The sequence below is a fragment of the Zootoca vivipara genome, chromosome 5 (assembly GCF_965207765.1).
Source record: "Zootoca vivipara chromosome 5, rZooViv2.hap1.1, whole genome shotgun sequence".
NCBI classification, from domain to species: domain Eukaryota; kingdom Metazoa; phylum Chordata; class Lepidosauria; order Squamata; family Lacertidae; genus Zootoca; species Zootoca vivipara.
The window spans coordinates 85,753,742-85,825,830 of NC_142588.1; the positions used below are offsets into that span (position 1 = coordinate 85,753,742).

At 46.3% G+C, this 72,089-nt stretch overlaps 1 protein-coding gene and 2 long non-coding RNA genes across 10 annotated transcripts in view; 2 read left to right on the forward strand and 1 right to left on the reverse strand.

The window, feature by feature from the left end:
- TBL1XR1 (TBL1X/Y related 1) overlaps positions 1-11,361 on the reverse strand; it is a 158,570-nt gene extending 147,209 nt beyond the window's left edge. For 2 of the 7 annotated variants that reach the window (XM_035133424.3, XM_035133426.3), the window contains exon 1: positions 11,202-11,361. The gene's annotated coding sequence lies outside the window, so the exon portion shown is untranslated. Of the gene's footprint in view, positions 1-2,718; positions 2,833-4,979; positions 5,140-10,195; positions 10,329-11,201 lie in introns of those variants that run through there. The other 5 variants (XM_088669207.1, XM_088669204.1, XM_035133425.3 and 2 more) reach the window with 4 other exon arrangements.
- Positions 11,362-30,051: 18,690 nt separating this feature from the next.
- Positions 30,052-36,518, forward strand: LOC148685762 (uncharacterized). Of its 2 annotated transcripts, none has more exons than XR_015949899.1 (3): positions 30,052-30,156; positions 31,032-31,211; positions 36,376-36,518. It is a non-coding gene; the product is annotated as an uncharacterized LOC148685762 (long non-coding RNA). The 2 variants fall into 2 exon arrangements; XR_015949900.1 differs by lacking the exon at positions 36,376-36,518 and adding an exon at positions 33,051-34,096.
- A 7,385-nt stretch (positions 36,519-43,903) lies between these two features.
- On the forward strand, positions 43,904-44,959 carry LOC148685763 (uncharacterized). Its single transcript, XR_015949901.1, has 2 exons — positions 43,904-44,018; positions 44,745-44,959. It is a non-coding gene; the product is annotated as an uncharacterized LOC148685763 (long non-coding RNA).
- The last annotated feature ends 27,130 nt before the right edge of the window (positions 44,960-72,089 follow it).

The window sequence follows — 72,089 nt, forward strand, 5'->3', positions numbered from 1 at the left end:
TTTCCCTGAAGCTTGAATTCTTTTATTCTGAGTTGTTTTATTTGATGCTTAAATGTGTTGTAAACCGCTTTTGAGATTCCCCCCCCTTAAAATATAAAGCTGTATAGAAATGATGGTGATGATGATGATGCAAAAAAGGCACCTAGACATTCCATTGTGGCGACTGCAACCTAGGTTTAACGTGACATTTGGCCATTACCTTCTATATCTGATTTTCTAACATTGCCACCTTAGAATTAACGCTTTAGCTGGTGCAGAATGAAGTAAGCAACCTCCCCCCCCCCCAAAAAAAAAACCATGGGTGAGTGAGGTGGGGAGGGGGGGAGAATGAATGAACATCAGATAAACATGAACCAAGACAGTTCAAGGGGCTGCTGGGAGCAGCACTATTTAATGGGTTTGAGCATACTACGCTGACCCTGCCTGACTGCACCGGTTGCCAATTAGTTTCCATGCCCAATTCAAAGTGCTGGCTTTGACCTGTGAAACCTTAAACGGCTCAGGACCGCAGCACCTCAAGGACCGCCTCTCCCCACATGAACCGACCCTGACTCTGTGTTCATCATCTGAGGCCGTTCTTCGTGTGCCTCGTCCTCGAGAGGTCCAGAGGGTGGCAACACAAGAACGGGGCCCTCTCTGCAGTGGCTCCCCGTCTGTGGAATGCTCTCCCCCAAGGAGGCTCACCTGGTGCCTTCACTATATATTTTCAGGCGCCAGGCAAAAACATTCCTGTTCAACCAGGCCTTTGGCTGATTGAGATTCTACAGCCTTTTAAATGTGCCTGTGGGAAAGAGAGGCTATTGCTTTGCTGCTCTGTTTTACTTATTTACTTCTTTTTATCCTGTATTTTATTCTGTGAACCACCCTGAGGCCTTAGGATGAAGAGCAGTATATAAATCTAACAAATAAATAATAAGGGGGTGTAAGGGGGAGGGCTTATAGGGAACAGCCCCCCCCTCATCAGGTCGAGTTCCTCTCAGAGCAGCAAGTCCAGTAGCGGATCAGATTACAGGAATCAGGAAGTAGAGAGGGAGGGGAGAGGCTCTGCCAGCGTAACAGAGCTTCAACACCAAGTAGAGAAGGAAGCAGCTGGGAAGGAAATGACGGGAGAGCAGTCAGAAGGATGGCCCTTCCCCCTGACGCCTGAATTGAGGTGCACGGCACTGCGTAGGGCGAGAGGGAGGCGCTTTGGGGTTCCCAAGCTGTTATGTTGGGCGCGAAACAGAAAGAAGCCATTGAGAGGTTCTGACTCGGACTAAGCAGACATGTTTTCCAGACTCTTTAAACTGTAAATAGAATGCACAATAAAAACACCTTAAAGACAAGCAGGTGTGGAGCGTCGTTGCTCAAGAGTAACCGCAAGAACCTCTGGCAGTGAGCATCCGCGAAATCAGAGTGTTGGACTCCTGGATCTCGTGCATTGCAAATAATCAGGAAGCTCACCTTGGGCAGTGTGTGGCAGAGCCGCTTAGGGACAGGAAAAGCCCTGGCGGCAGTATCCGTGCCGCCTGCCTTCTGGGCACAACAGAACTCGCTGACACTTTTTGACTAATAAGGCCTTAAACTGCCAAATGCCCAAGACGTCAGACGTATTTATTGTACTTGTACCCAGCTCTTCAGACAATTAAAAAAGGGGGAGGGGGAATCTGTATCCCAAAGTGTCTCACACCAATTAAAACTGAATACACGATGTTTCTGGTGAGCACTACGTAAATGAAAACAAGACATGCCTTGCCCTCAGGCCTGCAAAATAGAAATCAAGACAAAAGGAGGAAAGGGAGGAGAGAAAAAACTCCTTTTGTGCTTTTATCATCACTCAGACCAACAAAGCATCCTCTTGGAACATTCCATCCATGCGCCATTTCTGAGAGCAAGGGCATACCGGGAGACTGTGGCGCCTCTCTGCTCTGCGGGGGCTCTTCGTCTGGAGAACCGTGGCTAGGACATCTTTTGGACATGCTGCCAAAAGCCTTTCGGAGCAAGCTGGCTTTCAGAGTCCAGAGTAGAACTTCAAGAGGATAGACCCACACACCATGCCCAATATAGGCCATCCAACACAACTGTGAACACAGGCAGCGACTCTCCAGGGCTTCAGGAAGCCCTAAGTGGAGATGCTGAGGACTGAACCTGGGACCTTCAGCGTGAAGATGTCTATACTGTTGGCTGTTCTGACATTCTGGTTTCGTACGCAGCTCTGAGAACTTGGATGGGAAACAAGCAGCGCTCAGAATTCGCCAGGTGCATTTTACACCTGGCTATTGGCCACTTGCAACCAAGATGCTAAGGCGCCAAGATGGTGCCGGACGTCTCCACCATCTGGAGGCACATGCCTGGGGATCCTTGGGTCTTGCCTGTTTTCACACATTAGCAACACATCCTGTAGAATTCTATCAGCACAATCAGAACAAATTTCAGGAACCAAAAACAAATTTCAGGAACCAAAAAGATGGACTTCAAAAATACGACTTTTGAGCCACCTGGTCCAAAAAGGGCAACTAGGGGTTCCGTTTTGGCGACTGTAGCCCTGGTTCAAAGAGCTGTTTGTTGGCTAGCTTGTATAGCTGAGTTTCTAGCACTGCCTACAAGACCCCAATGAACTCTATGATTATAAGATTGTTATAGATTATGATTACAGAGTGAAAGACAGTCCCTAAACATCCATTCAAAGCTAGATGCAGTGCCAACCACCGAACCATCCTTAAAAAGAACTGGACTCACATTATCCTCAGTACATCATCAATGCCTCCCATTGACAGAAGGGGTGAGGTGGCCGCCAACATGCTGGGGCTCGAGAGAAAGTTCTGGAAGGAACAGAGGGAACGAACGAAACCTTTCTCACAACAGCAGATGCTGTTAATATGAACCGTCATTTGAAGTTCAGAGCAGGGGGTGGGTGTTAGGAAAGTGAGTAGCGAGAGGTTTATTTTCCCTCAAACTCACATACGTGGTGCTCAGTTCCCATTTACCCAGAGCAGATCCGAAGAAATTAGTGGATTTAACTTAGTTGTGTTCATGAAGTGCAAACGGATCTACACTCACTAAAACTTAGCCAAACAGTACGCCTAAGAATTATGTGGGTTTATTAAGACTAACACTGTTACTCCTTTAAGGGTATTCCTCCCGGTTTGCATGCCCACTAAAAATAACCAGGCCTCCTGGTCATTCATGAATCTTTAAATTTAATGCCAGGCCCTAGGAATTTGAAATATTTATTCAGTGCTATAAATAGGTGACACCCAAGAACGTGACACTGGTCAACACAAAACTGATACTGGTGCCAAGGAATTTGAGGTGACACAGACTAATTAGGCCTAGAATTCAACACCACCACAAACGAGTCGCAAGCCAGCATTACAACAAAACAAATCTCTTGAGTCCAAGATTTGTACAATCAGAGAGTCATACCATATTTTGAAAGAAAAATGGACAGACAAATTTCTCCAATTCGGATTTAAAGCCATCTCCACACTCTGTGGCAGGTATTCCAAGCATGAATCTCACATAATCCAAGCGTTGGAAGTTCACCCAACACAACACAACATCCTGCCAATGCAGGAATTCACAGACCACAGCATCCCTGATAGCTGACCGTCCAGCCTCTGTTTAGAAACCCAGAAGATAGATTAGAGTCCAGTCTGTTCTACTGTAGGACGAGGACCGCCAGGGAATTTTCCTAACATTTAAGAAAAAACAAACCTCCTTGTTCTCGATGGGAAAGGACCACAGCTCAGCAACAGAGGAAATGCTTTATATTCAGAAGTTCCCGTGTTTGATCCCTGGCATCTCCAGTTAAGAGGATCAGAGAGCAGGTGATGTGAAATGCAGATCTCTCCCAGAGATTCGGGAGAGCTGCTGCCAATCAAAATAGAGAAACTGCTAGGCTAGATGGACAAATGGTCTGCTAAGAGAGAAATCAACATCAAAGCAGGGCTTTACAGCACATCCAAATCTTCAGTCACCACACTGGGAAGCAGAAATATTCAGGAGGAATAGCAGATTCTGAAGTACAACAAAGTCCCACAGCAGGGGGAATAAATATGGGCAAAGCTGGTTGCATCCTGACACTCTCAAGTTTCTGAAAGACACTAATCTGCACACAGTTATGTAGTTAAATTGTAAGGATGCCCCTACTTCACAGGTACATAAAATTTTTCCACAAGTGCTCCTCAATCATTACATGAAAACCGCTTCACACATAACCCCTGAGTTTTCAATTTTCTTCTTTTACAGGGAAGAGATGTTCCATGCAGAAAAACTGTCACAAGTGCCTTCTACTTTAGGAGATACACAATTCAAAACTTTGCAGAGTCTTTCTTAACTTGGTGCCCTCCATACATTTTGGACTACAACACCCATCAGCCCAGTCCAGTTAGCGATGGCTGATGAGAACTGTAGTCCAAAATAGCTGGAAGAATTGGGGAAAGCTGACCTATGCCTTTGTAATCCTCCACAACAGACGACATTTAGCAAAGACATGATTGCGCTGGATGTTTTGTAATTTATTGCTCACTTGGCATTGACATTTTCCTGATGTTTATCTCTATTACTGGTTTTTTTTATTGTGTTATATCACATTTATTTATTGTATGGTCAGCAATAGATGTAAGCGACTTTGAATTTCTTTTTAGTGTTTGTTTCTTTTTAAAAAAAAAGTAGGATATGTTTTACATAAATAAGATGTGGCTCTTTCAGAAGAGGAGGTAAAAGTTAAAGGCTAATTCTTCCACTAGCTTCACGAGGACTATTTACGTTTTACGGTCACTACGGTACATACTAACTTTATTCACATTCAGGCAATTAAAATCTGTATTTCAGTATTATGTAACATTTATAAATCATCTTTCTGCAAGCAGACAAATTATGTGCAATTTTTTTTCAATTGTAAATCCAATTACATTTTTTTTTAAAATCCAACAAATACTCAGGTGCTGCAACTGTTAAAAACTTTGGAAAGCAGTGTTTTTAGACCAACACTTAACTGGAGCAAGAAGATGAAAGAGAAGGGGTGCGGCAGGCCTTCTTGGAGAAGCTGTCCTATAGCTGCGGTGCCACAACTGAGAAGGCCACGCTCAGAGCACCACAAAAAGCACATTAGCCAAAAATAGGGTCTCAAGAGGAAAACACAGTTGACTCCAGCACCTAAAAGGAAGTCAAACAAATAAGCAAGTAAATGGGTAGTTGGGTTGTGTTCTAACCCATTTTATAGGTGCTACAGGGAATGATTCTGCACATACAGGGACTAGATGGTCCATGGAGATTGTATTATACACTGATCTCAAGAGCTTGTTGAGAAGCAGGTTATTATAACACTCCTGCTGTGCACAAAATATCCATTCTCTACATTTGATATAGAGCAGCTGTACTCTTGCTTTACATCCTTAGACTCAAAAGCGGGGCTGGAGATTGTTAACAGGTTCACTTGGCCGGTTACGTCCCTTTTAAAAATTCCCCACCGTGTGTGACAGTGCCCCTGAGCATTCTAGCAACACAGATAGGGCGCATTTCAAGAATCGGAGGAGTTGGAAGGGTCATTTATTCCAACCAGCCCCATGCAATGCAGGAATCTTTTGCCCAGTGTGGGGCTCGAACCCACGACCCTGAGATTAAGAGTCACGTGCTCTGCAGACTGAGCTATCCAGCCTGCTATTCCTAAACAACTTAGTAACAATGCTTAGTGCTGCTTTTTAGCATTTTGATTGTTCATATACAGTAAGTAACTCACAGGAATCCTCAAACCCTGGACACTAAGGACACTTTATTATAAATAAACACCCCCAAACAAGACAAATGCATATTCCTGCATTGCAGGGGGCTTCCAACTCTGCAATTCCACTATTCTGTAATTCTAAGAAAGTGGCCCTAGACCTCACGATTATGCAGAACGTCCATCAGTTTCAAATGGCTTTAAAAAAAGGTAAAGGACCCCTGACAGTTAAGTCCAGTCGCAAACGACTCTGGGGTTGCGGCGCTCATCTCGCTTTACTGGCTGAGGGAGCCAACGTTTGTCCAGAGTTTTTTCCAAGTTCTGTGGCCAGCATGACTGAGTCGCTTCTGGCGAAACAAGTGCAGCGCATGGAAATGCCGTTTACCTTCCCGCCAGAGCGGTACCTATTTATTGACTTGCACTTTGAGGTGCTTTCGAACTGCTAGGTGGGCAGGAGCAGGGACCGAGCAACAGGAGCTCACCCCGTCGTGGGGATTCGAACCGCTGACCTTCCGATCGGCAAGCCCAAGGCTCAGTGGTTTAGACCACAGCTCCACCCTTGCAAAAAGCAAGACAGGCTAGCATTCTACATAGGACTATTTACAACAGCTGGCACACCATCATGGCTGACTCATGTGAGTGACAAGGTCCAGAGTTCAAGTCTCACCCTAAAACATACTTCACACAACCCCACTTACACCATGGAGACGCTAGGACTTTTTGAGAGCTATGTTACCATTGCTTATCAGCTTCTCCCTGCAGCATATTCCAGATGTTGGAGCAAAATTTCACAGCCTTGTGCCAAATGAAGTCATTCTGTATGCTTGATTTTTACTTGCTCAAACAAGCATGTGCGCGAACACACACACACAGAGAGAGAGAGAGTTCTGAACTTTTAAGCAATTTTCTCGAGTCAGCCATACATGCCCCACCGGCAACCACCTGAGGTGGCTGAGGAAATAACTACAAAGCCAGAATCAAAGTTTTACAATGCTTTTTGCACTTACAGTTTTACAGCAACGCCTTAAGAACTTCAAAGCAACTGCACAAGGCATTCATCATTACCGCCACATAGAGGAATCCACGGCCTTGTAAAACAGTTGGCCTTTTGAGAAGTTGCCCTAAAACTCTGGGGTGAGTAGCAAAGGCACCCAACTGTTCCAGAATCCCCGTATGTTTCCTCCACATAATTGAAGGCACCCACTTCCCAAACACACATGTTGTGTTAGGCCTTAAGGTACCTCTCTGAACCAAACAGCCACCTAAGGCCCAAACACATCCCACTAATATTTCCCTTACTCCTATGCCTACGCTTCAGAAGGGAATAATACTAAACACTTTCCAGGTGTTCTTCATAATCATCTGGGAGCCTACCCAAAATGCAAAATCACATGCATGCCTTCAATTTTTACAGCGTTAACCTTGCACCTCTATAACTAACGTAAGTTACTAGGAATGGGAAAGAGCACACGTATCTCAGGATTCTGGGGCAAACAATGAGCAATACCTGAAACTGAATATTATTGGGGAGGGCAGTTGCAGATTAAATGCATGGGGAGGAGCAAATATGCACCACGTTTAGTTATTACAACATTTTATCCAAAGCCAGAAATCCTGTTCCGGTGTTTTATTCTTCCCGGGGGACAAGCTTTGTTATCATCTTAACTGTTGTGAACAGCCTTCTGCTGAAAGTTGGCCTGTAAATATTGCAAGTAAGCAAGCTTTTTAAAAAAAAGAAAGAAAAAGAAAGATGTGTTAGATGAGAGTGTGGTCATTCTCATCAAACTTTCCGTTCCCAACAGCGGTTGACCATTTGCCTTCTGGATGCTCACAAACAAATGATGTGTGAAGTTTACTTTCCTCTCTCATCCCCGGTTTTATGCCCCCCAGCACCCGAGCGATCAGAGGTAGACTGCTCTGTGCATGGAGGTTCTACTTAGTAATCACGGCCATTAGGCCGCCTCAAAGAATTGCTACAAAAAAAATTAATGCTATTCAAAGCCCTTGTCTCTTAACGTCCCAAGTTTTGTTGAAATCGTTCCCTAGGGAATGTACGATCCTATGCCTCTGGGGAAGGTGAGTGTATTCGCTAATTATGGGGGGGGCAGGTGGCAACTGGGTGGCAACAAGCCACTCCATCAGCCCCACCCATAATATATTCAAAACACACTTTCTGGACGCATAGGATCACCCTGCAGTAGTCTTCTCCTGCTTCCGCAAATGGAACACCCCACTGGTAAAACAAACTTTGGTCAAGACCAAAGTTATTACTCCAGAGCCCTTCCTTTTTCTTTTAAAGGAAGAATAAGGTGGTCCTACATATGCTTTCACTGGAAGAAAATGGACTGAATGTTATCTCCCCCAAATACACTTTTTAATTCAACTACTGTAACGGTATGACCCAATTACAAAGAGTGCGAACAGTAATCTCTATCTAAGTTGCCAATGGCCTCATTCGCATGCCACAGTAAGCCACAAACCACAGTTTACAGAGCACAAGCAAATCACACACCCTTTAGTCCGGGAGTGTTGGGAAAGAGATAAACAAGCCAAGATTCCTAAATTGGCATTGCATCTGAAATTAAGAGTTAGGATTTGGTTTGGTTTAACTGGTAAGGCAGCAGCAAACCTTGGTTTGTTTGCAGCAAAACAAACCACACTTCCTGGTCTGGATGCAACACTAAATCACTGGCTGGTTTCCTCCAAGTGTAAGCAGGGAGGATCAAAGGGGCACTTGTGGGTGGTAAACCATGGTTTACGGTTCATGCGATGCGCAATCATCACCAAAATGTCCAGGTCAAATCAAATCAAATCCGTTGTTTCGTAACTATATAACAAAAATAGCATCCCAGATACTTGTTCAGCATTCAGGAATGACATGCCCCCTGCTTACAACCACATGCGTTCCACCAAAATCCTCCCAAGTTTCTAAGCGTCCAACGCTGTCAACATCTATTTACTTATTTGTTCTGTTTATGGGGACAGCCCATAAAACTCTCTACGCGCCATACAAATGAAAGAGAATGCAAACATAAAACGATAAACCCGTACTACTATAAAAACCACAATATGCTTAAGAACGAATAATCTTCAAGCAGTTTTTTTTATTCAAATGAGTAGTGCTGCCAACAAATCAGCAACCTGTCCAACTTTTACCCAGAATCCACCATTCAGCTAACGCAAAATTCACGCCAACAGCTCCACGGTTATCTCCAAGAGCGTACATTCACTCTGCTTACACACTCCTGGCCTAAAATGCGCTCTCCTGTGCATATTTACTCAGACGTAAGGCCTACGAAGTTCCATGGGGTTTACTCCCTAGTGAAATGAGGGTCAAAACCAACAGGAAACCTCACACGGGCACAGCTTCAAGTTTTATGAAAATTCTACCAAAATTGCCAATAAGGCCCCAACATGTGGCCTAGCTTGAAAACACAAAATTAAGTTTGAAAACTGAACTTTATCTTAAACTTTGGTTGGTGCTGGTGTCTCCAAACTGCAAGGAGACACTGGAAATCACCAGAAATCATAAAATCATAGAATTTAGAGTTACAATACCCTCATATATTCACTGCAACAGACCACAGGCGCAAGGGGGGGAAGTAATTAAGTCCCCCTTTTATTTCTGCTCCGTCCCCTCCCCCTAGATTGCTAGAAAATGAGAACGGCGTGGTGCCTTATAGAAATCAGCTATAACTTCCTTTACACAAGCAGGGGTGGAAAAAATTGAGGAAGTAAAAGCACGTGCGAGAGAGTCAGCAAGCCCAGTAGGCAAAACTCAGGGACACTGTGCAAAAAAAAAAAAGTTCTCTACACCAATCTACTGACCAAAACTTCTGTGAGTGTTTCCTTGAACTTTTTAATACACAAGGGGGGGGCGCTGGCTTTATTTCTGTATTTTGCCCTAACCCAACCTCCAAAGTCATTTGACAAGCCACGCTGCCCAACTTTTATCTGATACCTTCCTCCCCATGGCTGTGGAATAATAATAATAAACAGGAATATTTTGTCTTTGCTGACAGAAGGCGAAACCACACCCTGCTAATAAGTAGGCTTGGAAACACACCTCCCCCCCCCCGGTTTTTTAAGCTGGGCAAAGGAAAGAAAATAAAAGATGTAAAAAGGAGAGAGAAGAAAACACCAGCTTCACATGCCTTCTTTCAGCATTTTTGGACGTGGACCTCCAAAAATAACAACTGGTGAAAAATACCGACTGCACAAATGGTATGTGTGTGTGTGTGCTTTAGACACATTAAAGCAGATGCACCCATGTGCTTTGTCCACTAAAAAAAATTTAAAATGCTAAGGCAACGGTTCTCCCCAGAACTTAAAACCCAGGAATCTGTCCTCAACAACTTTGGAGGAGTTTTAAAAGACACCTCCCCTCCCCCAGTTTCCAAAGCAGGTGAAGCAAGAGAACAGAACCCCCCCCTCAATGTGCTTTCCCCCCCACCCCCCAATAGGAATAAATGCAAAAACAAAAGGCAGAACCTGTTTTGTGTTTTTCATCGCTTGCAAAGCCGCTCCAGAGCAAAGCGCCAGGCAAGGCCCTCTTTTCACACCAGTCCCTTCCCCCGCTCCCAGCCCGGCTTCAGCCACAGCTACAAGCCCAGCTTCCCTTCCCCCAACCTCTCCTTTTGCAAACAGGCATTTCAGGCGCAAAACCCTTCCAAAGAAAACTTTCACCTCCCTCCCAACCCGGCCCGCTTTCCAGCAAACACAAACCCCCACTGACCTCCTTTGCATTTTATTATTATAATAATAATAATAATATAAAAAACCACACTTCCGATCTTTATATTATACAAAAGGCGTGCGTGCGTCTTTCTCGAGCAGGAAATAAATGCACGGGAATCATAAACTCTTCTCCTTTGCAGGGGGAAAAAAATCGGTCTAAAAATAGGCTATAAAACCAGCTTGCTTCATAATGGCTGCTGGCTTGCATTTATTTGTGTGCAAATCCCTTCCTGGTCTCCCCCCCCCCTTTTCCTGCGCGCCCCCACCCCCACCCAACCCAATCTTGTGCTTTCAAAACGCGGCGAATCAACACTTTGCGCCCCCAACCATGGGAGGGGGAAAAATATTTAAACTTAAAAGATCCAGGTTTCCCAGTGGGTTGGGGTGGGGGGGAAGGGAAGCGAAAGGGCCAAGTTGAAAAATGCATGTTACACTCCTGCCCATCCCCCACTCTCCCTCCTCCAACTCTCTACAAACACAGGCGCCCTTCCCCCCACCCCACCCCCAGCCTCTGGTCTCAACACACACACACACACCCCTTTCAAATCCTTCTCTCCAAGCCCCCCAACCCCCACCCGGGCATAATAAGGCTTTTGCATTTACTTTATGCGAGGCTTTCCTTCCTTCCACCAACCAACCCCCCCCCCGGGGGGCGCACCGCCCCAGATAGCTTTTGCGAAGGGTACATTTAAGCAGCAAAGATTAAAACACACGCGCAAAAAAAACACACACACACACAACAAAACCACTCTCTCCTTACCTTGCAAATTGATGGCTCTCCGTTAAAGCTCGTTCTCACCCCCTCCTTTTGCAATGGAGGCAGAAGAGCGAGAGGAAAAAAAACATAGAGAGAGATGTGGAAATGCAGTTTCCTCCTTGGCTTTTAATACAAATATATATTTAGGTAAGGCATGTAGGAACAAAAAAAAAAAAAGACGGGTCTGCAATTGCAGGAGAAGCTCCGGGCGCGCGCCCCCCCTTCTTCTTCCCCGCCTCCAAAAAGGAAAAAAAAAAGAGACCGCAAAAAAGCCACCCAAAAAATGCAATGTGTTCAATTATATCCCGATCCTCTGTGTGTGTGTGTGTTGGGGGGTGGGGATTTAAGAAAAGGGGGGGATGGTGGAGGAGGGGGGGTGGAGAGATTACAGATCACAGTCCCAGGGAAGGAGGAGGTAATAATACTACTAATATTAATAATAAGCAATCTCTCTGTGTGTGAGTGTGAGTGTGATTTAGATGGAAGAGGAATTGAGGCAGAATGTTAAAGCTGTTACTAAGGGAAGGAGCCAAAACGGTTCAGAGCAGCCAACGGCTCTCAGACACTCAGCACTTGGGGGGGGGGGGGAGAGAGAGAAAGAGAAATGTGGCCAGCCATACAGAAATGAGCAGGAGAGGAGAGACACACACACGCACAGCCACACACATCTACACACATACACAGAGGGAGAGAAGGGGGAAGGGAGCGAGGCGAGGCCTGGCTGTGTTTTCTGTTGCTTTTGCTTCCTGCAAAAAAAACAACAACACACAAACAAACCCGGGGTTTGCATGCATGCACGCATGCAAAAAAAACAAAAAAAAACAGGAGGAAGCAGAGCAAGAGAGTGCAATGGAATTACATTTTTTCCCTCTCTTTTTTTTGGGGGGGGGGGTTCCGCCCCTGTGAAAAGGTGGGGGAAGGCGCAAAGATTAGAAATAAAATTCATGAGCCATAGGGGAGGGGAGGGGAAGCAAGAGGTGTATCGCAGGGGCCTGTTTTTTGGGGGTGTAAGTCTGTCAAACACCACCCTAAAAGGCGGGGGCGGAATAAGCATATATGGAGCCCAGCGATTTGGGGGGGGGGGGTGTGAAGGGTATCCCTTCTCCAAAATATGCCACCATCAGAATACTGGAAAAGAAAGGGTTTGCACGGGGGTAGGTTAAATGGGGGTTGCAAAGCAAGTAGGGATAAAAGTGGGGATTGGGAATTCCCTCCCACTTCCAAATGCTTAATAGATTATTTTATTTCATTTAATGTTGGAAGCCGCCCAGAGTGGCTGGGGAAACCCAGCCAGATGGGTGGGGTATAAGTAATTTATTATTATTATTATTATTATATAGGGCCTTCCCCAAAGGAGAAGGGAAACCCCTATAAATGGAAGGAACTATGAAGGGGTTATCTGTAAATTGGAATTAAAAGTTACCTAGCCAGATGGGTCTGGTATAAATAATCAAAAAATTGTTACAGTGGTACCTCGGGTTGAGTACGCAATCTGTTCCAGGGTGCTGTTTGCACCCCGAAAAGTACTCAATCCGAGCGGCGCTTTAGCGCATGCACAAAACGCCAATAGAGCGCTTCTGCGCACGCATGAAGCGCACAGAACGCTTCTGCGCATGCATGCGCAGCAGAACCCAGAAGTAAACAACCCGAAAGTATGCAACCCGAGGTATGACTGTATTGTTATTGTTACCAGTGTGGGGAAAACAGCCCATTCTGACATGCACTGGTAGAAAAACCAGCATTCTCTCGAAAACAGAGAAGCCATGGTTCCGAGTGTGCCAGGTTCAATTCCCAGTTAACTATTGAGGAATTCCCAGTGAGTTTTTGAGAGCCAGCATGGTGTAGCCAGGATGGTTAGAGTGTCGGACTAGAACCAGGGAGGCCTGGGTTCAAATCCCCATTTGGCCACACACAAATTTCGCAGGGTGGACCAGCCACTGCCTCTCGGCGTAGTAGCTGTACCTCGCAGTGTTGTGGTGAGGGTTAAATGAGGATGTGGAGAACCACCTATGCCGCCTTGAGCTCCTTGAAGGGAAAGGTGGGGTACAAATGCAACAGAAAGATAAAAATCATGGTGCCTTCGGTTTAAATAAGATCAGGAAGAAGGAGATGGGGGAGGAAAACCTTCCCTGATGGCTTAGGGGGGCTCTGCCAGCCAGAGTTGACAGTACTGATAACAGCAGGCATCAAAACAGAGTAAAAAAACCAGATACGGTTTTCTTAAGTGCTGGAAGGAAAAGCAACACTCCAAAAACTTTCCCAAGCTGCAACAGAGGCCTAATTCTAGATCTGAATGTTTACGTATGCGCGGAAATATGCAGAAAGAGAAAGGCAGGGTGGGGGGTGGGAAGTACAGTAAAAACAAAAAAAAAATGTCCAGAGGATGAAGCATTGTCTCTAAACCCTCAGCTGAAATATACAAATAATCAAAGCAGCAGCGTTCAGAAAGGGGAGACAGCAGGAGGAGGAGGAGTGGAGGAAACAGCGGGTGGGGGATGGGAAACTCCCATTACTGTCAGAGGGAGGAAGAGGGAACCAGGAAATTGCATTAAGCAGATCAAGTCATTATTTGGTGTTCTGCACATTTGAAATGAAATGTGCAAACCAGCCACAGAGCGTGTAGGAGGGCAAGGAAGGATAAAGAAACACGGAGGGTGGGGGAGGAGGGGGGCAGTTCTAACAGGAAAAACACGCCCCATCTGCGAAATGCAGCTTTGAGAAACAAACCAAGGGCAGAGGATACTGTACAGCTAAAGGTGACACAGTGGGGTGTGTACAGGGAAGGTGGGGGCTCCCTCCTTGCCCACTCCCCACAGGAAACCAAACTGGAGGGGGCACGAAACACAGTTTGGGGAAGAGAGCTTTTTCCGTCGTGTTTCGCACGAGCCACTCGGAACACTCTGGACAATTTTCAAACACGCACACAGACTTAGGGAGCTGCATACCCTCCAACATTTCTCTGTTGAAAACAGGGACGTCCTTTTCCATTATTATTATTATTATTATTATTATTATTATTATTATTATTATTATTCCCCACCCATCTGACTGGGTTCCCCTAGCCACTCCGCTGGGCAGCTTCCTGCATTTATGAAAACATAATAAAACATTAAACATTTTTTTAAAAAAACTTCCTTATACCAAACTTCGGCCCTCCAGATGTTTTGGACTACAATTCCCATCTTCCCCAACCACTTGTCTTGTTAGCTAGGGATCATGGGGTTGTAGGCCAAAACATCTGGAGGGCCGCAGTTTGAGGATGCCTGGTACAGGGCTACCTTCAGATATCTTCTAAAGGCTGTGTGGTTTTTTAGCTCCTTGGCTCAGGGGTCGCATAACTTTGATGCAAACATCTATAATGTTCCCCTCTACAAATGTAGACAGAGAACTAAATGTGAGTTCCATCTTCCGCCTGATTATCCCTGACAGTCGAAGATCTAGAAGCAGGACTCCTGTTGTTGTTGTTGTTGTTGTTGTTGTTGTTGTTTAAACCTAGGAAGGTGCCTTACAGCGAGTGAGGCCACGGGCACGACTAGCTCAGTATTATGTACACCAGCATTCCCCAACGCGGTGCCCTCCAGATGTGTTGGGGTACAACTCCCACCATCCCTGCCTGGAGATGCCAGGGACTGAACCCAGGAATTTCTGCGTGCCAAACAGATGCTCTGCGCACGGAGCTATGGCCCAAATTTTGCTCTCCATCCTTTGCACCACTCAGACTGAAGGGGCACAACTCTCAAATGTCTTAATTGATACCCCTTGAACCCTGATATACCTGTGCAAGTGGGTCTGCACCCTGCTCTCTTCCTTCCCGCCCTGCAGTCAGGAGGAGGAGAACAATTATTTACTTTTGAACACTAGGGGCACTGTGTCTTTCAAGCTCAGGTGACAGTTGCCCTCAGCTGCTAGGAAAACACAGGTATCTGGTAGGGCCGCATTTCTTATCTCTAGTAGCTGCTGTTCTGGAATTCGCTGGTAACCCTGATACACATTTGTAACAATTAAGGGCTTGTAAAGAAGATCCTTCCTTTCTTTTTCAGGGATTGTTCAAAACCATTTGGCTGTATACGGACATGTTCCCCTAGGGGTTTTGCCCTAGTTGCAAAAGATTTTTCTGTCTTTATATTACTAGGTTTTCTTTGAAGAGTGTAGGCTTTCTCCTCCCCTCTCTCTACCCTAGGGATTAGTGTGCTTTTGTGTGTGTGTGTGTGTGTGCTTGTTTAGAAGAGCAAACAAACCTTGCCTCTTCAACAACTCTAGTCCCCTCTCTACAGGAAGAATTCTCCCCAACAATTAAAGTTGAGCAATCATCATGTCGACATTGTCCACGCATCTGGGGCAGTGGCGAGGGGCAGGCAGGAACAGAGTTGAGCCCTCTCAAGGTAGGGGCCAATGGATCCGTCAACTTTGACTCCATTCATTTTCTCTCTTTTCCAAACTTCAGTTCAGTTCTCTACACTTCCACCTCTGTTTGCACAAGTCCTCATGAAATCTCATCAGTATTTTAGTGCGAGTATCTCCCAATACACACAGTTTTGTATTCTGTTTTGCCTAATATGCTGTCATGGACTGGTTGGACACAGAGGGATGGTGGGATGCACCAGCTGGGGAAACCCCCAAGTGGAGAAGACTCAGATCTTGGGGATTAGTGGTGGGACAACCATGAGGGGTCAGAGGGAGAAGGCGGAGCAGACTGGGAAGAGGAGGTGTCGGAAGCTGAAGAGGTAACAGGGTTTAGTGAGCCGGAAGAAACTCTGGCAGAGAGAAGTCCAGAATCAGAAGCTGGAGAGGAGGAGGATCAAGATGCAGAGATAAGTCAGGCTGGTGAAGAAGCCAGGGTGTCTCCCCCTCCTGCTGCGACCAGCTGCCCTCCCCCAGTTTCCCAGTACCAGAAGAGGTATGAAGAAGGGGGAGCAGAGACAGGCACACTGGCACAGTCTCAGATTGTTTGGAAAGGACCCAGGAGAGGAGGAACATCAAAGGAGGGCTGTGTTTCAGCTTGCATAATGTTTGGGAAATTGCATATTGGGTAGGCCCACCTTTAAATGCGGATTGAATCAAATTTCTGCTCCATCTCTATCTCATGTTTTGCTGCCTCTGCCCTGTGCACACATTCAGCAGAAATTCTAAAAGAGACCACACCATACACACTGTGTCCATGGAGTCTGTCCACACAACTGCAGACCCTGCCACAATGACACCTTTATTTTTATATATTTATTTATACCCCGCTTGCTTCCCTGACGTGACTCTGGGCAGATTGCAGATAAAAACAATAATCGCTTAAAACATAGGGAAGATTGGTGTCTTTAATGCTACGCTTCCAGCTTGGAACTTCTGCATCTCATTGCTTCCTGTTCCACGTGACTGGTTCTTCTCACAGCGTTTTCATTTTTTTAGCGTGAAATAGAATTCTTTGGCAATAAGAAAGAATGAAAATTAGGAGAGGGGAATCATTTGAGCCCTGCTGTCCTCCCGGAGGAGGAAATGCATAATTACAGGACAATTATGGAGCAATTCATTACACATGCAAAACAGGGAGCAGTTGGAGACAGATGGACCAAACTTCCAAGCAAAGCGAAGGATGGATGCTCAATAAACAGGTCATCTACTGCCCTGAGGTTCATGATGGAAGAAAGGTATGATATAAGTAAAGCATGCAATTGTGGGAGTCTAATTTATTTTGCTGCATCAGATGAACATGGTGCAGCCATCCTGGCCCAATTTGACCTGCACAAAACTATTTTCCAACGGAATGGCCTGGGCCAATTACTCATGTGTCCCGATTTTCCATTAGCCTGATGCTTGGTATTTTGGATGAATGAGGCTCTGTTCTCAAGTTGTCTTCAAATCAGGTCTGGCAATATGCTTGGAACCAGCTTGCAATGTAAACTTTTCAGACGACAAGCCTGCTAATGGGAGCAGCATGATGTCAGAGATGCAAGCTCACATGGGACTTCAGCTCCTCTTCCATCAAAGGAGAAATCACAAGATCAGTCGTGATGGAGCCCCAGAACCATTTCCCGGGGTTGTTGAGGATTCAGCTTTTACCGTGGATTTGTGGGTCTCAAATCACACTTTGAACGGTTCAACGAAGCTTGATCATGCAAAATTCCTTGACTGAATCCTCTTCAAAGAGTGGTACGCTGAACGAGGAATAGTTGTGCCACAATCTTAAAAAGAAATCTGAACACAGTCTCAAGACCTATTCAACCTGAACAACTCCACCTAAGGAATGAACCTATGATATTATTATAATATTGAAATATGATGTAGGGTAGAGGTTGCCACCTGCAACCGAAACCACAGCCCTAGCCACAGGACCACACTGACTCTCTACAAATTCAGATTTAAAAATAAATAAATATAAAGGAATACAAAGGCAATATGTAAGTCATTGGTAAGACGAAGAGCATCTATTGCTGCTTATCCAGTAATTCAAGACTGAGAAGAACATGTCTTGAAAGTCTTGTTGCAATTAGGCAGCCAGTTTACTTCGGGACATGACAGATAATATCACTGGCAGGTTTCACTCATTTAAAGGGCTGCTGGAATATCTTTCTCTGCATCTCCCTCTCCCTCTCCCTCTCCCTCTCCCTCTCTCTCTCTCTCTCTCTCTCTCTCTGCAAATGTGCCTCATGTTTACACCCAACCCTTCAAAAACAACAACCGGTAGACTTTCTCACTCCCTAGAAGGTGCAGGTGTGTCTGTGTATACCAAGAAAGAGGCTGTGTGTGTGCTGACATATTGGGCTGTGTGTGTCTATATACATAGAATCATATAATTGTAGAGCTGGAAAGGAACACAAGGATCCTCTAGTCCAACCCCCTGCAATGCATGAATCTTTTGCTCAACGTGGTGCTCAAACCCAGAGCCCTGCTCTACCATTTTCATCTATCTGTGCTGTGTCTATATATGAATGAGTGAGCGTATGACCTGAAAAATTACAGAACCGTGCATTCAAGTGGGCTATCGATCAGAAGCGAGGGACTTTCTCCAGGGCCGCATTCGCTCATGCAAAAATTTTAAGTTTCAACTCACCCATCCACATCTCTCCATCCAAGCGAACTAAGTGGCATCACTATTCACGCACCCATTCCAGCAACACAAAAGTACAAAAGGAGAGTGCCAACATCCGTAAAGGGACCCCTGACCATTAGGTCCAGTTGCGGACAACTCTGGGGTTGCAGCGCTCATCTCGCTTTACTGGCCGAGGGAGCCGCCATACAGCTTCCGGGTCATGTGGCCAGCATGACTAAGTCACTTCTGGCGAACCAGAGCAGCGCATGGAAACACCGTTTACCTTCCTGCCAGACCGGTACCTACTTATCTAATTGCATTTTGACGTGCTTTCGAACTGCTAGGTTGGCAGGAGCTGGGACCGAGCAACGGGAGCTCACCCCATCGCGGGGATTCGAACTACCGACCTTCTGATTGGGAAGCCCTAGACCAGGCATCCCCAAACTTCGCCCCCCCCCCAGATGTTTTGAACTACAATTCCCATCTTCCCCGACCACTGGTCCTGTTAGCTAGGTATCATGGGAGTTGTAGGCCAAAACATCTGGAGGGCCACAGTTTGGGGATGCCTGCCCTAGACTCTGTGGTTTAGACCACAGCGCCACCCATGTCCCTGCCAACATCCTTAGATAGGAGCAAATACCATTCTTTTCCATGTATAAGATTAGGGGTTTTTTAAACTAAAAAATGATGTTAAGCGGGGGGTAGTCTTATACACGAGGGCAATCTCTCCCAATTTTCTTAATTTTGAGTCCCCCAAAATAGGGGGTGTCTTATACACATGTTATACACAGAATTGTGCAATGAAAGTGGTTCTCTGAATCATTGGCACATCCCAAATAAATCAGTAGAAGCAGAAGGAAATGCTTCTTAGAGATTTGAAAAGTGCAACACTGGAAACAGGAGGAGAACCTGACAAACGTCACGAGCACAATATACCTGTTTATGCTCAGTAGTTTTGAGTGGAAGTTTGGTTATAAAATTAAAACTAAGGGATGCCCCAGATTATCACCCAACACCTCCATTTTCTTTACTGGGTGCTGTTTATATATATATATATGTGGTAGGACATACATAACTTTGGTAACTATCTGGTTTAAACCTAATTGAAAGAGTGGGCAATGGCCAATGTATTTTAACATTTGAGGAGATGGCAAAGGTCACGAGGGGGACAAGACCACAGAGGTTTTCATATTTCCAGGCAAGAGGGGCAGTATTGTAGTAAATGCCCAGGTCGTGTCATTAATTAAGTTCCACGTTGAGTGTGGCAGGAGATATGTGAATTTCACAACAATGTGGTTCAGACACAATTGAAAATTTAGTGAGTGGCCATGCAGTTGTTTCTACTGATGGGTTACGGTAGCTTAAGGATTTAATTATTGATACTGACTTGGAAATGGTTGTTAACCTTCCCACAACTGCCTGTGGGCAATTTAGAAAAGTCTTCTTTTGTCAGTTTCCGAATAGAAAAATCTGGAATATAATTTTCCGAATAGAAAAATCTGGAATATAACTGTTTTTGAAGCTAACCTGCTATAATACATTTGTGTGATGAGCAACAGAGGAAGAGATCTATTGAAAGATGACCATTAGTTGTGATTTTCTGGAAAATATTCAACCTTATACCTCCTTTGCTCTTTCTTAATGTATAGTTTCTCTTTCCCCCCTTGCTCTTAGTGTATATATTTGTATCCGTGTTTTTAAAAATTAAACATAAAACATTTAAAAGGTGTGAAGGAATTAATAATGAAATTTATTTATTTTAAAGGCCTATCTGCCAAGTTTTTTCATGGGTACTCAAAGCAGCAAGCAAACTATGAACAGAACAATACAAAAACAGGCAAATTCCCCAATTAAACACACCATCAAAATATTAGCATAAAAGCTAAAAGCAAATTTAACAATTCCAAAACAGCTTTCAAACTGAAGCTGGGAAACAAATTAATTAGTCCACTGAATTCCTCTTTAAATGAATGGAGACATTAATAATGAAAGCAAGTGAAATAACAATAAGAATCTTTCGCACCAAGAGGAGCTGGTTAAAAAAAGGAGCTGGCAGCCCAGCCCTTTGAAGAGCAAAGATTGTATGATACAGTAAGCTAGCAGTGGAAAAAAAAAACCCTCTCGACTTCCAGACAACACCTGTCTGTTTGGGGAGTCCTGCAAGGCTTAACAAAGATCCATTTATCCAACTTGCACCTGACCTTTCAGACATCAAGAAAAATTGTCACTCCTCTCCATCATTCGCATCAGAAAGACATAGGCAGTGCTTTGTTTTTACGCGCAAAAATGGTGCTGGTACTCTGGGCAGTTGCTGTGGGCACAAAATTTCTTCAGGGTCAGGAAAAAAAATTACATAAATTTTTTTCTAGCTTTACTAAGGAGGCATCCGGGCTCCAGGAACCTGTCAGAGCCTTGTGCCTCCTTCCCCAAGCTCAGAGAAGGAGGCATGATGCTCTGCGGGTGGTGGTATTGCCTACTGTTGTGTACCATCAGAAAGAAAGGACTGGACTTCATATAATAACACAACGTTAAGAGCAGAGCAGGCACTGATAACACTCACAGACACCAAGCCTACAGCCAGTGCTGCTGCAAACAGGGCCGGCGCGTCCATTAAGGCAAACTAGGCAGTTGCCTAGGGCGCCAAAATGAAGGGGGCGCTGATGTGTCTCCCCACTCGCAAACACTCTCTCTGCCACTGCCCCCACGGCAGCTTTCGCTCCTGCTGCTGCTTGCTGCTGCAAAGGCGCTTTCCTGCAATTCCCTGCAGGGGGCCGGGCCGCACAACGGAGCCAGAAATCGGGGGGGGGGGCTCAAACCAATCAATCAAAGCAGGCGGGGGAACCTGAGCATGCGCACGCCCAGTTGTTAGGCAGACGGGTTTAAAAAAAGGAAAGGAAAAAAGAGTGTGCGGCCTTCGGGGCAGGGCGGGGCAGTGGAGGACACGCTCCACACTCCAGGCTCCTCCCCTCACGTGCCTCCTTGGCCAATCACCGAGCGGGAAGGCGGGGAGGCGCCAGAAGGTGATCTCGCCTAGGGCGCAAAAAACCCTAGCACCGGCCCTGGCTGCAAAGGACACTGGGAGGAAAAGATCCTGTTGCCTCAAAGTGTGTTGACTTTATTTCAGCCGCTCGGAAAGTCCCTGCACATGTTGGTTCGAGCACCGTAGCAAGCTGGCCAAGTGCATCTGCTTCTGTGCATTGGAGTCAGCCGTTCACATCACCGCAATTGCCAGGCATGGCTTTCGTCTTCTGCTTTGACATTGGCAGGTGCATGTCAGAAGTTCAGTTCTGTGTGTCCAATGTCAAGGCTTGGCATGGTTGGGCAACTCCCTGCAGCCCATGCTCCAAGCAAGGGATCCACTGGCAACAGCCCCTTGGGCCTGGTCTTCCTCTTCACCGTTGTGGCATGAGCTTGTTCACCTGCCTCTCACTCTGGACCAGAGGAGACGAGCAAGCAGGGTGATGGTGAGGAAGAGGAAATATCACTATCTGGTGGGTCTCTGGCTCTGCCCGATACAAGAATGAAGCAGAGGAGTATCAGCAGCTTGGCCATACTGGCAGCAAAAGGGTAGGCTCACTGAAGGGTGGCTAGTCCAAGGCCAACAAAAACATATCATAGAATTGTAGAGCTGGAAGGGACCCAGAGAGTCTTCTAGTCCAATCCTCTGCAGTGCAGGAATCTCAGCTAAAGCGTCCGTGACAGATGACCATCCAACCTCTGTTTAAAAACCTCCAAGGAAGGAGAATCCACCACCTTCTGAGGGAGTCCATTCCACTGTCAAACAGCTCTTACTCTCAGAAAGTTCTTCCTGTAGTCGGAATCTCCTTTTTAGTAACTTGAAGCCATTGGTTTGATTCCTACCAGTACTTTTTTCGGGGGGGGGGGGTGAACGCAGGGGTACGCATACCCGTAAACATTTTGTGAATCTTTGTACTTTTGTTCATTTACTGTATTTATTTTCCCCAATTTGACCTATAAAATGGTGGTTTTTCTTAAGTAAAAATGAGAGTACAGCCATACCTCATGTTACGTCCGCTTCAGGATGCGTCTTTTTGGGATACGGACGTGCCGAACCTGGAAGTCCTGGAATGGGTTACTTCCGGGTTCGGCGCGTCCGTGACCTGCATGCATGCGCAGAAGCGCTAAATCGCGCTTTGCGCAGAAGCAACGAATTACGTCATGCACCTGCGGAGATGCGGCGCTCAGGATGCGACCTTTTCAGGTTGAGAACGGGCCTCCGGAACGGATCCCATTTGCAACCAGAGGTACCACTGTACCCCTAAACATTATTTTAGAAAAAAAAGCACTGATTCCTATTCTCCAGAGCAGGAGAAAACAAGCTTGCTCCGTCCTTCATGTGACAAAACGCTTTGTGTGACAGAACCTCAGTCTCCTCTTTTCCAGGATAAACATACCCAGCTCCTTCAAATGTTCCTCACATGGTTCATAAGCAGAGGTTGGATGGCCACCTGTGATGTATGATCTAGTGGAGATTCCTGCATTGTGGGGAGTTTTGACTAGATGACCCTTAGGATCTCTTGCAACTTTACAGACCCATGATTCAAACTTCTCCCAGCAGAAGCTTAAAGTGGCGCCTTCCAGTTCATACGGAATGACATTAGAGCAGCTGTCCATGGAGGTGCAGGTCAATTCTGTGTCCAGGGCAGCTGTCTACGAGCTCCATCTGGTACGCAGGCTGAGTCCCTACCTGCCCACGGACTGTCTCGCCAGAGTGGTGCATGCTCTGTTTATCTCACGCTTGGACTACTGCAATGCGCTCTATGTGGGGCTAACTTTGAGGGTGACTTGGAAACTACAACTAATCCAGAATGTAGCAGCTGGACTGGTGACTCAGAGTGGCCGCCAAGAACACATAACACTGGTCCTGAAAGACCTACCTTGGCTCCCAGTATGTTTCCAAGCACAATGCAAAGTGTTGGTGCTGACCTTGAAAGCCCTAAACAGCATTGGCCCAGTATACCTGAAGGAGCATCTCCACCCCTATTGTTCTGCCCAGACACTGAGGTCTTGCTTCGAGGGCCTTCTGGCAGTTCCCTCCCTGTGAGAAGTGAGGTTACAGGGAACCAGGCAGAGGGCCTTTTGAGTGGTGGTGCCCACCCTGTGGAACGCCCTCCCACCAGATGTCAAGGAAATAACCAACTACCTGACTTTTAGAAGACATCTGAAGGCAACTTGGTTTAGGGAAGTTTTTAATGTTTGATGTTTTATCGTGTTTTTAATATTCTGTTGGGAGCTGCCTAGAGTGGCTGGGGAAACCCAGCCAGATGGGCAGGGTATAAATAATAAATATGTTGTTGTTGTTGTTGTTGTTGTTAGAAGAGCCAACAGCCCATCTAGGCCAGCATCCTGTTCCTACTGTTGGGAGATTCATTCCCCGTCTGCAGTCATAGGTTTATTGTGTATCATATGACTGTATGTGTTTTCATTCCACAGAGTGGATGTGACGTAGACAGGATGTTTGTCTTACTGTCTTCCTAAGTGGGACTGTTGTTTCCTTTGTTCTTTCTCTCTTTACTGGCTGTGAAGCTAGAGAGAGGGAGCCATAATGTAGAGCTCCCAGTTTATATGTAAACAAAGCAGTTTCACCTTATTTACTGACTTGTGTGTGTTGTTCTTCACGTTTGTGAGAGCAATCGCATATTTGGTCTGTGGGGCCAGTTTAGCCACTGGCCCCCGGGACGGCTTATTGCTGACACCCACAGGGGCCAAGCAGATACCTATGAGAAGTCTGTAGACAGGACACATGTACAATAGCAACTTCCCCACTCGTAACCTGCGGGACTGGGATTGAGGGTATCTCGGCTCCAATATTGGAAGCACCGTAGCAGCCCTTGATAGCCTTAATAAGGAAACAACCCTGCAGAAGTTGCAGCAAGGTGAAAGGAACGTTGCAAAGCCCCTTAAGAAACCCAAGCCCGTGCGCACATTTATATTCCAGCAACATTGCAACGAAGGTTGCAGCGTGGCAAGCATCTATCTTGCACACCTTGCTCCGGCACTCATTCATCCGTCAAGGACCAAACGGCTTCGAAGGGAGGCAGAAGTAGATTATCTCAGGATGCCAGCCAGGATCTTGTGACGGGAAAATTCAATATTTTAAATGTTGTCATGATTCATAGTGCAGTCCCAGGTATTTGATAGCAATTACTATAAAATAAACAAGCTCGGAGGTATAAAGTGTTTATTTTGCAACTTAAATTAATGGTCGTAGATTAGCTTTGGTTTTGCTGCCAGGAGCGGAAGCCAATGAGTTGGGCAAAAAAAGGGGGGTGGGGAGGAAGATGGCGTTGTCACCAGAGCTGCTTCTGCCTCAGTAGGGCCCTTTCGCATATTCTATATGATTTAAATATAGAACTACGTGGGAAGCAACCTTAATGCCGAACAAAACCATTGGTCCACCCAGCGCAGTGCTGTCTTACACTGGCTGGCAACAGTTTGCCAGGAGTTCATAGAATCATAGAGTTGGAAGGGATACTGAGGGTCATCTAGTCCAACCCCCTGCAATGCAGGAATCTCAACTACAGCATTCATGACCATGGCCATCCAACCTCTGCTTAAAACCTCCATGGCCGTTACTAGGAGCTGGCCGGGGATCCCAGGGGAGTGAGGGGGGTCTTAAGAAAATAAGGGTAATAGGTTAAGAATGAGGGTAATAGATTTATAAAATGGGAATATTTTTAGAAGACATCTGAAGGCAGCCCTGTTTGGGGAGGCTTTTAATGTTTAATTGTTTTATTTCATTTTTCTATTGTAAGCCGCCCAGAGTGGCTGGGGAAACCCAGCCAGATGGGCGGAGTATAAATAATATATTATTATTATTATTATTATTATTATTATTATTATTATTATTATATTTTTTAGGGAAAGTGTAGGCTAGGGGTTTTTAATAGATGGGATTTTTTTTATTTTTTTATTTTTTGTAAGGGAGCTTTTTAGGATTTAAAAGTATTAAATTATGCAAAGATATAGAAAGTATTATTAGATTAGTATGCTATACGGTGAAAACTGCTGAAGTTGGGTACAAAATGGACTCGGGAAGAGTAGGACGGGGAAGTCGAAGTCATGATAATGATATAGATAAGATTGATGTTATTTCTTTTTCTTCTTTTTTGTTATTTTTGTGGTTTTTTGAATTTTCTTCTTTTTTCTCTTTTTTTCTTTTGGTAAAGTTGATTGATTTTTCTAAATTTTTATGTTATGTTGTTATGATAAGTGTTTTAAGTTGAAAATCTCCAATAAAAATTATTTTTTTTAAAAAAAATAAAAATAAAACCTCCATGGCCATCCAACCTCTGCTTAAAAACTTCCAAGGAAGGAGAGTCAACCACCTTTTCAGGGAGTCCATTCCCCTGTCAAACAGCTCTTCCCGTCAGAAAGTTCTACCAGATGTTTTGTCAGAATCTCCTTACTCGTAATTTGAAGCCATTGGTTTGAGTCCTACCCTCCAGAGCTCAGTATCATCTGCTTTCTGGGATTTCAGCCATGGGTTCTCCTTATTTGGAGGTGGTGGGGATTGAACCTGGGACCTTCGGCTTGCAAAGCAGTTGCGCTACCACAGGACTGCAGTTGCCGCTGAGTAACAAAGCAGCGTACACATCATCTGAACCAGCCCTAGGCAAGCATGCCCTGGAACAATGACTTCTCTCTCAATTCTCCCCGCACCCTGATGTTAATTTGATTCAGTATTCAAGCCGTCATTCCTAAACATCATTCGGTGGTGGCATTGCTTCCGCAGCCTGGTTCGTATTCTGACAGGACCTGAGGTAGGCCAAAGCAGCAGGTGTGTTTGCCAGGAGCGATCCCAGTTTCCTTCGCCACTTTTAATCTGTTTCACTCCGTCAGCTGTCCCGGCATTGCTCACAGAATCTGCAAGGGGAGAACAGATTTGGCCGCACAAAAAATCCCGCGCTGCAAATCAGCAGCAGTGACTCACTGGAGCTGTGGTATATTAAGGCAGCCGGTTCCCAGGAAATGTTTCCAGGATGAGATTGAATTTCATGACCTGTGGTAAGCTTTCGCTATGGCATTTCAAGGAGGTCCGTAAAATACTTCGGGGAATTTACCGAAAAGGCACTGTGAGTGGGAAGAAATCGGGCACTGTTGCTATAAGGAACACATCGCCCAGCCAGCCAGAAACAAAATGCAGATGAAGGCAACTGAATCTGGGCTACCGAATAAAGAGATATAAAAGAAAATTATTACCCCATTGCTGCAACTTTTACAAGCACATGTGCACTCACACCTGTTGATTTCTCCTTCATAAGCGCTGCCTTGGTAAGTCACATTCTCCAACATTTTGCTGATAAAAATTGGAACATGGGCCTTGCGCCTCCTTTCCAGCTTTCTGTCCAGGAGAGGTGATGCTCTGGCAGGGAAGCAATCCTACCCAACGCTGCTGCCAGAGCTGCTTCCCCCGTCCACAAGCAGCACAAAATTGGGGCACCTCGGGAGGAAGGCAGAGCCCAGGGCACCTTAGAGGAGAGCATGGCTATCCCACTTAAAATGGGGTATTTGGAAGGGATGCTTATTTCAATGGAGGCAGCAGATTCACGTATCTGTGGGTACAGTCAGCAGAGGCTGGACCGTAGGGGCTCTGCCGCACCAACCTCAGCCTGCCCCCGCCCACTTTCCTTCTGACCGGTGGTCGGCTTGGCAGCCATGAGGCCTCCAGGCCTGGTTTATAACAAAAGCCACGCGGTGTGTAGAAGCAGCAAATGGATCAGAAACATCCGTATTCCTGGGGATTCGTCTCAGACAGAAGGGAACCATGGAAAATTCAAAATGGCAGGCGGCTTGGTTGCAACCAGCCACCACAGATCATGGCAATAGTACCACACGCTTCTACTGGAAGAGCACTGTGCTCAGTGGGGCCCACTGGGGCCAAGAAACAAACCACTAATGCTGGGGGGGGGCAGGTATCAGAGGGAACTTCAGTTAGCCGCGCAGCGTTTGCCACACTAAGTACCCACCTAGTAGTCCAACCAACTTTTCAGGTCGCAGTTTGACCAAATACGCTCTCGTTGCCTGTAACAACATCCCCAACATCGGCATCCAAATTGTCATATGCCATAGTCAAAGCCAGGTGTGGGGTGTTGATGCTTTCTAGGGCAATATTTCGCTTTCTCTCTCCCCCCCCCCTCTCTGTTTCCCTTCTATGTCTGTGAAAAGCTGTAGTTGCCTCCCCAACAGTCGATGAATAGCACTAAACTTGCCACCTATTCTAAGGCAGCAGATCATGAGATCAGCTCTGTTTTGAAGAGCTTGCTACACTTTTAATCCCCTGGTTTCAATAGCATCTGTGATTTGGGGGAAGGGGGAAGAAAAACACCAACTGATAAGAAAGCCCTCTTAATAAATGCAAAGCCCCATTCTTTCTGCGTTTGTGCGCCAACACACACAAACGGCTTTATTCTAATTGCAGCGGTATTTTAATTCCCTCCTAAGCCTTCTAACCCCTTGTTACATCATCTAGATAGAATCAACCATTGGGTTCTCTGAGTCACTATTGCCAGCGACAAACAGAGTCGTTTTTTTTAAAAGGAAGCTTTTAAGGAGCCGCTGGTTGTTTTCCAGACTCCTGCGATGCGTTTCAAGAGACCAAAGAATATCCACTGTCAAAGGCAATTATTTCTGCAGCTCCCTGGCTTCTGCTGCATCGTTCGCAAACGTGATTCCCGGAACAGCATGATTCATATTGTGGTGGCTTGGAGGGAAACAGGTAAGGGGGGGAGGAGGAAGGATGGAATAAGTGGAGTCTTTGGTCTGTTGGCCCACATATTTGGGGTGCTCAGAGTCTCAGGTGCCCTCAGTCAGCACATACCACTCCTGAGAGATACCACACCAGGTCCACTCCTCGTGTCTGAATCTTGAAAATTCAGGGAATTGTGCTATGAGGAGGCAGAGTGGAAAAGCAACATCCTCATTTCTTGCAGGATGAATGTAGGTGGCAGTCAAGAGATGGACTTGTGGAGAGAGGACTTATCATTGCTGGACCAAGACATTTTCTCGCCTAAAGTATGACATGCAACTAAAGTCCTGCTGTGGCATTAGGAATGGACACATAATTGATATCCTCTAAACAGAGGCACTATGCATCAAAAAGTGCTTAACAGCCCCCATTGACACCTCCAAAATCCTTTATAGTTTTGGCAATGTTCTGGCTCTTGGTGGTGAAGATTTGACATGTTATTGTCACTCTGCCGCTGCTTTACTAATGGGAAAGTAGAATGTGTTTGTCGCATAACACGAAGAAATAAAAAGGCGGGCCATGGAAATGTTTGAAGGAAGTCAAACTATGGTATCTCCAAAATCAGAAAATAGCTTTCGCCCAACCCCTTGTTATCTTATCGAAAGGCACCACACAGTGCCGGAAATACTGCTAGGAGGGAGATGTCCAAGTTTATAGATGTACAGTAATTGAACCATCTGAAAAGGACTCTTCGTTCAGGTCCTTGACCCAGCCGCAAAGACGTAATGACGGAGTGTTCTCCCATGACGCAATCTACAAGTGCAGACCCAGGAATTCCTAGGTCTGTACTATATCAGACTTCACATGTTTATATTCTTCTCCACATTTAAAAAATAAAACACTCCCTGGATGGAAAAAGCTAGCATGTCAGGAGAGTGCTTCTTTCCTTGATATACTAGCTTTCCATGGACAGGGAGATTATTTCTGTGAAAGGGAGAATGGCTTGCTTAAGGCCACCCAAGGCACCTCAGATTAATAATAATAATAATAATAATAATAATAATAATAATAATAATAATAATTTATTATTTATATCCCGCCCATCTGGCTGAGTTTCCCCAGCCACTCTGGGTGGCTTCCAACCGAATATTAAAAACAGTACAGCATCAAACATTAAAAACTTCCCTAAACAGGGCCGCCTTCAGTTGTCTTCTGAAAGTAGAATACTGTAGTTATTGCCTTGACATCTGCTGAGAGGGCGTTCCACAGGGCGGGTGCCATTATCAAGAAGGCCCTCTGTCTGCTTCCCTGTAACCTCACTTCTCGCCATGAGGGAACTGCCAGAAGGCCCTCGGTGCTGGATCTCAGTGTCCGGGCTGAATGGTGGCGGTGGATTTGCCTCATGCACGTCAAACATCATAATCCCCTCACTTCCAGTGTTTGTTCATCTCTAAGTATATGTTTTATTTACTTTTTTGAGGTACCCATGAGGAACAAGGAAAATTACATGCAGGGTATGTGCAGCTAACTAACCATGTTTTGTTTTGTTTTTAAGACTTACGGAGGAATTTTTTTAAGGTTGAAAGGTTAATATAGCCATGTGCCACCAATCAGCATCCAAGCTGCTGGTGACCAGTCCAGATGTAGGATCTTGCCAGCCAATCAGGAATCCCAGCACTGCAGGGTGCAGTGATAGTCTGTATGTTGTGAAAACTGACACGCCTAATAAAACAATGCTGTGACCATCCCATCCGGGGAGCTTCAAGACCTTTGCTTTTGAGCCAAGGTCCCTCACTGCCCATTACAGCTGCCCCATAGAGGCGGCTGGGAGCACAATTTTTCTACAAGTACTTGCATTGATGGAAGGAGGTGGCTGGAAAGCAGTACAGTACTAGTGCATGCTATCTGAGGTGTCTTCTATCTTCACCGAGGGGGAAGGGAAAGCAGAACTCTGACAACAGCCAATTCTTGGATGCAAGCCAGGCAGCATGAGACTGCAGAAACAAGGCTAGGCACAAAGCAGAAAAAAACAATGGTCCCTGCGCTCCGAAGGCACCCTGGCTTGGGCAGGGTGCTAATGTTTGCTAATGTTACACGCAGGGCTGGCTGAGTGCACAAAGAATCCAAATGGCTGCTTGGGGAAGGGAAGGCCATATTGTGGGGTGGGAACCAATAGGGGCCCAGCTGAAGTGGCGCACTTGAGGATCTCTCGCAACATCTCAGAGAAGGTTAGTGGTCGTAGAATCATAGAACTGTAGATTTGGAAGAGGCTAAAGGACGTTCAGCACCCTTCAGTTCCCAGGATTCTTTGGGGGGAGCCGTGACTTAAAGGGGTATCGTATTGCATTGAATGCAAGGTGCAGATGTACCCCATTTTCTGCTGATAGCTCATCTCACACCACACCTTGCAAGAGTGTGTGTGTGAGAGAGAAAGAGAGTAGGTAGGTAGGTAGGTAGGTAGGTAGACAGACAGACAGACAGACAGACAGACAGATGGATAGGAATCCTCCTGTTCATCATTCATTTATAAAACTTTAAAATGAATTTAAAAATATTCCCAGGGTCAGGGGGGGTGTTCTCTCTCTCTCTCTCTCTCTCTCTCTCTGTGTGTGTGTGTGTGTGCGCACACACACACGCCTTATTCTAAACTAAAAATGCAAGTAAGATTTTAAATCACACCATTGCAATACAGCTCCAAAGCAGATCTGTGTCAATGGCTCGGCTGTGTTAAACTGGGCCATTTGGCTTTGGTTTATCCCATTACATCAGCTCAGTGTCTTGCAGCCATGCAAAGTGAGGACATGGAATGGGTGGAAAGGGATGGGTGATGGACCAAAATGCTGGATGACTGTGGAAGCGGTGACAGATCTGGCAGAGAGAGAGAGAGAGCGCGCAAATGGGGGAAAGCATTGTTTTCAGAGAGGCCCAGCAGGATAGCACCGTTTGTGGAGGGGTGTGTGTGTCTGTTTGTGTGTGTGTGTGTTGGTTCTATGGAACTGCCTCCCTCTTCCCTTCCTCCCCTCACCCCAGTCGAAACCAGACACTGAATGTTGCATTCTCATCTCCTTACTAATGTCCCTCTCCTTTCTTGCTCTCTGGCAAGGGCACAGCCCATACTTTTGCACCAGAGTACTTTTGCAAGGGTATTGGGAGCGGTTTCCTCCTCCTCCTCTGTGTCAGGCAGCAGCTTTGGGTTGAACACTGCATAGAGTGAAGAAGAATCCAATGCTTTCCCTCCCAGTTCCATTAAGAAAGAAAGACCGGTGGCCCCATGAAATATGAGGTATTGTTTTGCTCTCACTATTCCTCTCAGCAGTTGCTCCAGACCACAGTTATAACCATAGTTATGTCACCACAATCATAACAATCATTTTAAGGTGTTAGCACTTACATATAGAGCTTTAAATGTCTTGTGAGCTATACTCCCCGCAACCCACCTCCCGGAACGGCTAGAATCACCCAGCACCATGTTTTAAACAAACACCCCAATGGATTTTGGAGTTAGCATTTTCCAGAGGTCACTTGTCTCCCATTAGCTTTGCCCTACAACACATCACAGGTGCTTTCGCTGTTATTAATGCATTGTGTACGCTTCCCAGTCTGCATGTGGTTTCGTTTCATCCTTGTGTTCATGTGGAAACTATCTGATGCAGAGACCAAAGCCAAAAAAAAGTAGGTACCTCGCCCTTGGCAAGGACAGTCAGTTATAACCTGACACCTTTGACAAATGGGGCTGCATACTAAACCCCCTCCACATTATTTCTTCCAAGAAAGAACTTCATCCGTACAAGAAAGAACATCAGGCTTCATATTTGCTATCTCATCTCACTTTCGCATTCCAGGTCTTCTCTGGGCCTTCTGATTGAACCCCAATTCCATACCCACCAACATTTCTTCAGTAGTAATAGTAATAATATTTATACCCCACCCATCTGACTGGGTTGCCCCTGCCATTCTGGGCAGCTTCCAACATATATAAAAACATAAACAAACATTAAACATTTTTAAAAACTTCCCTATACAGTGGTACCTCGACTTACAAAGACGATCTGCTCCATGGCCGTCTTCGGTTGTCGAAGTGCCACTTCTGCGCATGCACGAAGCGCAATTTCTCACTTCTGTGCATGTGCCGACCCCATGCGCCGCTTTGCACAGGCGCAGAATGCGCGTGCAGGGCGCGCGGGGCAAAAAAACTTCCAGGGTTGTCAACTTTGGAAGTCAAAACCTTCGGAAGTCGAATCGTTCAGTTGTCGAGGTACCACTGTACAGTGCTCCCTTCAGACTTCTTCTGTATAGTTACTTATCTCCTTGGCTCGGTGGGTCGCATAATTCCATACCCTCCAACATTTCTCCAATGAAAATAGGGACGTCCTAAGGAAAAGCGGGACATTCCAGGATCAATTCAGAAACCGTGATGGCTTCTGTAAACCCGGGACTGTCCCTGTAAAATAGGGACACTTGGAGGGTCTGCAATTCCCAGTGCTATTTTCCTAGAAAAAGAGGTGCCAGAACTCACCATGAACACCTCCCTCTTTCTGTTAGCATGGTGATGGCGCCCACCTGAGAGGTGCCAGATCTGAACTCAGGTGAGTTCTGGCTGGGGGGGGGAGGGGGAAGCCCTCCCAATTCTGAAATAGTAACCGTTCATGCAGACTTTCCTTCTCCTGACTTCCCATGTGAAGTTTGTTTGTTTATTTACTTCCTAACACTGATCTCCTGCCCTTCTCCCGTCATGGAAGCCAAAGCTTCATGTGGTTCCCACAAAGTCACCAATCCAAGCACTGACCAGACCAGGATCTGCTTAGCTTTTGCAAGGATCCACATTCCAAAAGGGATCCACTGACAAGAGTTCCCTAGACCTGTTTGCCCTCTCCACCATTGCAACACCCTCGCTATGTGTCCCGCTTGCCGTTGCTTTTGTTATATGCGAGCCTTGGAGAGCTAGGCAGGACCTTACATGTTGACACAAATAAACCAGGTTTTGTTCCTTGCCCTTCATTTTGAAAAGGGATGTCATGTTAGAGGAAGGGAGGGAGGGGAAGGGATGAGTAACGCATGAGGTCTGAAACAAGACAGAATAAATCTGGAAATTACCGGTAGCTCTCTTTTCTTCTCTATGCAGAAATACATATATATTGTATATATCCAAATTGCCTAAGTTATTTGAGTGCAAAGAGTTCCCCATAAGGAACCAATGGAAATCCCATCGCATGAGTCACTTGTACAGAGATGAAAGCAAACACTCAAGAACATGCTGCAGTTGGTGGCTGAAAAGGGATGGTAGTGTTCGCTCAGCTCCTTATCATCCCTGTGCTGTCTAGACACACGTACTCTGGAGATGATGAGTTCACAGAAGAATGCTGGCCACAGAGTCCATGGAGAATGCAAAGGAGGATCTTAATATCAACTGAATGGCGCAATTTGGATACGGCAGATGTCTTTGCCATTCACTGGATTGGGATGAAAGGATCGTGGTTGCATCGATGGCCTCTGCCGTTATGTTTATTTCTGCATTCTCCTATCAGAATAATGGACTTAACAGCCAAAACATGATTCATTCATTCATTCATTTGATTTATATGCCACCCTTCATCATAAGATTTCAGGGTGGTTCACAGAAGAAAATACAGGATAAAAACAAGTAAATAAGTGAAACAAAACAGCAAAACAAAGCAATAACCCCTTCCCACAGCATTTAAAAGACTGTAGAATCGTAATCAGCTAAAGGCCTGGTTGGAGAGGAACGTTTTCGCCTGGCGCCTAAAATATATATAATGAACCTCCCCAGGGAGAGCATTCCACAAATGGGGGGCCACCACAGAGAAGGCTCATTCTCATGCTGCGACCCTCCAGACCTAACGTGGAGGAGGCACATGAAGAAGGGCCTCAGATGATGTACGCAGAGTCCGGGACAGTTTATATGGGGAGGGGCATTCCTTCAGGTATCAGCAAATCCACACAAACTGTCTTGGGTTGGGCCTTTCCATTTCAGACAGCAGAAGGGCCTTCCAAATGCTTCCCATATGTCAAAACAACAACCATCTATACATGCAAATATTGCCTTTCAGGGAAAAGGGAAATAGCAAATCATCTCCCACTATGCTGGTTTTGCACATGCAGGGACATTTTAATATATGGGTAGATGCAAGTGTGTAATTCTTGGTCTAAACTACCAAGGGCGTACCCACCACGGGGCAAGTTAGGGCAGCTGCCCTACTCTAGAAGCAGGGCTGGTGGGCAGAGGCGGAGCACAGCCCGGCGGAGCGCGAGTTTGCCATTCCCGCCGCGCCGCGCCGCACCCTCCCTCCAGCTCCCCGGCGCGCCCTCAAGCAAGGCCAAGCGCGGCGCGGAACCAGGGAGCGCGGCGCGGTGGGCGGGAACGCCGAACTCGCGCTCCGCTGGGCTGGGCTCCGCCTCCGCCCACCAGCCCTGCTTCTAGGGAGGGGCACAGCCCGGCGGAGTGCGAGTTCGCCGTTCCCGCCCGCCGCGCTGCGCCCTCCCTCCAGCTCCCTGTCACGCCCTCTGGCAAGGCCAAGCGTGGCGGGGAACCAGAGAGCGCGGCGCGGCGGGCGGGAACGCTAAACTCGCGCTCCGCTGGGCTGGGCTCCGCCCACCAGCCCTGCTTCTAGGGAGGGGCACAGCCCGGCGGAGCGCGAGTTCGCCGTTCCCGCCCACTTCGTGGCCCCTCCCCTTCCGTGCCTTGGCCCCTCCCCTTGCCCCCCCCCTAGTTTTGATCCTGGGTACGCCCATGTAAACTACCTCACAGGGTTCTTGTGAGGATAAAAAAAAGGGGGGAAACTATGTACTTTGCCACAAGCACCTTGGAAGAACGGCAGGATGGAAATGGGATAAGGATAAAGCAGAGATGGCGTTTGCAAAGCGTTAGGGTAACTGATGGGCTCCAGCACATGAATGAGGTAAGAATGAGGTTTTCAAGTATTCTTAAGAAGACAGAGAAGGAGGAACCAGTGAAACAGAGGCTGGTTACTTCTTTGCTTTCCTTTCATGGGGTTTCTGCTTCACACTGACAGTTCCAAGGGCAACATTTCCTTGCAAGGTTGTTTGCATTTCTCATTTTTTAAATACAAAAGGTTGCATTTGAGCTGGCAGTAGAGTTTACCCTCGGGATATTATGCCTGCATTTGCAGCCATGCTGATCCTAATGAATCGAGCATTGTGCATTGTACGTGTGCTGTTTGGTGTGTGTGTAAGAAGAAAGAGGAAGGGAGAGATGCCAACACAGCTGTGTTCATTTTTAGACTCTCCTTAAAAGCATAGCAATGGGGGCTGTCATGATAACTTCTTGCACTTCAAAATTTACCAGTATACCACTGCACTCTGGACTGTGCACCAGTATGCTGTACTTGGAAGAGGAGATCTATCTACTTACTGGGCAGAGCTCCAGAATCACCAGTGTACCTCTCTCCTGATCCGGGGTCAAGATCTGGTCCCCACCCCGATTTCCCCAAAATAGATGTTGAGCACCTGCCCGTCCTCCTTTTTCGACGACTGTTTTGGATTGGTTATGTATGCCCTGGCTAGCCTCCAAACTTTTCACAGTGCAGCCCTATATGTCTCCTGGCTGGTCTGTTTGGCTAACATGCAAGACCAACAGGTGACTCTTTTTTTATCCTAAAGGAAATAAGTGGGAGAGGGGCAAAAACCACCCCCAACATGGTTAACTTCACTGCACTTTGCTGCTTTAAACCTCTAGGGCCCAAAGTGAGTTATGTTGGGGCAGCCCTCGTGGCGCAGTGGTTAGAGTGTTGGACTAGGACCTGGGAGGCCAGGGTTTGAATCCCCACTCAGCCAAGAAGCTCACTGGGTGATCTTGGGCCAGTCACTCACTCTCAGCCTAACCTACCTCACAGGGTTGCTGTGGAGATTAAATGAGGAAAGGTACACCGCCTTGCGCTCTTTGTAGAAAAAGGTTGGGTAGAAATGTGATCAATAAAGAAAACAATCAGCTGCACAGAATCTGGCCACTTCAAACCTCAAATTTTTATTTTATGTGTATTTGTGGGCTGTCATCCCCCACCCGCCTGCTGTACTTAAAATATAGCCCTTCTGGCTATAATGCCATTAAACTCTGTGAGAGATACTTCCCTCATTTCTGGAAATAATTATTTCATAGAGAAAAAATGTTAGGAAATTTCCCAGACGAGACGGTTACAAATCCATTCTAATCTTAAAGAATGGGGAGTCTAGGGGCGGCATTATTGCACAGCGTCTAATGGCCGACATCTCATTTGTTCTTGAAATTGCAAGTGCTCCTTTTCTTTTCTTCTTACACATAATACAACATTGCCAAAAAATCTGCTTGCTTTCCTTGGAAACTAGCAGGAACCGAAGCTTGCCAGAAAGGTGTTCCCCTTGGGACATTGGAATAAAAGTTTCCCCGACCCTTATATTTTTCTTTTCGTTTCTTCAATTTCTTTATCATTCAGGTCTCTGTGGGTGCTCATAGGACACAGGCAGATCATCTCTCCACTTTCTCCATGTCTTAAATAATGTTATATACTTCGATCACGTTGCCTCTTACTCGCCTTTTCCCTCAACTAAAATAAAAATAAAAATCTAAAACACTTAATCATTCTGGTTGTCCCTTTCTGAACACTTCCCAGGATTCTTGTGGGGAAGACGTGACTGTTTAAAGTGGTGTAGTTACAGGTAGGTAGCCGTGTTGGTCTGAGTTGAAGCAGGGTGAGGAGTTGTTTAAGATTGGGTGGCTGTCTGTAGGCAATGAAAGGTCTTCCTCCCAGAGCTTGAGAAAGGGAGCTGTCATTGTCCAGGAGAGGCTGTACGCATCATCAGAGATCTACAGCCTCTCCTGGACAATGACAGCTCCCTTTCTCAAGCTCTGGGAGGAAGACCTTTCATTGCCTACAGACAGCCACCCAATCTTAAACAACTCCTCACCCACAATAATACAACCACCAGACTTAACATGGACACTGGTACCAGAGCCTGCAATAAACCCAGATGCCAACTTTGCTGCCACATACACCCGGACAACATCATTACTGGCCCCAACAACATCCAACATACCATCTCAGGACTATTTAATTGCTCATCTTCTAACATTGTGTATGCCATCAAATGCCAACGGTGCCCTTCAGCTCTCTATATTGGACAAACAGGCCAAACCCTACGCCAAAGGATAAATGGACATAAATCTGACATCAGGAACCTTAAGACTGAAAAACCAGTAGGAGAACACTTCAATCTCCCAGGACATTCTATACAAGATCTCAAAGCAGCTGTTTTATTACAGAGAAATTTCAGGAACAGACTGGAAAGGGAAGTTGCTGAATTGGAAATCATTACCAAGCTTAAAACCATGGAAGCACCTGGGATGAATAGAGATATCGGATTCTTATCTCATTATGCATGATCAAGCTTTCTTTAGCACCTCAGCCCAGGACTAATTGCAGCCATCAGCAGCCATTAACACCCATCTACAGGTTTACCACTCCCATCAGCCCATCTCCCATTCCCACCCACCCCCACCACCCTCTGTATATATATAGGGTCTGACACTTCTGTTTCTAGTGTATCTGAAGAAGTGTGCATGCACACGAAAGCTCATACCAAAATATAAACTTAGTTGGTCTTTAAGGTGCTACTGAAGGAATTTTTTAAAAGTGGTGTAATTTCACTTGAAATTTATGGTGCAGATGGGACCTGAAGTGCAGATGGGTTCCTACGAGGCAAGACACAGTGATAACAGCAAGAACCTTTATTGAGCTACATAACTGGGGAACGGGGGCAAAGCAGCTGCTTATATACATTCTTGAAAGCCTAGGCCACTCCCAATCCCAACGTGATTGGCTGTCTAAACTCCCAAGCTGCGAATCACGACTCAGAGTTCAAGGGCTAATGGCAGAGGCCCAAATCCTGAAGCACTGTAAGAATTAGATACTCCCAGCTGTCCCAGGTTTCCTTTAAGGGGGGGGCACCTCATAATTGCTGCATGTTTATTGGGGCACCAGCGGGCCTTGTTAATTGCCAGCAATACAGCTTTTCTGCTATGCCTGTTGTTTCTTTCGTCCAGTTATTTTCATGCTCATTACATGATTCTCTTGCTGCAACATTAAGGGACACACATCATCATTAACAACAGAGACCTCGTTTATGGAGACAGCTCTTCAGTCAGCTGCGGTTGAAATTTATGGCCAAAGAGATTAGAATTTGCAACAGCCCTATGTTATTTTCTAAGAGCAGGTACCTCTGTGTGTGAAATATATCTCCTGTAGCTTGCTCTGGTTCCATCCAGCATATTAGAAAATATGTATTCACATATTTTGCCTTATGCAGTTTGTCACGGAAATTGCATATGGCGACCTCAAAATGGTCAAACTGGATGAAAGGAAAGGGTCAGCTGGCTTTTGTTTGTTTACTTGCTAAACTGGCTGAAATGTTCCTTGGAAGAAGCACGGGGATTCCTGAACCTTCTTAGGGTGAACATCCAGGGGGGGGGGAGAAATGAATGAGGCACTCTCAAGCTGAGGCTACAAAATTAACACACAAGCTCATTTAAACAACTTGGGTGAGAACAAACTGCTGTTCCTTAAGTTCAGACACCCTGCAAAAGGGAGGGAGGGAAGTTGGTGAGCTTGAATGATGACTTAGGTGATTGTCTGAACTGGCCCCATCCCCAGTCTGCAATGAATCCATGAAAAATCAATTAGTTAGCTACCGTAACTGCCATTGGCCATATGCTAAGAACTTGATGACACTGGATTTGTTGTGCCCTCCACTCCACCTGTTGTCTGTATTGTACCACGGAACCTTAGGAAATAAGAAACTGCCTTGCACTAAGTCAGGCCACTGGTCCACCCAACTCGGCATTGTGTACACGGACCGGCAGCAGTTTCAGGCAGGTTTCTCTCCAAAGCCTGCTCTCTGCCACTGAGCCATGGCCCTTCCTCAAATGTGTCTAATATTCCATAATTGGCCAGGGATACAGCATTATTAGGCAAGCGCCAGAGTTGAGAGGCCACTGAGCCAACCTCCTGACATAGTTTGCAGCACGCCATGGCAGAAGCAAGGCCATGCTTTATCACATGGGGATTGGGCTAAAACGATGCATTCAGATTCCTACTTGGAGTCACCAGTCTCAATGAGTCTGCATTGGCTAATGTGGCCAGCATACCTGCCAAGTTCTGGCCTGAGAAATAAGGGACTGGACCGGAAGTAGCAGACCGGAAGTAGCGCTGCCGCCATTTTGGAACTGGGCGGAGCATGCTCAGAAGCGACTTTTGATGCTGCTCTGCCCTGTTCCAAAATGGCCGCCGCGCCAGAATAAACCGGGGGAAAACAAAAAAATCCGGTTTTTCAGCTGGGGACAGCTGGAAAAACGGGGGTTTCCCGGGAAAAACGGGAGACTTGGCAGCTAGGGTGACCAGCAGCCTGCAGATGTTCCATTTAGATCCAGAAGCTACTTTGAAAACATTTTGCAGCATCAATATTTCCAGTCTAAGATGCTTTTGCTTTGCTTTTCTTTTTTCTTTTTTAAAAAAGGGTGTCTTTCATATTAAGAAGAATTCAATGTAGCGCTAAAGAGAGGGTTCCGTCAGTGCAAACTCTACGGCTTGCCAAACAGAACGATCTCCCCTCTCGTCTCCTCCTACCTGCACAATGTTCTGGGGGTTTCCCGGACACACACACCCAAATTTAGGGGCGGGGGGAGCACATGGGGGCAGGAGAAGGGGCAAAAATCTCCACTGCACTAGCAGACCACCTTGCACTAGTGGGACTCACTAATTGAATCCAGTTCATTGATTCTATCTGTGGCGTATCAGTCTAAATCTGCTATTCTCTCCCTCTGGGCAAAAGCTAATGCCCCAAAGTAGACCTCTGCTCATACAGTGGGGCTTCAACTTCCTTTCCCTGCTGCCACCCAGGTGTACCCACTGTCTGCTCCACTGTCTCTTCTCCTGTGTTGTCTGTCTCTGTGCATCCATCTTTTTCTTTCTGAAAGGTGGCCTTGATGGTCTTAGGAGACTCCAAATACGAAGTGGTTTCTCCATAGCTGTCAGGTGAGGCTCCCTGGGAAGAGCATTCTACAACAGGAAATGCATGTGTGAATTTGGGGGGGGGTGAATGGGAAGAATCCATTTCTTCTGTCATTCAGGTGAACTTGTAAGTTAGCTCAAGAGTCTGTATTAATCACTTATCTTTACCAAATGAAGCCTATCTAGGATATTACACACACACAGAGAGAGACAAACAATTAGTTTTAAAAATTCATGTTTTGTTTTAAAATGTGCCTTGTGTGGAAGATGAATTGTTATGTAATGTGATGTGTGTTCAAATGCTCCATTGTGAATTTTGTACACAAATATATTACTATTAGCAAGAATAATTAGCAATTGCAGGGGGCACATTGTGATCTGGACTGTGCAAAATTATAATATTCACAGCAAGGCTTTGAACATTTCCACCGATTTCTGAGAGTTCACCCTTGAATATCATAGCTCAGTTATGGATTTAAAAGAAGAAAATCAGAGATATCCTAAAAAGCAACACAGTTATACATACTTTGCAAATAGCAGAACAAGGGACGCTGCTATTGTTTTAAGTTGTGAGCGGGAAAGTGCCTATTTGCATACAAGCTTCTGGGGCTCCTCTCTGGCCATTCACAGGTTAACTGTGTCAGCCTGACTTCTCCTGAATGAACCTCCTGTTAACAAATGGTCTGTACCAACCATGCAAATGCCAGTAATTAGTATATGAGATAAACCAAATCCATTAGTAGATAGAAGGGAAACTCAATCTGTTTTACAAATGGAAATGAAGTAGCAGCCTCAATTATAGGATTTTTTTTTAAAAAAAAAACCAACAACATCCAATTTAGCAAGATGTTGATTTCCTTTCCTTTCACATCTCTTTGTGTGTGTTTTTTAAGATACTTCAGCTCAAGCACTGCGCAATATATTAACCATGCCAGATTTTGGCAATGCATTTAATAATCACGCTCTTCTAAATTAGTGCTCTTTTTTTGGAAATGATTTTATTTACAGTTCAGCTACGGAGAAAGCAAGGGCTTGGTTACTTACTTACTTACTTAGTGCAAAGAGAGAGAGAAGAAGATCAGGATCCTGCAAATATTTAGGTACTTGTACCTTAGAGCCTAAGGGTTGCCGATCAGAAGGTCGACGGTTCGAATCCCCACGACAGGGTGAGCTCCCGTTGCTCAGTCCCAGCTCCTGCCCACCTAGCAGTTCAAAAGCACGTCAAAGTGCATGTAGATAAATAGGTACCGCTCCAGCGGGAAGGTAAATGGCATTTCTGTACGCTGCTCTGGTTCGCCAGAAGCGGCTTAGTCATGCCGGCCCAGGGCCGGCGCGTCCATTAAGGCGAACTAGACAGTTTCCTAGGGAGCCAAAATGGAGGGGGCGCTGGAGCCTGCCCCCCACCCCCTGCCGCCGCCCGCCGCTCGCCCACCCGCCGTGCCCAGAAGGGAGAGCGAGGGCTCCGGCAGCGCCTTCCCTCTCCGCCAGCACAGCGAGCAAGAGCGTGACAACGCGCTGCTGGGGCTGCAAGCAGACAGGAGAGCGCCAGCCGTGGTGCCCGGAAGCTCTGGGCTGCAATAGGCGCTCGCGGAGGCTGGGAGCGCCACGCCCCACCACCCGTGCCACCACACCCACGGCTCGGGAAGGGACCTGGCAGGCAGGGCTGCCTTCACACCTCTCCGCCTCTGGGGCCACCCTTTCAGCGCTCCGGTTGTAGACCCTCACGCCTGCCCGCCACCGCCTGCCCCGGTCCTGCTGGCTCGGGACTCCCCGCGTGGGACGGGAGGTGAGGTGGGCAGCTCGCAGCCCGCCCAGGAGCGGGAGAGGCGGCAGCAGCGCCGACGATGACACGCCTGCCCGCAGGGGGGCAGGTCGAGGAGGGTTGGGGAGGGGGGCATGCGCCAATTGAGGCAGGGGTGGCGGCGGCAGAGCCGTGGGGCTTGGTGGCTGGTTGTGCCCACCAGCCATCTGGCGGTGTGCAGGGAGGGGGGAGGCCGCCGGCGGGGCCGCGCAGCTCCCCAGCTTGCTGTGCTTGCTGGGGCACCCCTGGGGGCCCAGCACCCTGTGTTTGAAATATGATTGGCTGGGGGGGTGCCAGAAGGTGATCTCGCCTAGGGCGCAAAATACCCTAGCACCGGCCCTGTGCTGGCCACAAGACCCGGAAGCTCCCTTGGCCAGTAAAGTGAGATGAGCGCCGCAACCCCAGAGTTGTCTGCAACTGGACCTAACGGTCAGGGGTCCCCTTTACCTTTACCTTACCTTTTTCATATTCTGTATGGTGCAAATATAAAACTAGGTGGGAAGCGACCTTAATGCTGAGTAAGACAATTGGCCCAGAGTTGCTGGGGCAACCAAGCCAGATGGGTGGGGTATAAATAATAAAATCGTTGTTGTTGTTTTTGTTGTTGTTGCTGCTGCTGCTGCCTTTTTTAGCCGGAACTCACCGGAACTCAGTTCCGGCACTTCTCAAGTGAGCCCCATTGCCATTCTGAGAGAACAAGGGAGGTGTTCAAGGTGAGCTCCGGCACCTTTTTCTAGAAAAATATCACTGATTATTATTATTCAGCTCGATGCTGTCTTACACTGGTTGGCAGAAGTTCGCCAGGGGTTCAGGCAGGGGTATTCCTCAACAATACCTGCAGATCGCTGAGACTGAACCTGGTTCCTTCTTGTCAGAGGGTCGTCGTGGCTACTCTAGAGTAACTCCGCTTGAGTCCAGTTTGTCTTTAAATACTTTTATTGTGCTAAGTATTTACAGTGCAGAGACAGCTTAAAACATGACCTCTCATTCCGAATCAGAATCCGACAATGGCGTACGTCTGTTTCTACACCAGCAAAGTAGTCGGGGCACCCCGAAGCGCCTCCCCCTTGACCTGCGTCACAGTGCTCTCTTTAACTCTTGCGCCGGAAGGAGCGATGCCCTCTCAGTCTCCTCCCTGTCAAGGCGGTGGAAGGGCTCTCCAGCATCCTTGAGCCCTTGCCTACATCTCTCCTCCCCTGAGCCTTCCCATCGTTCTGCACACTGGCTTCCCTCTTCCTCTGAGTCTTTCCCCTCCCCCCTGGCTGCTTCAGAACCTCTGCTGCTCCCTGTGCTTGGCGAGGTGGACGTCAGGATGATGGGGGCTGGCTCCCTGTAGGGAGTCACCCTTACACTTCTGCATATGAAGTGCATCCTCCCCAAGTCCAGAGCTTCTTGACCTGATCTGCAATGATACATCAACCCTTTCAGGTCCTCCTTTGTATGTGTATGTGTGTATTGGGACCCTCCCCAGCGTGGTGTAGTGGTTAAGAGTGGTGGACTCATAATCCGATTCGTGTCTCTGCTCCTCCACATGCAGCTGCTGGGTGACCTTAGGCTAAGTCACACTTCTCTGAAGTCTCTCAGCCCCACTCACCTCACTGGGTGTCTGTTGTGGGAGAGGAAGGGAAAGGAGATTGTTAGCCGCTTTGAGACTCCTTAAGGGGAGTGAAAGGTGGGATATCAAGTCCAAACTCATCCTCATCCTCCTCATCCTCCTCTTCTTCCCCCTCACTGGCTTTGTATAGACCAGGACTGGGGGACCTTTTCCCCACTACAAAAAGGGGTCCAGGATACATGCCAGTGGGGGCGAGGCAAATGCACATGCATGCACCCCTGTTCACACATGCTCACATAGCTCAGTTGGTTAGAGCATAACACAAAGGTCACAGGTTTGAGGGCCCCCCCAACAGAACAGCTGCATATTCCTGCATTGCAGAGGGTTGGACAAGATAATCCTCAGGGCCCCTCCCATCTATAATTCTGTGATCTTAACACATATAAAAACCTCATTCACATACACACATACATAACAAACACAATCATTTCATTCACACATGCATGCACATTCCAGCCAGGCCATATACAGTTGACACCATCCCAATGATTCTTGTTGGATTTGATTGACTGCATCCACTTCCCCACTCTTGCTTTCCCCAGATAATGAAGCCAGAAGAGGTTTATGCTCCCCCCCCCCTGAATTCAGACCACCGTTATCAGGAAAAGCCTCCCCTTCACCACCCCGTTGAATTCCTGCTCTATGCAGTTGCAGAAGGTAGGTTGAGACCTGCGAAAGGCTGTGACTCCAGCGAGTCCCCGATTATAACAGATTCTTGATTTAGCCAAGGCGAGGTTCTTGATTTAGCAAATTACATCTGTTAAATTCTCTAATGGAATTCACACACCCTGCAAGCCAAACCTGCTTTGGAAAGAAGCAGCTGCAAAAAAAGAGGGAGGATTAAATAATAATCTTACTCAAAACAGAAATTAATTAAAGTGCATGCTTTTGCATTGCGGTTCTTGCATATACAAGTAGGGGAGAGATCTATTGCATGCAGATCCCACAATGTTAGGGACTGGCTGGATGAGGAACAGTAGTGGGAGCTGCCCACCCAAGACCCCCCCCCCCATGGAAGACTTAGATCCTGGATCCTGGTGATGGGACACTGAAGCACAGTCTGCAGAAGGGAGGAGCTGGGAGGTGATAGAAGCAGGGGGGTCAGGAGAAAGAGGTTCTTCCAGGACAGGGTAAGAGGCCGAGGGTCACAGTGTGAGCACAGACTCAGACAGAGAGGAGTCAGAGGCTGGCCCTGCTACACAGCAGCAGGACAATCCTACAGGCTCCCCTCCCCCTCTGACTCAAGAAGAGTCTTGCGATTTTGTGATCTTTCACTAGAGATCCTCAGATGGGATGGAGAAAGGCAAGAGGCTTATCATACATAGAGAAGAACAATCTGTAATCCCTACCCTGTTTTCCGCCCAACCCCCTTCTTCCCTACAGCATCTGCTCACGTCATGATTTCCAAGCACTCTCGTAATCTGCATTATGAATCCCGCGGTGTGAGATTGTTGTGTGTTGCGCACGATGCAGCCGGCCTCCAGCATCTCTTCAGAATAGTTTCATGTGCAATTTTCCTAGAGCATCTAACGCGGAGAGCATCTTGCTGAGCACTGACTCTCTGTATAATAAAAGAAGAAAGCCTGTGGTATGGAAAATATGGTTAATGAATGAGTGACCACCTTTTATCCAGCTTGCGATGAGCTCTAGAAATGAGAGTCTATGGTCTCATTCACATCATACCAAGGGGCCTTGTTTGAATAAAATATTGGGTTCATAGCTGCCAAGTTATCCCCTTTTTTAAGGGATTTCCCCTTATGCTGAATAGGCTTCCTCGTGAGAAAAGGGAAAACTTGGCAGCTATGATTGGGTTAGTGGGCAGGTAAGCCCCACACCACATACTTGAACAGGAGATACAGTGGAACCTCGGTTTATGAACACCTCGGTTTACGGATTTTCGGTTTACGAACGCCGCGGACCCATCTGGAACTGATTAATTCACTTTCCATTACTTTCAATGGGAAAGTTCGCTTCAGTTTATGAACGCTTCAGTTTATGAACAGACCTCCGGAACCAATTGTGTTCATAAACCGAGGTACCACTGTATAGCGAATGCTCACCATTTGAAAGGCAATGGCCATATCCCAAATTCTATATTTTAACTGGAAAAGTTTGGGGTCATCTTATACACCCAGTCGTTTTATACACCGGAATATACGGTAATTGGAAGCACTGCAAATTTCAAAATGACCTCCAGTGTTTTCAGATTACGATTCAGGTGTTTTGGAACCAGAATATTCAACACAAATTGCACTCTCCCTCTCAAATCCTTGTGGTAAACAAGTCAATTCTGGAGAATGAAGATGAGTCAGGATGGCAGCTGGGATTTTTTCTGCAGATGGCCAAATTCAGTTTGCGAACTTTCTGCCACAGTTAAAAGATTAAAGGGGGCAAGAGGGATGTGGGACGACCTTGGGAAAGGGAAACATCTTACCTTATTTCAAAGGGTTTTCTTGTAACCAGAATAAATCACCTTGCTCTGAAATGCACTCCCTGTGTTGTAAACCGGAGACTTCAGTCTAAATTACAACCATCCCATGGACTTTTCACACTTTATGTTTTTATGTAAAGCATTTGATAGAGTAGACTTATCCCATATGAACAACTGAACTTTTATAGGAAAGATAGGAACCAGGCTTATGTCGGATCTGCCTGTTTGCCCATCTAGCCCAATATTACCTACTCTGACTGGCAGAAGCTCTCCAAGGTTGGCCATCAAAACCCAGCTGGTTTATGTACAAATGTACATCACTCAAAGCCCAGTGGAGCCAACATACCATGTACAATGAATGCATGGAGAGGAGGCCTCAGTAATTGCAGCTGCTTGCCCCATCTGGACTTTTTCACTTATCATTTTGAATAGAGGTTATTTATGCAGGTATGTGCTCTAAGTGCAGTCAGTGGCTGAACTTCAACAGTCAGTGATGGTGGGAGTTGAAGTTCAACAACAGGGGTCAGCAAACTTTTTCAGCAGGGGGCCGGTCCACTGTCCCTCAGACCTTGTGGGGGGCCGGACTATAGTTTGAAAAAAAAAGAAATGAACAAATTCCTATGTCCCACAAATAATCCAGAGATGCATTTTAAATAAAAGGACACATTCTACTCATGTAAAAACATGCTGATTCCCAGACCAGCCGTGGGCCGGATTTAGAAGGTAATTGGGCTGGATCCGGTCCCCGGGCCTTAGTTTGCCTACCTATGTTCAACAACATTTGGAGGGCTGTGAGTCCTCATTCTTGCTTTATGGCCTCTGATTTAATTGGGGTGAAGGATGTAGACATCTTCCTTTAGTACTAAGTACACACAGGGCTGCTTCTGCCAGCTCGACAACCTTTGTGCCACTGGGCCTTGCATTGCAATTTTCCTTTTGAGCTCTTTATTCCAAGTGCAAGACCTTCAATATGCTGCATAGATTGCCTTTTGTTTTGCAATCTTTCCTGGCTGAAGTGGGATGAGGAAGTGAAGAGATGCTAAGGTGCTTCCCTCTATGCAATCTAAGACGGGACTCCCTCCAGAGGAAATGAAATTGCATCTTGGGTTTAGGGAGGACAACAAGAGGCTTGCGAAATGCCCACATTTAAAAATTGCAGAGTCCCTTCTCTATTTCATTTTGGTGGGAGGAGTTACAAAGGCTTTTTTTCTTGCAAAATTTCCCAATCGGGGGAGGCTTCCAAACCACAGCTGTTTCGGGGCGGGATTCAATCGCTTACCGGCAGATTCAGGTTGAGAAATTATGGTTGGGAGGTCTGGCACAAGAAACCTTGGAACCAAGACCGGTCCAAGACAATCTGGCACCTGAGGTGGATGCCAAAATGGCTCCTCTATTCATGTCAGGGAAAAAGGGGTGATGAAAGCTCTACATCAGGAACAAGGGGGGGGGGCGGGAGAAAGATTTGCACCAGGAACTACTGCCCCTATTAATCCTGCTGCCTGAAGCAGTTGCCTCATCTTGCCTCATGGGTGGGCCGGCCCTGCTTGGAACCAAATCCCAATGTCAGATGAGACTGTGCAGTAATGGGAAAGCTGGTATTGTATCTTTGCCTGGTCAACAGAGCTTCCAGGTTTCCTGCTTGCCACACACCTGCACCAGAACCAGACCCCAGGGTAACCAGCTTCCAGGTCCAGATCTTGGGTACGGTCGTTCCATGTCTCTGATTTGGCCTGGACACTTTGGACAAATCCCACCTCACCCAAACACACCCACACTTAGTTACAGGAAAGGGCAAGCAAAACAACCAAGGGGTTGGAACAACTCACATATGAGTAAAGTTTAAGATGGGAGCATGGAAGATGTGTATAAGGTTATGTGGAAGAAATGAATAAGGAGGTCTTTCTCTCCAGAGTACTAGAACTCAGGATCATCCAGCAAAGCTGATCTCTTGGCGATTCAGGAACAGCCACAAGGAAACATTTCTTTAGTGCAACGTTGTATTGGGAAGCTTTTAATGTATTAGTTACAGGTAGGTAGCCATGTTGGTCTGGCGTAGTTGAAACAAACAAATAAAAAAAATTCCCAGTAGCACCTTAGAGACCAACTAAGTTTGTCATTGGTATGGGCTTTCATGTGCATGCACACGAAAGCTCATACGAATGACAAACTTAGTTGGTCTCTAAGGTACTACTGGGGGGGGGGATTGTTTATTCTTTTAATGTGTGACATTCTGTTGTGTTTTTGTATATTCTGTTGGAAGCCACCCAGAGTGGCTGGAGCAATCAAGTACAAAAAAGTACAATCAAGCAATCAAGTACAAAAAAGTTGTTGTTGTTGTTGTTGTTGTTGTTGTTGTTGTTGTTAACCTATTGGAATTTCTACCACAAGATAAGCTCATAGCCACCAATTCAGCTTTAAGAAGGGATTAGATAAATTCATGGAGGATAAGACTATCAATGGCTACCAATGGCCAACAAAGCTTTTAGGTAGTGCAGCATTGCAAGGCTGTTTAAAAGCCCCTTTTGGAAACAGCCCCATACTCTTCTTTGCAGAACTGTAGCTCTGTAATGGAGAAGCAGCAGTTCCCAAGGTATCTGGAGGAAGTCACATGCTCTAAATGCATATGGGTTGTGCTTTACATCTGTCCTCAGAGGCATGTTATCAACCAGGGGCTAACAGTGCAGTATTCCATGCAACATGCTCTATGAACAGCAATTGCATTCATGAAAAATTCCACCTGCCTCGCAAATGCAGATGGAATCTACACACATGTAAAAAAAACGCTGTGAAAATGCTTTTTAAAAAGTTTTGAAAAATACACTGAATTTTGCATAGCTCACTATCGCCATCTCGTGTCACATTTGCATATTGCACTTTACAACCCATTTTAAACGTTTTATTTGCAGCTGTATTGCTGAATCCCCAGTCTTCCCTACCAAGGCTAAGATGCATTGTGTGTTGCTATTTCAATTAGAGTGCAATTATTTTTCCCATTCACACTTCTCAGTTTTGCATCCATGCAAATTTGATGCAAATCTGTGTCGTCTCTTGTCTTCTTTCTGCTTTCGGGTGACCCGTTACCTCTTTTTTAAATTATTTTTTGGCGATGCATAATCAGCCCCCCCCCCCTTAGGGATGCTGCCATACGGAGTACAGTTGACCAGGAAACACTGTGCCAGCATGCTAGGCCATTCACACCAGCAACACCTTTTGCATGCTGTGGCACACAACTCATCTGTTGCACTGCCCCTCTGTTCACAGCCAATGTTATTTTAGTAGCAAGCAAGAGGAGATGTTCCCCACCCCCACTAAAGACCCTGCTGATTTATTTGGGGAACGAGGGACGTTGACGGTGAGCCAAGTGCTAATCAAAATTGCACTGCCCTTTCCCTCTGGTCCTTTTGCCTTGCTAAATCATGATGGCAGATGGGCTTCTGCGCTGCACAGAGTTTTAGGGAGCAGCTCAAAACAGGATCATTTTGGACAGCGGTTAAAAGCAGTGGTGGTTAAAGAGAACCGTTCGTAACCTTGCTGGAACAACACCAGCATGTTCCAAAACAAACCTACATTTTAGAAAGAGATTATTGTGTGTGTGTCCCCCGCCCCGCCCCGCCCCGCTATCCCCTATTCGGGTCCCATCGAGCTTCAGCATGGGTGGCAATTTGCTGGCAGTGGCTGAACATGGATGCGGGTTCAGGAAAAGGAGAGGACCGCCCAAGGAGGCAAATCGAGCAGCAGTGGAATCTCAACAGCAGTAGGCCTGTGGGATGTGGGAATAGATGGGCCATTGGCCTGATCCAGCAGGCTCTCCTTAGGGTGATAGGGAATAAGTGGTGGATGTAGTATGGTCATCCCTGTTCTCGTTTAACCTGAAGGAGTCTGAGATGGATCGTAGCACCTGCTGTTTCTCTCTTACGTACGACAGGACAAATCTGTCATTCTCAGCTTCTCTCCATTTCTCATTTACCCAATCTTAAATGCAGTTCTCCATGTTCCCTCATCGGCTTGCAATTTCTTTCCTAAAGTCCTCACGAAATTGACCAGCATTTTCTGCGGGTGTTTCTTTTAATATGCGCACTTGTGCAAGCAACTTTGCAAAACTATAATACATTTCCATGAGTTATTTTCACGGATGCATGTTTACGTACACTTTCCCCAAACACATGCTTTTTGCTACGCATTTCGTCGGAGAACTAGATCACAAAATTTGGGATGCGTTCTGTCCTGCTATCTTAACGTTCCTTCCGTACAGTGGTACCTGTTGCAATATGGAACTGTGGGTTTTTGACCGATATACCATCATGCTAAATTTCATTCACACCAGTGAATGTCACCGCACAATGTTGTGACTCCCTCACATGTTTCCTTATGCTTCTCCCTTGACCCTCCCCCCATGAAATTGGAAGGAAAGAACTTGCTTGGGTTAACGGAGTTGAGAATGGACCCCACCCCCACCCCCACCCCGGAAGCAACACAGAAATGAACACGAAAACTCCACTACACTAAGTATCTGGAAGTGACTTACGTTGTGTCTGAAAGCTGATGCAGAAATCAACAGTTAGGTAAACTTCCGGGAAACAGAATACAGATTTCAAAGTACATGTTTTCGAAGGTTTAGCTGCATTTCGCTTTGCGCATTGTTCCAGGAAGTGTGAAGTGGGTAGGTTTACATTAAAATGTGAATCAGACTGAATCTCTGACCCAACCCTATCCTTGCCCCAAACAGGAACACTGGTTAAGGGGCCCATTGATGAAACTCTCCATCACACACATGGCCTCTGTACACCCAATCCATTATCTTTCCAGATGTTGATGCCTTCCGTTGATCATTAGTTTGTGTGAATAATTATACATTCTCGCTTGCCTGTCTACACTCAGCTCCTAGCAACCACAGTCACAGTCCTATTTAAGCAATTTTTTTTTAGAAAAAAAGAAAAGTGTAATAGAGTGGCTGAGATTGGTAATGTTACTGATTTAACAGGAAATTAGATGAGTTACATTCACAGAGCTTTCGGTTAATGACACCAGCTGATGGTTTGGCTTTTTTTTTTTATTGCCTGGGAAGATAGATTTGGCTAGGCAGCTGAGATGAGAAAGAAAGAAAGAAAGAAAGAAAGAAAGAAAGAAAGAAAGAAAGAAAGAAAGAAAGAAAGAAAGACAGGAGCTCTTAGCGTCTGATGGCAGCGTGGGGACAATGAATGAAGACTTTGCACTGCCATCTATTCTGGAGGGGACAGTCGTAGCTTTCAAAATGTCTCCAAGCCAAGGCTAATGTACAACAAAATATGTCCAGCACAGCATGTTCAGTGTCTGTTCCAAAATCTCCTCTGGACAAAACCGACTTGACATCCTTTTTGTCTTCAGCTAGAGCAGGAGCTATTCAAATGGCAGTAACCTATTTTGGTTGCTTACAACAAAAATGTGCCTTGAAATGCCACATTGCTGGGTCTTTCCTTTGAGGCAAGACTGCCGAGCCAGGCCTAGCACACTGGTCTGGGGCAGTGGTGTAGCAGGGGGCACAGGGGCGGTTGCCCGGGGGGCAAAATTGTTAGGTGTGCAAAATTTCATTGCCTCAAGACAGCTGTGTGCTTCTGTCACTGGGTTCCGTTGAAAACGGCTTCTCCATGAGAACCAGGAAGTGAGCTCTCCAGACAATAGAACAGCTCTTCGTTTCTTATCTCGGCGGATGTGATGCTAACGCCATTAGGCGATTCGATGCGCATGTGTACTCCATTCATTTCCCTCCCTTCCACTCCCTTCCACGTGGCCCTGGGCTCTGGCAACCCATGCTATGCCACTGTTCTGGGGTGATTCCTTCAACTTGGTATGAACCTAACATGGTTCAGTTGGAGACAGGGGCATTCCAGAGCATTTCTAGATCAAAGCAGATGGCAAGTCCTACTTTCTGCAAGGATCAGCTCCTCTCAGAAGTTCCCGGGTGGCAGGGGCGTAGCCAGGATCAAAACTAGGGGGGGCAAGCCATGGTCGTTCAGGGGCGGGGCCAAGGCACAGGAAGGGAGGGGCCACGAAGTGGGAATGTGGGCGGGGCTACAGGGCCAGTGGGCCCAATGACATTGTGGCGGCGGTGGCAGCGGCCACCTTGTGCTTCTGGGGCTGGCAGCGTTGGCAGCTACCCTGCTTGGCTGAAGAGGATGGGAGGGTCGGGCAGGCGAGAGGGGGTGGCAGCGCGGGCGAGGGCGAGGCAAGGCACGGCCGCAGCCACGACGGCTCCAAGGCGTTGCTGCATATCAGCATAATATTTCAACCATGTTGTGGGTTCAAGCCCCACCTTAGGAAAAAATTCCTGCATTGCAGGGGGTTGGACTAGATGACCCTTGTGGTCCCTTCCGACTACAATTCTATGATTCTATTGATATATTACCATAGCATATGCATCATTCTGCTTTCTTGAATTGTCCTACTCCTAGGCATAGCAGCCAACTCCTAGAGGCCTAGGTGCCTCTCCCCTCCCCCCCAATTACTGGTAAATACCGTATTTGAAAGAGTCACCCCCCCATGTTGATGGGCTTTCTATGTGGGGCTTATCTGCCCCCCCCCAAGTATTTTATTAAGGATGGAAGAGGGAGGGAAGGAAGGAAGAAATAGAGAGAGGGATAACTCATATTTTTGGGTGCCTCTGGGTGACGTTGTGATGCTGGAACTCTGCAGCAAGAGGAGTCTTGTAAGCAGCTTTCTCTCTGCTTGATTTACAGCAGGCACGTCCAACAGGTAGATTGTGATCTACCAGTAGATCACTGGATGTCTGTGGTAGATCACTGGTAGGTCACTGGCACCCCTAAAAAAAGCTCACCCAAAATTTTCCTCCTCCCTAAAAAAAGTTGAACTATGACCTGAAGCCCTAAACAAAAATGGGCCTCTCTCCCTCCTAAAAGAAGCTCAACAAGTTTGACCTAAACCCCAAAAAACAGGGCTTCCCTTCCTTAAAAAAACTCAACAGCTTTGACCTGAACCCCCCAAAAGGGGGTAGATCACTCCCAGTTTTTAACTCTGTGAGTAGATCAGAGTCTCTTGGGAGGTGGCCACCCCTGATTTACAGTATACAGATGCAGGAGGAGGGGCAGGCTGGAACACCTGTGCTTTTTATAAACATCACTGTGTCTGTCAAAGCTACAGCCCCCCCTTTCTTATTCACTTCCTTTTAGCCTTGCAGAGCCACCTTAGTCAAATTGAATCCTCTGCACCCTCATTAAATCGTCAATAGAACTCTTAATGTGATTCCTGAATGCTCATTAACAACTCCCACTCAAGAACAATAGGGTGAATTGGTCAGCTATCAAAACTTGCCTGGGGATATCTGCTCCATTGTCTTAACTGCTTAACTACTGGTAGCCACTTTGCTTTATTTATTTGATGTGTTTTTGTTACAGCTGTGTGTCCCCCCGCCCCCAGCAAGCGGAGACTTAGCTGCTCTTGCTAAAGCAAAGCCCTTTCCACTTCAGTTTTTGGAGGGGAAAAGTGCTGGTTATGGTCTGTAAAATACATTAATTTTTTGCTTCTGGGGGGGGGCAGCTGCCCCCTCCTGCCCCCCTGCCTACGCCCATGCCGGGTGGAACCAATCCCAGGGGGACTTACATTTTGCATTTGCATAGAATCATACATCACCAGGCGTGGGACATGATTTTGGGCTGATTTATGTTATCCCAGCATTGTGGGGTTGCCCCTTCTGTGTCAATCACATATTCTGGATCATTTTAATCAATATTCTTGCATTTCAGAGTGGCTTTTCCTGCAAAAACAAATCCAAAGGTGTGATTCAATTTCATTTCCTCATCCTTTCATATCAAAATCTGAAATATTTTGCAAATATCTCATGGGCTGTCATATTGATGATGGAGCAAGCTTGTTTCTCCTGGTCTGGAGGGTAGGACTAAAATCAATGGATTCAAGTTACAAGAAAGGAGACTCTGACAGTGGACCAGATTCCCTCGGAAGGTGGTAGATTCTCCTTCCTTGGAGGTTTTTAAGCAGAGTTGGGTGGTCATCTGTCACGGGTGCTTTAGTTGAGATCCCTGCATTGCAGGGGGTTGGACGAGATGACTCTTGGGATCCCTTCCAACTCTACAATTCTACGATTCTATGAATAGCAAACTCAATAGTTGAATGTGGAGCCTTCTGTACTCCAAAGGGTACCATCAATGTACCACAGACCTGCAAAAGTACAAAAAATCAGGGGTGGGGAGACTCTAAACAGGACTAAGCATGGAGGGGATATGAAATGTTGATTGGTGGAAGTAAAAATGGAAAAGGGGGAAGATGGGCTCCTAGAGCATCCTCAGGGATGGTATTGCTGACTGGCCAGAATCTTGGAACAAGATCACTGCATGCTGCAACATTTCATTGCAGAACAGACATAATATTTATTACCCATTTTTCTTCCCCAAAGGAAACCCAAAGCAGTTGGTTAATAGTGGCGGCAGAACACTTGCAAAATAACAATGTCAGAATAATAACAGGCATATTACGCAATATATCAAGCAATAAATAAAATATAACTCAATAGCTATAACAAATTAATATAAAAAGAATACCACAATGCAATGTGCCTATCAAAATTCATGATCCCTTAATTAAATAGCAATTCAGTTCAACAATAGCCCAGCATTTCCATAAACAAGGTAGCATGGTTTCAATCACCATTACAAACCCATCTACGGACTACAAAGACGAATGAATGAAACAAAGCCCATGCCAGTAAAACAATAAAACGATCATAAAGTATTGTACAGCATACTTTAAGAGCAGGCCCACACCAGGAGGAACCTGTGTGGGAAGAATCCACAGTGTTCTCTTCGCTGCTTTTGCCTTTCCCGAAAGACAGTGAAGCTGGCATGGAAACCGATGCCCTGATTGTGTGTTGGTTGGTTTGACTGATTCCATTTGCAAATCGCTTCCCGCCAAATATCCCCAAGAGATGAAATCAACAACAAAGGCAATTCCATATATATATATATATATATATATATAGCTCAGTCAGTAAGGACACGAGACTCTCAATCTCAGGGTTGTGGGTTCGAGCCCCGCGTTGGGCAAAAAGATTTCTGCACTGCAGGGGGTTGGACTGGATGACCCTCGGGGTCCCTTCTCTATGAATCCCCTCCTCAGCTATGAAGCTCGCTGGGTGCCCTCGGGCCAGTCCACAATAGCTCAGTCTAACCTCCCTCTTAGGGTTGCTGTGGGGGTGAGATGGGGGAAGAGGAGAAACCCGCATGTACCTCTCTGAGCTCCCCTGGAAGAAAAAGTGGCATATAAATGGAATAAATAAACGTGTCGGGGATAGAATGTCTTAAACAGGCGCCGAAGAGACGGTGGAGAGCTGCTATGTAACCAAGAGGGAGTGCCAAAGGTAAGGTGGCCTGATTCTGACCAGAGACGTCCTTTTGGCATATATGGGGTGCCCTTTCCTGCAGGGTATATAAGTGGTAAGATGGTTTGAGGTCACTTCCAATGGGCGCCAGGGATCATCCCTGCATGCTTAACTCAGCCTTTGGCTGTGTGAATGCCTTCCCTAGTCCTGCATTGATGAATCCTTCACTGCTGTTTTGTCATCCTTGTTATCAGGAAGTTTATATGGTTTCATGGATATTTTTTAAAATTCCGACGGCAATTAAATTAATTGCAGTTGCAAGAAATCTATTCTCCAGTGTGGCAGCAGGTATATTTTTCCATATATAAGAGCTCCCCCTACTTTTGGGGACCCCAAATTTAGAAAATGGGCATATGCACCAACCGTGTATAAGACGCCCTCAGATTTTTAACCTTATTTTAAAGTAAAAAGCCTAGTCTTAAACACGGGAATGTACGGTACTTTGGAACTCCCTGCCCATTGATATTAGGTTTTGCTGTACATTTTTCATCAGCTGCTTAAAAAAATGTTTAAGCATGCTTGCTCAGACATGTGACGTTTAGGGAGTGCTTTCACTTCTTGCAACTATGTTGTTGTTGTTGTTGTTGTTGTTGTTGTTGTTGTTGTTGTTTTTTTTTTTTAACGTACCCTGCTCTGATCTCTTTAGGCAGAAGAGTGGGATATAAATGGTTTTAACTCAATTAATCAACATTTATGTTAAATATAAAAACAAATAAATCCAATTAAATAATAACATTTAATTAGTCAGAGTTTCTCCATTATTAAATGATGCCAGGTTTTAGAGAGTCGGTTCCCTATTATGGATGTGGTTTCAGCTTTTGGACACCTGGCCATTAACCGCCGGTAAAGAAACATTAGAAAGTTTTGGCGAATCTAATGATATTTGTTCCGTGTGTGTGTGTGTGTGTGTAAGCACACACACACACACACACACACACACACACTTTTGCATATATTGTATATAAATATAAATACAATCTGTATTTATGATGTTTTTAATTATGTTTGTATGGTTGCTTTTCAACTGTCTAGAAATTGGCGCCCGAGTTTCCTCTTCCCTTCTTGTCCCCTTTCCCTTGTGTGTTGTGGGTTTTGTTTTGTTTTGTTTTTAGACTGGGCAGGGAGTTTCTTGTTTTGATTTTATATAAGTCACCCTGCGAGTCTTTTTTTTTTGCTGAACAGCAGGGTACAAATGCTCTAAATAAATAAATAAAACAAACTGCCACATTCAGTCAAATTCCACCAAATCTCTACAGATCTGAATTGATGCAGAACTCCAGCGCCCGCTTTTCTTGCAAATTGCTCTAAAGGAGCAAGGAAGGAAATACCCAGTGACAATGCAGATTTCCAAGCCTTCCACCCCTCTGTTGTTGAGAGGAAGTAACAAGAGCAGAGAGAAAAGAAGCAATGTGTCTGCAGTAACAAATGCTCTAGGTCCTTGGAATGTTCTTGGGAAATGTTTTGTTCTCAGCGAGTAACATTCAAGTTACAAAGCATAGGACAGGTCTTTGCAACCAGCAAAAATCCTAGATCCTTCTCAAAAAAATTTATTTTTTATTTTAATTCAAGATTTTCCCCCTGGTTTAGTTGGCGGGGTGTTTCATGTTTGTTTGTTTGTTTGTTTTTTTTGGGGGGGAAGGTGACTTCCCTGAGTTTTTGTCGAGTAGGTGAGGATCAGAACACCAGAAGTTTTTGCGAAATGGGCATTTTGTGGCACTCGCATTGGTTTCTTTTCTTTCCAAATGTGCACTCAACCCCCCCCCCCAACGCTCAGCCGAACCTACCTCACAGGGTTCTTGCGGGAACTGAATGAAGAGCGGGGAAACTATGCTGTTTGCGGCAGTTCAAAATTCAGAATTAAAAACAGCAATAAACAGATTTCGGTCACAGGAAAAGGGTGGGTCCTGAAAATACACGTCTCGGGTGTCAAAGTCCACGTAAAGAGGCGTGTCTTCAGCATTTGCAGAAAGCTGTGTAGGGCGAAGAAGCCAGATACATCTCTGTAGGGAGTGGATCCTGCAATTTAGGGGCTGCCACAGAGAAGGCACCCTCCAATGGAATCCTATATAAGTCTGTGCTGTGCTGAGGTACAGTAATGTCAGGGGCGCAAGAAAAAGGGTCCCTAAGACTTGGGCCCACCTTGTAAACTCCACAGAGCATGTCTCTGCCAGGAGCAAACAGGAATCAGAACCATCACAGGACACTTGGGTTTCTGTCAACTCCAGTGTCAAGACATTGATATCCCATGAAAGAGTTCGGGGTGGTATAAATGCTTCTCTCTCTCCCCATTTTATCGCCTGTATGTTACAGAGGCCTGACTGACCAGGCATTTAGTGTTGTGGATCTGATGCCATTGCACCCTCCCTTTCAGCAGAGATTCGGCAGGCATCCCCACTGCTTCCTGTTTTGTTTTGTTTTTACCCTTGAAGACCTTTTTTTTATATAATGGGAGGCCTTTGCAACTATTCAGTTTGTATTATCGATGAGCCAGCCACCTTACTGGTTATCCACATTTTTATAAATAAATTCTGTTTCGCCTTTAAACCTTGCACGGGCACCCTGGTATTTTACGATACGGCGCTGTAGGAAATACTTTTATAAGGAAATTGTGAGCGGAGAGACAGGGACTGGCCCAAAGTCATTCGGTGAGCTTCATGGGTGGGTGGATTTGAACTCTGGTCTCCCAGGTCTCCCCTAGTTTATCCCTTTAACCACTGCACCACACTGTTTCTAAAAAAAAGGCCAGGCAATCCAGCCACAAAAAAAGGCCAGGCAATCTTGTGCCCTTTGACCCCACAGGTTACACGCAAGACCAGGCCCTGCACTGGAGACCTGGGTGCCATCCTGCTAATTCTCCTTCTGCAAAAGAGAGGAAGGTCTGGTGAAGCTCCTTTTCTGCTGGGAACCCCTCAGTATATCCTTGACCTTTCCCCTGATCTCTATCCCCCACCCTTGCCTTGCAGGACCAGACAAGGTGAGAGGAAGGGAAGCAGGGCACACAAACCTTGGTTTTGCACCCTCACCTGCTTTCCAGCTTGAACACAACCATCAAGACAACAGCATTGCCCTGCTTCCTTATATATATTTTTTTGCAAGAAGGGTGTGTTTTGGAGGTTGGGGTGGTGGAACCAAAACCCCTAGATGCCGGAAAGAATTAAGGCCTTTGTCGGAGGAAAAACACCTGGCGACGATGAGGAGGACCACACAGCAAGCACCCGCCACTCCTCTCTGCCGGCTTGCTCCCTGGGCCTCGGCCTTCAACTTGCCTCCCTCCCAGCCACAAAGCTCTCCCTGTATGTGCTTGTATATATTTTTTTTGCATCTCAGCAGCTTTGCACAAAATGTCAGCCTTTCCGAATCCTGGAGGGCTTCCCCTTCGCACACCCCCAGCAGCCTATTCTGGGGCTGTCATTGATTCCCCTCCCCCCCGCCTCCCTCCCCCCACAGCCCCTTTCAAAGGCAATCTCTCAGCAGCTACAGCAACAGCAGCAGCAACAGCAAGCAGGGGAAGCTGAAGGGAGAGGAGCTTCGTTGCCCATCCTCCACCCTCCCCGGCGCAACCTTGAGAGCTCATTTTCGCTTGGCCGGCCGCCTCCGCCTGCAATAGATTGATTCCACCCCACCCCCCTCTCCTTTGCTCAGTCATTCAGACTTGGAAAGTCAATAACAAGCTGACATCATCAGTGGTTTGTGTATTATTACACGGCTACTTTCAAAAAAGTACCCACCGTCCTCGAAGAGAGGAGCACTCCGCCTGCCCACGGCCGCCTAAGAGAGGAGCACTGCGTGTTTTGCAAGATCCTTCTTTTCTAGACAGATGGCTGGGAAAGGATAATTTTTTAATATGTAAAAACAGCAATGCTCCCCCCCCACCCAACCCCCCTCACAGCTTCCCCTCACTGCTTGGGATCGGCAAATGCTCACATGACTGTTTTGTTTCCTGTTTTCTGAAAAGTTATGTTACCCCACCACATCACTGTATTGTTTTAAGGGTGTTTTTTTTTGGGAAGGTGGGATTTAAAAACCAAGTGCCAGCATATTGATTACCAGAAGCAGGTTCAAGGTCTCCCACAAGTTCCCAGGATGGCATTATTATTATTATTATTATTATTATTATTATTATTATTATTATTATTATTATTATTATTATTCCCATCTGACTGGGTTACCCTAGCCACTCGGAATGACTCCCAACAAAATATTAAAAGAACAATACAACATCCACCCCCCAAAGAATCTTAACCCTTTGTGCCCTACCCTAGGTTCAGCTTCTGGGAGGAAGGGTAGGATTCAAACAAGAAGAACAAAACCCTTTAAAAAAATATCCATTTTTTAAAAAAGGAGTTTGGGCATATTTCCTCTGACCTCTTTATTTCTTTTTCTTTTTCCTGTTATCCAGTCCTCGTGAGCCGAATCTGCCGCTTAATCTGCACTCAGTTTGTTTCACACGTGGATGCAAACTGCACTGCTGTTCATCCAAACGTCTGATTATTCAAACCCTCCTTAAAAACAAATTCACTTTGGTGCAGCAGAAAATAAAGGGCCTTTATTCCATGTTCGTGGAGGCGGGCAGCCATTTTGCTCTTGATCTCCTGAAACTCTTGTTGTAATTCTGTACCCATTTGCAAATCCATGCCAAGTGCTCTGAGTTAGGATATATATATATATATATATATATATATATATATATATATATATAGGTTGTAATTTCTTTCAGATAGATCCTGGTGGGGCCTAAACTAGCAACCTGCTATATTTGCCTTCCTACTTCCAGGGGCCAGTTGGAGGCCATGAAAGAGGGGTGGGGTGGGGATTGGTGCAGTTTTGAGAGGGGTGCAGGAAAAAACACATGTTTTTGGAGGGGTAGAGAGCTTTGCTACAGGGGATACACTCGACACACAAATCTCTCTCTCTCTCTCTCTCTCTCTCTCTCTCTCTCTCTCTCTCTCTCTCTCTCTCTCTCTCTCTCTTGCCATAGCACTCCCTCAAACAGCCCAGCGGACATGTTTGGGGTTGTTTAGTGCGTGTTGTTGGGGTAAAAAAAATGGCACTTTCACGGCAATCACACTTGTTTGTTTTCCAGCAATGCTCTCAGAATGGCACTATGGGTGCATTCAGACATAGGGAACATTCTGTTGGTTTTTTCTAATTATAATGCTAGCATTCCTGTCCCAAATTCTAACATTTTGATTTAAGGGGTGTTTGTTTGCTTGTTTGTTTTTTACAATCAAGCAGTGTTTAAATTTTATGAAATTTGTAGATAAACAGATTCCTTCCACCCTGCATTACCTGTTGTGTTATGGAACTGTGGCTTTTGGATCGATATGCTGCCACAAGGTGCTACATTTTAAATGGCAGGAAAGAACTGTATGCCGAAAGACCGCCTCAACATTCGTCGGATGAAATTTCAGTGCGGAACTCGCACAAATTTCTGGGTCAATAGAAGTTGCAAATGGATTCCCCTCCCCCCCCGAAGGAATTAACATAAATAAACCCTGAACTTTTGCTAAACCCAACTCGTTTTCCAGAATTGGCTTTTTTTGTTTGTTCCTATTTTCATTGGAGAAACGTTGGAGGGTACGGAGTTATGAGACGCCCTGAGCCAAGAAGATAAGTAACTATACAACCTTTAGAACACATCTGAAGGGAGCCCTGGTTTTTGTTAGTGTTTTTTAGTGTTTTATTATGTTTTTATATGCACTGGAAGCCACACAGAGTGGCTGGGGCAACCTAGACAGATGGGAGGGGTACTACTACTACTACTAATATTGATGATGTTACATTTTTGTGATTTTTTTTTGCCATGATTCTATGCTTTGTGGGAAAGTCCTACTCTGTCATTTGTCCTGAAAATTCTGTCAACCAGTTTCTCTGTGTGCCTGCTGCTTCTGGTATTATGAGGGTGGTGGAATTTCCACCTCGTACCCCCATGATGTTCAATTATCTCTCCAACATCCCCCCCACAGAATAATCTTAACATCCTGTTGCAGAAAAGTGAAGAGCAGCTTAGCTCCGTTAGTAAAACACGAGGCTCTTAATCTTGGGGTCGTGGGTTCGAGCCCCAAGTTGGGCAAAAGATTCCCGCATTGCAGGGGGGGGGTTGGACTAGATGACTCTCGTGGTCTCTTCCAACTCTATGATTCCGTTCTTTAAACTCAAGCGAGAGGGCACTCTTTACACCACAAATCTATATCCCATTGTCCAAACTGTCATGGAGCCGTTGTCAGTGGGGAACACATGGCAGGGGTGAGTGGGGCCAGAGGCAAATGTGGGTCAAGCAAGGGGTGCAAAGTCACAAGCTCAATCGGTAGAACATGAGTCCCTTAATCCCAGGGTTGTGAGTTCGATCCCCACATTGGGGAAAAGATTCCTGCATTGCACAGAGTTGTACTAGATGATCCTTGTTGTTCTATTCTATTCTATTCTATTCTATTCTATTCTTGCATCCAAAGCAAGCAAGAGGCATGTTCAGAGTTCAAGGACACGTTCCAGCCAGGCAAAAACACTTAGGGTGTGAAAGCCGGGGCAGACAGGGGTGTGGCCTGCAGAGAATTCAGAGGGACAGAGGGAAATGCCTTGGGGTCCACACCCACATTTGTTCCCCATCCCTGCTCTATGGTATAGATTTAGACAGAACTTCCATCTCTGTTTTTTATAAATGGGTCATCGCAGTTCTCACTGCGCTGAGCCCTGCTTTGGTTACTCTAATCCTATTGATTAGAGATTGTGACTGTCAACAGGCCTCCTTGGAGGCTCAAGGCAATACCTTCACCTGAGTAAACCTCACCAGTTCCGTTTAATATTTATTGCCTCCCAGCTGCTGCGTTGTCTTAATCTCTCTCTCTCTCTCTCTCTCTCTCTCTCTCTCTCTCTCTCTCTCTCTCTCTTGTAGATTGATTACAAACATTTCACTCTGCCGCGTGAAGCTGAGCTGCATGGCTGCCGTGTGATCCCAGGACTATGAATTATAGATGTTTGACATATTACACTCTGCCATTATGACTCCCCCCCCCTTTCACAAGCAGGCTATGAATTATGAAGACGAGTCTCTCTGTTACACGCATGCACGGCCATGCGTATGTATGCACCCGTGCACCAATGGCGGAGAGTGGGCAGAAACGCCCTTGGTACTTGTGTTATTAATATTCTTTCTTTTGATTTTTTTTGCCGTGCAAAAAAGAATATTTTCCCCTGATTCTTGCCTCCCGGCAGCTCTGTGGGGTACGTCGTGCTTTGAAATGGCTGTCCTATTTGCACTTCGAAAGATATGTGTGACCGCGCTGTTGCTGCAGTCTGAATGCTGAGCCAGCAGCGAGGAAACGAAGGGGATCAGGACTAAAGGAAGCGGCCCCGGGGAACGGCACGTTCTACTGTAAAATGCTGGCTCAGCCAACAAGGGGGTTTAAATACTACCGTATCAAGCTCAAGACCTTTCCCAACCTGGCCTGATGAAGGTTGAAACCAGACCCAATTTCTGGCACTTCCAAGACTTACAACGCCCATTTGCTTTCTTAAAGAGAACTCACTGTGGTCTGGCATGTTGGAGGGGGCACTGTGGCGAGCTTGGGGGGCTGTTCTGGTGGGGCAGGCATGCAGGAGGGTGATTCTCACTGAGACTGCGGCAGGGACAAGAGGTGATTTTATTTTATTTTTACAAAAAAAAACTATGTTCTGAAGAAGCACCATCTCATACACATTCACTGATGCAACTCTGGATAAGCGACTTCACAGTCTCTTTCAAGAAGTGCTCAGTAAAGGTCTTTTTTCCTTTCTTTTTGATCTGCTTGACGGGATGATGAACCAAAGGACCTACACACCCATTTTGATCACAGGTGGCAGATCGGCTCTCTGAAGTGGCAAATCTGTGCCAGGGCGGAGCCATTTCTGACAGGGCTTGAGGCCTCATGTGACATTGTTGTTGTTGTTGTTGTTGTTGTTGTTGTTGTTGTTGTTGTTGTTGTTGTTGTTAAGAAGCACCTCTTCACCCTAGCCTTTAACACCTGAGACGTGAGTTTTCAAGGCCTATCCTGTTCCTGTGATTGTAACCCATTTTAACTATTTTTAATATTTTAAATTTTTGTCACTTGCTCTGGGAGTAACTGGTGTAGAGCGGGTGATGGTGATTAATTAATGGCTTCAATTTATAACCTACCTTTTGTCCCAAGGAAGCCCAGGGTAGCAGATAAGGCAATGATTAAAAAAGCATTCTAAAAATAATTTTAAACATTATCTGAACCGTATCCCTTTACAAGGAGTCCTCTGATTCCAGGGCTCAACAGGGCTGAATCCTGACAAGGAGAAGCATAAAAAGGTAAAGGTACCCCTGACCATTAGGTCCAGTCGTGTCCGACTCTGGGGTTGCGTGTTCATCTCGCTCTAGAGGCCGAGAGAGCCGGCGTTTGTCCGCAGACAGCCTCTGGGTCATGTGGCCAGCATGACTAAGCCACTTCTGACGAAACCAGAGCACCGCACGGAAACACCGTTTACCTTCCCGCCAGAGCGGTACCAATTTATCTACTTGCACTTTGACGTGCTTTCAAACTGCTAGGTGGGCAGGAGCTGGGACCGAATAATGGGAGCTCACCCCGTCACAGGGATTCGAACTGCTGACCTTCTGATCGGCAAGCCCTAGACTCTGTGGTTTAGACCACAGCGCCACCCACGTTACTATTTAGCAAATCTAGGAGACACAACAGGTACTCACAACCTGCAGTTTTTAGAAAGAAGTGAAGACATTGGTTTAGATTTGTCTTAAATGCAATTGTTGTTTTTGCGGGGGTTACGTTTCAAGGCATGTGTATAGTTGAAATTGTGTATATTTGAACCACCATTGAAATAGCTCGCAAACACCCCATTCTGCTGCTCCTTTTTGTGACAATTTTGGGTCACGTCTGGATTTGGTGGAATGCATGTGTGCGCAGTTGTGCACATATTGAACGTGTGTAAATGGCTTTTTTTTACCCGTATCTTATATGTAAACTGCCTTGAGATGGTGCTTTAGTTAACTGGAAAGCTCAGGCACCAAGAAGAGACAAGACCTTTGAAAAAAGAAAAGGAAAAAATACATAATTTATTTAGGAGACCATTGTAAGCAGATGAAAACATTAGTAGGATTTTAATCTTGCTTGTAAGGAAACAAAGACTATGGACAACTTGGATGGATAAAAAATATGTGGATAACGGACTGATATGCATATGTATCCATTCTGAAGGAAATCAGCCCTGAGTGCTCACTAGAAGGACAGATCCTGAAGCTGAGGCTCCAATACTTTGGCCACCTCATGAGAAGAGAAGACTCCCTGGAAAAGACCCTGATGTTGGGAAAGATGGAGGGCACAAGGAGAAAGGGACGACAGAGGACAAGATGGTTGGACAGTGTTCTCGAAGCTATGAACATGAGTTTGACCAAACTGCGGGAGGCAGTGGAAGACAGGAGTGCCTGGCGTGCTCTGGTCCATGGAGTCACGAAGAGTCGGACACGACTAAACGACTAAACAACAACAACATGCAGATGTAAATATTGCCATTAGGACTCATGGAGGGGATGGGAGGGAGTTATGAGATTCAGAGTAATCTCCTTATGTGGGTTTTTAATTGATTTTGTTATAAGTTTATATTTTGTTTTTTTAAAAGCAAATAACATTATTATTTTTAAAGAGATGGTACTTTAGAAGGCAATAAACATTATTATTATTATTATTAGTAGTAGTAGTAGTAGTACTTTTAGGCTCTGGGGGCTGTTGGAACCCTGTTGCTGTTTACACCCCGCTTAGAACCTGACAACCCTGTACGATAGGTCAGCATATTATCCCCTGTGCTGCAGATGTGGAGCCTGAGGCTCATTATGGTCGTTTCAGTGCAATCTCATTTCTTGGAAAATATATTTATTTATTTATCCGCAGCAGTGGCGAGTCACATTCCCACTCAGCAGGAATGCTAAGGCGACCCAGAGCATATTAAAAAAACAAAAAGCCGCTAACCTCTAAAAGCTGCAATTAAAAAAAACCAAAAGAACAAACGACAAAAGAACAAAGTAGACTAGATCTAATAAATGTCACGGGGGAATCAACACAGAAAGCAGCAAACCTTCTAGGAAGCGAGTGTGTTCTTACAAAACGGCTGTCCAGATCTCCCTCGAGTTGGTACCACGTGGGGAAAAACTCCATACTCTTTCCTCATACTCTGCTCCTCCGTCCTCCATAGATTGACTGAAGCAAGGAAACCTCTTGGTTGTTGCATCGTTGAGGCTTCCCCTTGATGTAAAAAGTAAAGGGGCCCCAGACCATCAGGTCCAGTCGTGTCCGATTCTGGGGTTGCGGCGCTCATCTCGCTCTATAGGCCGAGGGAGCCGGCGTTTGTCCGGAGACAGCTTCCGGGTCATGTGGCCAGCATGACAAAGCCGCTTCTGGCGAACCAGAGCAGCGCACGGAAACGCCGTTTACCTTCCCGCCGGAGCGGTCCCTATTTATCTACTTGCACTTTGATGTGCTTTCGAACTGCTAGGTGGGCAGGAGCTGGGACTGAGCAACGGGAGCTCACCCAGTTGCAGGGATTCGAACCGCCGACCTTCTGATCAGCAAGCCATAGACTCTGTGGTTTAACCCACAGCGCCACCTGGGTCCCTTCCCCTTGATGTAGGACCCTGCAAAATCAGAATTTTGCATTTTTCGGGGAATCTACACCCAGGGGTGGAGGAAGGGGTGTGCGGTGGGTGCGGGCTGCCCTGGGTGTCACCACTGAGGGGGGGTGACAAAATGCCAGGCGGCACTCACCACGGGGCCTGCAGCACGTCTGAGCCACTCGTCTCTCCTGGGAGAAATGCGGTGGCTTGGGCGCGCGCAGTCTCCACGCTGCTGAAGCGGTCTGCCTGCTGCCTCCCCCGCCAGCTGTAGGGCTGGGAAGAGGCAGGCAGACTCTGGATGCCCCACGGTGCACCCTGACCCTATGGGCAGCTTGCCCTGCCCCTATGGATGGCTCGCCCTGCCCCTGGGCGCACCGTCCCAGGCGCCCGAGTGGCTTCCTCTGCCACTGTCTACACCAGTACAAACAGGGCAGGCTCCTCACTTCAGTCTCCCTCGAACTTTTGGAGGGCAATAGGAATAGAAATGCGAAGCCAGCGTGCTCATACTCATCCTCCCACTCCTGATTGGTAGAGCATCTATTTTGCATCCGAAAGGTCCCAAGTTCAGTCCCTGGCATCTCAAGGGTAGGGCCTGAAATCTTGGAGATTCGCTGCCAATGACTGTAGAAAATATTGAGCTAGATAGATCGATGGTTTGACTCAGTATATAGCAGCCTCCTCTGTTCCTAGGTGGACTTTCCATTTACAGTAAAGCCCGAATAGGGCTAATTTCATACCATCCAACCTTTCTCCGATGAAAATAGGGATGTCCCACTCCATAATGATAATGTGACTATTTACACCCCACACATCTTACTGGGTTGTCCCAGCCACTCTGGCCAGCTTCCAACATATACAAAAATCATAAGAAAACATTAAACATTCAAAAACTTCCCTATACAGTGTTGCTTTCAGACGGCTTGGGGGTCAGATAACTATACCCTCCAACATTCCTCAATGAAAATAGGGACATCCTAAGGAACAGTGGGACATTCTGGGATCAACTCAGAAACTGGGATGGCTTCTCTAAATCAGGGACATCACTGGAAAATAGGAACACTTGGAGGGTCGGTAATTTGGGATGGGGAGGTTGCCATAAATGGAAATGCCAATTGACCTTTCACCAGCACTTGTTCTACGGTTTTCAGGATCCAGACCGCTTAGAGTTTTAAGGCCAATACCAGCAGCTGGAATTGGGCCTGAACGTTAGGTGGTATCCGGTGCAATTGGGCCCAAAGAACGTGTAACGTGGATTTCATAGGAAATTAGCAGAAGCCAACCCCACGCTGAAGGGACCCAGGTGGCGCTGTGGTTAAACTACTGGGCTTGCTGATCAGAAGGTCGGTGGTTTGAATCCCTAAGACGGGGTGAGCTCCTGTTGCTTGGTCCCAGCTCCTGCCAACCTAGCAGTTCGAAAGCACATCAAAATGCAAGTAGATAAATAGGAACCGCTACAGCGGGAAGGTAAACGGCGTTTCCATGTGCTGCTCTGGTTTGCCAGAAGCAGCTTTGTCATGCTGGCCACATGACCTGGAAGCTATGCAATAATGCGAGATGAGCGCGCAACCCCAGAGTCGGTCATGACTGGACCTAATGGTCAGGGGTCCCTTTACCTTTAACCCCACGCTGAGCAAGCCGGTCCTTCCCAGGCTAGCCAAATTATTTTCGCCTTAATTAATATAAGCAACCAAATGGATTGGTGCTGTAACAAAGTGGGAGAGGTTCCAACAGGAAGTGGAAGCCACCTTCAAAAAGAATTGATGGCAGCGAGCCATTACAGTCGGGCCTTAGGCTAATGGTGTTCATTGCTTTGTTTATTCACTTGTACAGCTTACAAACACATACACACCAAGATTTGGTTGCCTGGGCATTCTTTTGATTAACTTAGCCTCTAGAACGAGCCACCACCAGCACTGTACTGCAAATTTCTTCTTATTTGCACATTTTTGTATTCAAAGCAACTTTCCTTAACATAATGCATATTATTTTCACTAATATGTGTATTTGTTATGGGCACTTTAGCCTAAATATGTGCATTTCTGTGCACATTACCTGGCCAAAGAATTGTAGTACAAAATTCAGAGATGCAAATTTTGAGCAATGATTATTTTTCACCTCTTATTGTTTTGGAAAGTGAGAATCAGGTAGGTTTACATTTGAACGAGAACCAAATTGAATTTCTCCGCCCTCACCACTCATGGCTTACTCTCTGATTCTGACTCCATTTCTTGGCTCGTGGCAATCTTAAGCCCACAGGACAGTCCTAACATAAGACTGATTTTTTTTTAGCAAACTCGTCAAGGTGCACATTTGCTATTCCTATTGCTACACAGTGGGGAAAGGTTGCCAATTGTGTGGGGGGCTGGAACACCCCGGACAGCATGGCTGCCTTTAACAAAAGCATTGAAGATTCGGGGTCATAAAATGATGCTCCAGCTGAAAGCACAAAACACAGAAGGGCCCTTTCCTCCTGTTCTTCCAGGCACAAATAGAATCATCTGCCCATCCCCACTGGGATAGTACGCCCCAGTGCGTGACATGATCCAGGCCAAATCAAAGGAAAACAGACGTGTGTCTGGGAGAAGTCCTGGAAATATAAACAGAAGGTTCTGCTCTTCCATTTTCTCAGTCATCAGATATAAAAAATGCTCAGATCCTTTTCCTCCGCCAAGCGCTTACACATAGACTGTGACAAAATCTATGGCAAAGTTCCTGGAAGGAGGAGGGGGACTTTAACTTCCTGTGAGGTTATGAAGTTCAGAGCCCAACTTCCTCCTTCCAGGCGATTCCTTTTATAATGTTGCTGCTGATACGTGATGATTAGTGAGCTATCTCTGCCAGAAATTTTGTCCTTTGTTGCTTTTTCCAAGAGGAAAAAAATTGTGGCCACATGTTCGCTCTCCCCTGAAACACTTCTGGAAGGTTTTCACAGTGGCGATTTGCAATGATGTTTTGCTTCCATATCAGCAGGATCAGCCTAGGGCTTTGAGCAACCACACCTGAATTTCAAACCTAAAGTGTATGTTTCCCAGCTCAGGTAGTCTTCCGTCATGGGCAGAAGCCGAAGAATGAAGTTCGGCAGGCAGATGAAGATGATAGCTCACTGTATGGACGACAGACCTGGGCAATCTAGAGGCTCTCTGTTGTTGGGCAATTGCGGAGGATGTTGTGCCTTGAGTGCAGCCCATCTTGGATCTGGGTGTGGCCCATTTGGAAGGTTCAGCCCACCAATTGAAAACCAGTACTACAGCAGAGAATGAGGAGTTCCAGGGAGCACTTGCCATATTGGCTCAACTGACAGAGCTAAGTTGGCAACCCAACAGAGCCCAACCCAAAACATTTTGCCGCCTGAAGAAAATGACAAGATGGCGCACGAACGCAAACTGGACCAGAAGTTGAATCTTACTGCCACTTCTTACATAGTCCTCCACCACACGTGAGGGAAGCCGGCTAATTTAGTGGGTGTAGGGCAGGCTGCAAAACACCAACAGATTGGTCCAGGGCTCCCCCCCCCCAGATGGAACTCACTGAAACTCAGTTCTGGCACCTCTCAGGTGGGCGCCATTTTAACAGAACAAGAAGGGCATTCATGATGAGTTCTGGCACACTGATTTTGTCCTTTAGCACCTCACCAGTGACTGCCTCATTATGCCTTATGATTGGGCTGACAGTGTAACTCTTCTGAACCAAGACATCTGCTTGAAGCAATGATAGTGCATTGGAGGGAACTATTCTTGGCCACACCCACACCACACATTTAAAGGATATTTAAGGCACATAGCTCCCCCCTCAAAAAAAATTGGAGGGGGAAGCTATGTGTCTTATGTACACTTCAAATGTAATGTGATCCTTGTCCTTTGTGGCAAGAAATGTATCACATGAGGATTACACAGTTATATAATCTTCCCTGCAGCAAATCCTCCCCATCTTGATTATAACATCTACTGCCAGTACTCCTGGCTCAGTGCCTTTGCGCTGAGCTTCTCCACGCCCTGCCCTGTGGCACTGGAGCAGAGGTGTGGAGATTCGCATGATATCTCGCCGGTCCACCTGGCGAGTAATTGGAAATGTTACAGCTTGGAGGGTGGAGGAAGCCCCTCCTCCAGCAGAGGAGGGATGTGAACTGGAAAAAAGCCACTGCAAAAAGCTAGATCATTCAAAGGTTCAGAATCAGGTAAGCCTCTCCCAAGGAAGGAATTCAAACAGGGTGACAGCCAAGAGGCAAGAGGGATAGCAGACTTAGCCAGAGTCACCCAGTTCTCTTTTTCGCCTGCAGGAGGGATTGTTTCATCGCTCCAGTTTCCTGCACAGAAGGAGGAACACTTGGTGCGTGAAGTGTTGAAGTCAGCGGGCCTTTGGGCCGGAAGAACTACATGTTACTCTGACAATGTTGCCTTCCCAGACCTGCATTTGCCAAGAGAGAACGATAGCTTGGTGGCGGAGAACATTTTGCATGCAATGGGTCTTAGGCTCATTCCCCTGTGTGTCTAGAAAGGGCTGAGAAATACCCCTGTCTGAAACCACAGAGAGCCATTGCTGGTCAATATAGATTACACAATGGTCTGGGTGAGTATAAAGCCAGTGTCCTATAAGTGCACAGGGTTGGGGGAACTCCCTGTGGAGAATCTATCAATGGGGGCAGGGCAAGGGGGCATTTAATCTTCCCCATGCCCTCATGTGGGTTAAACCACAGAGCCTAAGGCTTGCCGATCAGAAGGTTGGCGGTTCGAATCCCCATGACGGGGTGAGCTCCCGTTGCTTGGTCCTAGCTCCTGCCAACCTAGCAGTTCGAAAGCACATCAAAGTGCGAGTAGATAAATAGGTACCGCTCCAAGCGGGAAGGTAAACGGCGTTTCCGTGCTCTGCTCTGGTTCGCCAGAAGCGGCTTTGTCATGCTGGCCACATGACCGGGAAGCTGTATGCCAGCTCCCTCGGCCAATAAATCGAGATGAGTGCCGCAACCCCAGAGTCGGTCATGACTGGACCTAATGGTCAGGGGTCCCTTTATCTTTACCTTTATGCCCTCATGCACAGCTATAATGGCTGTGGTCAAAGTTGTTGTATAATGGCAAAGTTGTTGAGCTTTTTGCCCCCCCCCCCCCGCAAGGCTTTTGAGCTACACCTCCGACATAGGCTGCCATATGACATTTCAACAGTTTCAGCCCAGACATTGTTTCAGTTGGCAGAATCCCGACTATGTTCGGGAAATTCCAGACGTATGTCCAAAGCAAAAGGAAGGTGAGGCTAAAATATATAACCAAAATGGACTGATGTTTCTGTTCTCCTTTATTAGGTACTCTTGTGTGCCTTTACTTGCAGGAAAAGAGAGAGAGAGAGATGCAGAGAAATAAAGCACAGAAGAAAAATAATGTACACCTTTCACTCTTGCCCCCAAGAGAAATTAATAAGCACAACAACACACCTGCAATAAGCACAACATACTTGCCACCAAAACAGCAAGCCACTTGAAATATATTGGACACGGACTTATTTATAAAGTGCTGCACCTGCTGCTTATATTTTCTTCTGCAGATAAATTAAATTCTAATGAAGGGAATAAATGGAAACAGCAGGTTTTCCTGCAGGGGTGTCCCCCCGCAGCTGAAACTCCCTTAGCAACCAGAGAAATTGGAAGGCATTTTCCTCCAAAGCATATGAGCTGGCTGCTGCATCATCCAATTCTGCCGTTTCATCAGGGGTAGGTGGTGGATGTTCTTTCCCAGGTGGCTGAGAAACAGGAAGGAGCCTCACTATGCAGGGAATGTTGACCGCTGTCTCTTTCAAGCGCTGGTCTTGAATGAATGTGCCGTACGTGTGCATCAATCCGGGTGGATTTGTAAATATGGACAAAGCAATTCTGGAGAAAGTTAAGTTCCTGTTATTCTGGAATTAGTTGTAATTGGTCATCATTAGGATTTAAGTAATGACGTCCTATTAGTTTGCAGGAGGATCTGTGATTTCACTTAAGAACAAAGGGAGATGGGATTGAAGGAGGAAAAGGGAGAGGTATAGATGTGTTGTGCTGAGCTCTCAAAATAAAAACCAATAGGGGGGGGGAGGCGGAACCCAGGTGAAATATACTCGGAGTCGAGAGTGAATTTCATGCTCTTTATTCCGCTCATATTCATCAAGGAGAAGAAGAGAAGACGAAATGGCTCTTTTCCCAAAACCATCTGCTTATATACATTATTTACACAATGGGCCTTGCGCGATTGGCTACTTCAGGGCTACACCTATGGGCCAATTATATTGTGGATTGACTTCTGCCTGCAGCCTGATTGGCTGCTCCTA